Raw genomic sequence first — 72089 nt, 5'->3', positions numbered from 1 at the left:
AATGGACTGAGTATAACAGTAAGAAGCCAGTCACCATGTTCATACAGACTCGCTCATCTTGTCACCATGGGCCATAAACAAAGCTATGGGTTAAGCACTGTTACTACTGACAAAGGAGGGAACATTTAGTAGCTCAAACCCACTTCACATAACCAATAACTTGGCAGAAACTAGGATGTGAAACCTCCACAGCTTGATTCTAGAAGTTTCCTCCTTCTGCAGTATACAACATCCCCTAATGGCAGATGGCTTGAGGAAAGAATGAGATCATCTTCGTAAAAGACTTAATACGGTGCCTGGTACTTAACACACACGAATAATGAAGAGAAATAGTCTGACTCCCTTTAATGAGATTTGAGCCATGAACTCTCAATCACCTAAAAGTAGCTATCTGTTGAAAAGTTCTAATACCAGCTTCTACCAACACCCAGAACACGTTTCAACAAGTTTCCTCTCCCATCAGTCCATGTATTATCAAATGAAAATAAATTTCCCTACTAGCCTAAAGCAAAATGTAATTAGAAAGGTGAAACTGCAGCTCCGAGTCAAAAATGGACCTCCAAAGTCACACTTAAATGATTTTGGGTTTTCCACTGTTTCGAATTATCCATGCCACTGCTCCCCTTACTGGCGCTGATAACAGAGTGTTAACTACATTACACGCAATTAAATTCAAAATATTTGTGGAGCAATTATATGGATTCATCAAACCTAATGGTGCAGTCAATTTCGTGTGCACTCATCAGTACTGCTCAGGAATAAAAAAAAAAAATTGGCATATAGAAATATCTTCCCACAAGCTGATAATTATAAAATAAACATTGTGTCTGATGTCCTCATAGTAGCTGGCATCTATCAACAGTAAACAAATTAGAAGTTTCTCACAATACTGACCTTACTGCTATTAGCATTTTTACATGTCCTTCATTAGGGACCAGATATATCAAGACTCATTGGGAAAGACCCTGATGCTGGGAAAGATTGAAGGCAGAAGGAGAAGATGGCGGCAGAGGATAAGATAGTTAGACAGCATCACCAACTCAATGGACATGAGTTGTAGCAAACTCCAGGAGAAAGTGAAGGACAGCGAAGCCTGGCTTGCTGCAGTCCATGGGGCCACAAAGAGTCTGACATGACTTAGCAACTGAAAAACAACATCAAGAGGGTGTTTGCTCAGCAACCAACGAGATACCCACACCTGTGTCTATTCTTTTGTTTACAAGGGTAAACTTCTTCGTTTGAAGTCTTCCCATCTTCTTGTTTTTCGTTAGCATATGAACTCACTGTTGATCCCTAACCCCATACTCTTGGTGATGGGAGCCAAGACGGACATTCCCTGGACACAATGACAGCTTCCTCCTTCAAGCATTCATGACTCTTTCTCTCCCTGGGAGCTTTCTCTGGTACATTGAGAGCTTACTCAGCTGGGAGTTTAAGGGCCCTACTGGGAAAACCCTCAACCAAGAAGAGGAAAGGCAGTTGAAGGAATCACACCCTAGCTTTTCCGCCACATGCTGGATCACTTCTGAAGCTGGCCCCACACAGCTCCTCGGCGTGTCCCCAGTGGGATCCCAGGTGCCCACAGTGGTAAGCAACTGGTTAGTACTTCTTTTATTGACTCTCCTCCCTTCTTTGTCTCATTTTCCCTACTCTTTCACTTGTGCTTCCTGAAATCACCTTCCAAATACACTCCCTGGACCCAAGCTCTTGGTAAAGTGTCTGCTCTGGGCTAGTCAACACAACCCGTCTTGTAGAGGTACTTGACCCTCTTACAAAACTCCCCCGGCAGAAGCTATAATCTCACTTTCCTGGACTCTTTGGGAATAAGGATACATAACGTAGGCTCCAACAATCAAGTGAGTCTTGGAAGTTTATGACACAAAGAGACAGGGCCTGTGGATAGTCTATTCCCGCAAAGGGAGGCGCAGCAGGGACTGTCTGTCTTCCAGTGGCTGCAAAACTGGTTTCCAGGAAGTCCCATTTCTGGTGAGAGGGGACGCCTGGTGGAGGCAGTGGCATCGGGCCCAGGGTGTCTTCACGATACCAGTTCCCCCCGGCCAGAACGATCCTGGCCCTTTTCCTGGCTTCTCTGGCCCTCTGCAGATCCTCTAATTAATTCCTTTTCTGTTTCAATAAGCCAGAGTTCGTTTTCTGTGCCTTGAAACTGAAAAGACCAATTGATATGGTTATGTTCTCCTGATGTACAAAAAGAACAGGGATATTCATTATGACATCATCTATCAGAGGCAAATATTGGAGACAAGCTAAATATCCATCAGGAGGAAACCGATCAATTACGAAGGATCAAGTCAATGGCTAAAAAGTAACAAGACAGCTCTGAATGTGTGTATGTGGAATTATCCCAAGATTGAGTTTAAAAATCAGAACCATGTATGCAGTTTGCTATCATTCCTGTTTTATATATATATATGCATATAAACAGATATGTTTACGTATGTACATGTGTGTATGTACAGTTCTTCATATAGAAGATAGATAGAATGTCCGACATACTTGGACAAGCATCAGACGTCTCTAGAGGGATATGGTAACAGGGTTTATATCTTGGAGGAGAACAAGGATCCTGAAACATCAGGTCTTTGCCCATACATGCATCCTGAATGTGTGCTAAGTCACTTCAGTCACGTCTGACTCTTTGTGACCCCACGGGCGGTAGCCTGCCAGGCTCCTCTGTCCATGGGACTCTCCAGGCAAGAACACTGGAGTGGACGCCCACGCCCTCCTCCAGGGGAGCTTCCCGACCCAGGATCGAACCCCATCTCTCGAGCCTCCTGCACTGGGGGCAGGTTCTTTACCATCAGTGCAAGCCGGGAAGCCAAGTCTTTACCTGTGTATCTTTTAAACTTGTGAGTTTATACTTAGGAAGATTTTTCATCTATGCAAAAATAAATACAATTTAAAGGAACTCAACAATCTGAAGAAGAAGAAAAAGGCAAACCTGATGCACATAGTCTGAGGCAAGACCAAATATTCTGCATTTTTTAGCAAACAGTTCCAGCACCTCTGACTCCAGGTGCTTCCGAAACCCTGGTCTACACCGTCAGGGATCAGGAGTGGTTTGTGCTATTCTAGACCATCCAGATCTCGGCACTGAGCCCAAATTAAAATTGTATTTTTTAAGTCAATACTGTCTTTAAAGGGTTCATGCTGGGAAGACACGCATGCACTGGCGTCCAAAGATTTCACCAGGTGTGTGAAGGACACACCAACATATTGACAACCAGCAGGGTTTCCTAGACCCAGACCAACTACCCAAGAGCAAAAGTTCTGATCTTTACCTCCTTTTCCATCCTTCTTGAAATATTAAGTGGATATGATCCTATGGTCATAATCTGCTTTTATTAACATGTCTACATCATCGTATACACACTCACACTCACACACACCTGCACACTATTCTCCACTCTCATAAACCTGAAAATTCCTAGAGTGTTTTCCACCAGAATACATTTTGAGCCTGAGGACAAAGGTCACTCTTTGAAAGTTGAAAGGTCACTATTCCAGCTGTGTATGAACATGGTTCCTTTTCTTGGCTAAAAGGCTTCCTGCCTGATGCCAACTTTTGTCTGCTTCTTACTTTTTTTCAACTTTCTTTCTCTGGGCATCATGCCAAACATCTAAGGAGGTGACCCACTTTATCAATCTATTATAATCTTTTAAAGCCTCTGCCATTTCAAACTAATTTATTTTTACATGGCATCTTCCATAAAAGTTATCAGAAATACTTTGAGAAGTATTTCTTCTCAAAGAATACTTCTCAGAATACTTTGAGAAGAGGTAAAATTACAATGAAACAGTTTAAGCGTTTTAAACTTTCTGGTTGTGAGGATCAAGAGTTAAGCACGTTTCGATAACTTCCTGCAAGCGCACCGTTCTCACTGTATTAAAGCTGCATTATTCTCAGCAACTCCCGTTTCAGATCCAACAGTGGCTGGCAAAAACTGAAACCTAGGTCTCGGTTATTCAGAGCGTGAGAAACAGAGAAACGCTGAATGGAGAAAACAGTCGCACCGGATTGAGACCTGCGGCCATTCGGTTAAGCCAGCGCCCCGCCCTGCTTCCCCTCCTCACCTCTGCCTGGTTTTTCCCCTCTGGTTCTCTCACTGGCATCTGACACTAGTCCTTTTTTGCAACTCTTCCCTGATCTGGCCTCTGTGACTCTAACCTCCACAAGTTCTCCTCCTAACATTCTGGCCATTTCTTTTTCCTCATTTTTCCTGGAATTTTCCACCTGTCCCCTGGTTTTCCCCCAAAACTGCCTTAAGGAATTGGTAGGAGATCTAAATTTATACCAAAGCTAGTTCTGATCCCCATTCTCTCCTTTTCTTGTTTGCATCTTCAAGCAAGATGATGGTTTTACTCCCAATGGAGTCTATCTTCCTGACCAACACGCATTACTCTTCTTTAGTCCTGCTCAGAATCTACTTTTTCTTATGCGGATAATTACCCCCAAGATCTCCTTTGGGAAACAAGACCTCCGCCATCTGTGGTCCATGTGTTTTAAGTGGGGTCTCCACCAGGCCTGGGTTAGAGAGGTGGGCATGAAACCCTGATAGACCCAATCAGAATTTTCCATCCCCCTGGTCATGATCAGTTCATGGATAAGTATGTGGCAGTAGTTTTTTTCTTGAATGTGATCCCAGGAAACACCAGTAGGGGAATAGGGGACATGAGATGGGAAAGGGGAGGCAGCCTGGACAGAGTCTGTTATCAAGGCAGCTACCATGCTGAGTTGTTGTTGTTGTTTAGTCGCTAAGTCTTGTCCGACTCCTTGCAATCCTGTGGACTGTAGCCCACCAGGCTCCTCTGTCCATGGGATTCTCTAGGCAAGAATACTAGAGTCAGTTGCCACTTCCTTCTCCAGCCATGCTGAGTACTTAGAGATAAATCCTTCTCAGCCATGACTGCATCCAGTGTAAACCAGTACCCAGAAGTGAAAGAAAGTCCTTTGGCCAAGAAATGCAGACCCTGGGTGTCGGAATGGAGGCCAGTGTCTAACGCAGTGCTGAGGGCACGGGGCCAGGGCTCTGAAAGCACCTGCTGTAGCTTATACGACCTCGTGGCCGGAGGCCATGCTTCCTGAATGCGTGTGTGCTAAGCTGCTCAGCCGTGTCTGACTCTTTGCACTCCTATGGACTGTAGCCCACCAGGCTTCTCTGTCCATGGGAGTCTCCAAGCAGTATTAGAGGATACTGGAGTGGGCTGCCATGCCCTCCTCCAGGGGATCCTCCCAACCCAGGCCACCTGCACTGCAGGCAGATGCTTTACTGCTAAGCCAGCGGGGAAGCCGGTGCCATGCTCCCTAGCCTGACCCAAATACGAAGCCTCTTTCATAGACATGGGTGAATTCCTGCTAATGAGTCTTGATGAAAGGTAGTGACCACCTACAACGATAGACTAAAATCTATTCATTCACATTCTTGCAGCTAGGATGCAGTCATGTGACCTTCTCCAGCCAATCAAATGCACCCAAGCCAGGGGTAAATAGTCAACTTTCGGCACTCGGTACCAGGAACCTATTCTGGCAACATTATCTGGGTCACAGGCTGTGCGCAACAAACGTTAGCTGCTATTAAGATTAAAGGGAATATTTCCAATTATTTTCTTATATTTAAAATATGGGATCCATCTCTTTAACAACAACAAACAAAAAAACACCATATGTCCTTCAAAATGCTATTTGATATTAAAACAAAATTAAATATTATTATGGACAATAAACCAAAACAATGGAGTAAAACACTACAATGTTAGAAAAACATGCCCAGCCCAATAATCTGGCAGTATGTTGATACGCCTACCTCCAGACACTTTTCCCCAATGACAAAAATGGAAGGATTTGAAAGATAATTTATTATACTGACTAAACTGTCTAATTGAGCCTCACCATGTTCTAGACTCTGCAGATGTCAGGGATAATGAGATAAAAGACAAACCTCCACCCTTCAAAAGAACACAGATTAGGTGGGGCGATGCACTGGTAGAAAAATAATTACCGGCGTGTTACCACCAAATTATTTCCAGCGGGCAATGAGAATACCAAAGGGCAGCATCTTGTTGCTGGTTGCTTAAGCTGCATCATGAACTTCAACTAGGATTTGGCCAGAAAGAGAGAGCAGAAACACAGTCCAAGGAGAGAAATGCATGCGCAGAAGAGACAGAGGTAAGGGCATGTGAGCACCGCGAGCTTGACCAGAGGAGGAGGGAGCGAGCAAGGACCTCCGGGAGCCCCAGGATCCACTCCATGGGGGACAAACCTGACCACAGCCTCCCTTCCCTGGAAATTAAAGGAAGGAAGGCATTTCAGAGCAAAGATCAAGGCTGTTGCTTACAGCCTTCTTTAGAATGAACATGACCCCATACAAGGACCACGCCTGGGTCAACACGTGCAAGCACGTTTCTGCGATTCACCACCTGAGCAAAAACACAACTGACTAAAAGGTCACGTATGACAAAACCCACTGAAAAAATAAATAAATAAATAAAGGAAAAAAAAATAAAAAATAAAAGGTCACATTCATCAGGAACCAAAGGTGTGCGTTTATATCTGTGTGTTTAAAGAAAGGTTCTGAGTTATCATTTATTTCTAAGGAAAACCAACGCACATGTAGATTTCAAAGTTATTCTTTGAGTCAGTCACTGTAACTATTCTACAGTTTCTTCACAAACAGAAACACAAACTGTTAGTTCAGATAGCTTTGGTTTTCTAAGAAATACCAAAACTCCACCTGGAATCACATTTTATTCTAGTACATATTTAAGTATGCACCATTATTAAGACTAGGTGATAGTTTCCATATCACAGACGTGTCTTCCTGGTACCATATTTGGAACATTTCTGGTCTCCATTTGAAATACATATGCGATTGTCTCTTAAAGTTTGACCTTTATTCAGCTCCATCAGAAATTTCGTTTTGGTCTTTGTGGTAGTCATCAATATAAGAAATGCCAACTATTCATTTCTCTTCTCAATTCAAATCGAATCAACAAGCCTTATTTAATACTGGTGGCCAGTACAGCACTTAGTACAGAGAAACTAAATTTTCCTCCTGTCTTTTTCTATTTACCACCACTTTTTAGCTATGAAATCCACCTGGGAATCAAAGAAGGGAATTCTATTCAATTTCTTATGAGTTAAAGTAGGTAAATCATAAATGGATGCTTGAATTCTGAAAAGCCCAGTATTGTTCAGCCAACAGATCAAACACACAATTTCGTTATCAAATACATTCTATTTGAAATCTACTTAGTGATCAAAATTTTAGATGGGGTAGTAGGTTTAAAATCAGATTTGTCCAAAATATTCAAGCCCAAAACATAAATTTAAAAAAAAAAAACAGATGGAATACCTACCTCTATAGTAGTGCTTGTTCTACAAATAAATCTAACATCAGTCTTCTCCTTCCAGATTTGTGAGACAATATACCTGGATGAAAGACTAACTTAATCCGGGTGTAATTTTGGGTTTGTTTGCAAGTGGGAAACCCAGATGTTAACGGACTAAGAGATTCCTTTGGGAGGTGTGAAGTGAATGATGCAGATGTCAGACACACAATCCATATTATTTCTACTCTAGAGGCACAATCAGAACCGTCAGAAATGTGGGGTTATCTTTGTTTAGTACCATGGGAAGAGGCAGAATGATGAAATGTGAGGATTATTGAGTCTAGAAGCCCCAAGAAATAACCAGGGACCTTAATGAGAGGGCCCTTTTGAATGGTCTCGTGTTGACTCTCATTGCCTAGACTGGGGACTCATGTAACAGCACAGAGAAGGGAGAAGGCAGGTTTACACTCCTCCCTGGATTTGAGCTGCGCTCAGTTAGCCAAGTACAAGATGCAAACAGTCAAGACAACGTGCACAAAAGCCGGGTTCTCCAGGCAGCACAGAAAGTGCAGACTACAAGTGGTGCAGATTATCCTTAAAGGGCGTCATGTCTACACCTACGCACCATCTATACCTACACACCAGAGCCCAGCAAGCCCAGGGCAGACCCTTTTTCGAAAGAATTGAACAAGATGGTTGATTTTCTGGTCCATTCTAGAGCTCACTTACACGTAAAGGCCTCATTATATGACCAGTATGTCTCTTTAAATGCCAGAACCACAGCAAACAGGGTGAGCTGCCCACTCTCTGGGTGAAATGCAGGAACTGGGATCAACCGAAGGAAAAGCCAATTCTCCTTTCCCATCTCACACTGTGTAGGACATTAAGCATTAAGTAAACTGAGGAAATATCAATAACCTCAGACATGCAGATAATACCACCCTTATGGCAGAAACCGAAGAGGAACTAAAGAACCTCTTGATGAAAGTAAAAGAGGAGAGTGAAAAAGCTGGCTTATTACTCAACATTCAAAAAACCAAGATCATGGCATCCGGTCCCATCACTTCATGGCAAATAGATGTGGAAACAGTGACAGACTTTATTTTCTTTGGCTCCAAAATCACTGCTGATGGTGACTGCAGCCATGAAATTAAAAGACGCTTACTCCTTGGAAGAAAAGCTATGACAAACCTAGACAGCATATTAAAAAGCAGAGACATTACTTTGCCAACAAAGGTCCATCTACTCAAAGCTCTGGTTTTTCCAGTAGTCATGCATGGATGTGAGAGTTGGACTAAAAGAAAGCTGAGCACCAAAGAATTGATGCTTTTGAACTGTGGTGTTGGGGAAGACTCTTGAGAGTCCCTTGGACTGCAAGGAGAGCCAACCAGTCCAACCTAAAGGAAATCAGTACTAAATATTCATTGGAAGGACTGATGCTGAAGCTGAAACTCCAATACTTTGGCCACCTGATATGAAGAACTGACTCACTGGAGAAGACCCTGAGGCTGGAAAGATTGAGGGCAGGAGAAGAGGACGACAGAGGATGAGATGGTTGGATGGCATCACCGACTTGATGGACATGAGTTTGAGCAAGCTCTAGGAGCTGGTGATGGACAGGGAGGCCTGGCGTGCTGCAGTCCATGGGGCCGCAAAGGGTCGGACACGACTGAGCGACTGGACTGAAACTGATGAGTGTCTTTATTGAGATTGCTTTTCTCTTGTTCTCCTTTGCCTTGTATAAATTTGACAGGCATTAAGCACACGGGACAGACCCCACAAGCCCCCGCCTAAGACGGCGGTGTGACTCAACGACACACACAGGTCACTGGCAGTACAGGGTGCACTCAGCACACACACCCTGCCAGGCGATGCCGGCTGCTCACCCCCAGCGCCTCTTCTGACTGACTGGGCTTCTCTTATGGTTGGCTGCTGCCTACAATTCAGTAGTTTTAATGTCACCACTGTGTACAATTTCCTAAATCCAAGAGCACAAAAACTTAGACCACTGACAGAATTTGCAAGACAAGTCTAGATATGTTGCAGCCTAACCATTCTACAAACTATTTAAATCTAAAGAAGTCAGGATGTGTACAAAGAAAAACAATTTTCTGCCCTCTCTGACTATCAAGGTCATGGTCAGGTGGGCTCTTTCTTGTTCCAGCTCTCCCCACCCCCAAATAAGTGCTCCCGCTGCTTGTCACATGGGGTCCCGGCAGGCCCTGTGACGTAGCGGATGAGAGCCGTGTGGTGGGAGGCTCTGACGGTGGGAAGATGCTTGTCACATGCCTCTAATGGCCCCCTGTGTCAGGGAACTCACAGAACAAGCATCAGCACTGAAGGCGGCAGATAACCCTCTCTTCCCATCGAAAGCACAAGCCTCCCTTTGTCAGCTGCACAAAGGCAGCTCGGGAGGAAAAAGCAGATAGAAAGGAGCTCAAAAAGTGAAAGAAAAAGCCTGCAGTGAAATGAGAGAACAGAAAAAGGCAGAATGTAGGAAGAATTTGCCAGGTTCCTCCCAACCGGTCACATCACATTTGGCAAGGAAACAATGAGGCTGTCGTGGAGGCTGTCGTCTCCACGGCTGCAGCTGGGAGGGGCACACTTCCCCCACCCGTGGCCTGTGTTCTCAGGGGCAGATGGATCCGTCCTCCCTCCACGGTCACGCGGAGTCTAGGCTGTGTCCAGGCCACCTACCTGGGCTGGGGCGGGAAGGCACGCGGTGTGGTCTCCGGCCTCACTCTGAGCGGGGAGGACGGACCTCAGGTATCACAGTGAATAGGTTTCCGGTGGAACCGCAGTCTTCCTCACTTGTTCTTGCTAATGAGAAATTATTAGCTGGCTTCCAGAGGAAGGGTGCACACACACGTGAGGCCTCAGCATCTGTCCTGCTGTCTGCATCCCAGGGCCTGTATTCACTTAGAAGTTAGGAATCAGCCCTGGAAGTAAAGAACACATTTAAACTCTAGCTTACTTTTCTTCCCAATCACCAAAATCATACGGGCTTCCCCAGGGGCTCAAACGGCAAAGAATCAGCCTGCAATGCAGGAGACCCGAGTTCGATCCCTGTGTTGGGAAGATCCTCTGGAGTAAGAAATGGCAACCCAGTCCAGTATTTTTACCTGGAGAATTTCATGGACAGAGGAGCCTGGCGGGCTACCGTCCATGGGATCGTAACGAGTCGGACGTGACTTGAGCACACACACACACACCAAAATCATCCTGGAGGCTCTTCTCTATGCTAACAGGATGGGTAGTGGGCAGCCTGCAGTGGGGACTTGTTGGCCCTCCCCCTCCCAGGTCTTGGGCCTACGAGGCCATCCTGGGTGTTCATGGAGATATCATGCCAAGGAGCCACATTCTACATGCATTCAGCTCCTGCCACATCTACAGAATGCACTGGGCCGAGACAGAAGCGGAAAAGAAGAAAAGCTCGCATGCAGGTGAGTTTCCTCTGTGAGCCTCTGCCCAGAACAGGTGTGAGAATGAGGTGTGAATCTGAGCTTCCCCCTTGTCACTCATTACCATCCCCCTCCCACAGGTGAGGATCTCACCTTGCTGAGTGTAGATTTTGTGTCTGTAAATGCAAGCCAGCTCTTTCATCTGGAGTTCCACCAGAGAAGCTGTGACCTGTATTGACCCTGGAGGAAAACCGGGCTGGCTTGGACCTGTCCTGAAAAATGCTGCATTTTTACGCAGTTGTTGTTGTTACTCTTTAGTCGCTAAGTCATGTCCTACTCTTGCAACCCAATGGACTATGTTATTTGTAGCCTGCCAGGCTCCTCTGTCTACAGGATTTCCCTGGACAGAGTGGGTTACTATTTTCTTCTCCAGGGATCTTCGTGACCCAGGGATCAAAGCCACGTCTCCTGCATTGGCAGGTGAATTCTTTACCACTGAGCCACCTGGGAAGCCCCCTTTAATGTAATTCATTTGGGGATTCTCAGGGGTAGTTTTGACTCTACGAGAATTTTCCCGAGGATGACTTGAAAACCAAACTTGTGTGTGGAGTGAGTCTTCCTAGTGGTTGATGAGAATTTGAAGTTTTGAAGTGTGACCCAAGGTGACCTCCACGGATAATGCTTCTGAAGTTGGGACCCAGGACCCATCCTGTGTTGTCCTTGATCCATGTTACAGTTAAAGGAACATGCTGCATGCAAGCCGAATTGACTTCAGAATTATGCCAATCCTTTATATTTGACTGCAAGAAATAACCCTTTAAATATTCTCCTGTTTCCCCACTGCCTCACACAGCCCAGGTTCTCACCTCAAACCACTCTGAAACCAACCTCTTGCTCAATTTAACAAACACCTATTTCTATCTTGCTTCTTTTTTCCTTTTTATTCTCCTCCGCAAAGACCCAAGTGACATGACTCTCTTTGAAGGGCAGAAAAGGGGAAGAGAGAGAATTTAGGGAAGCCAGAGTCTTCTGTAGCAGGCAAAGAGCGTGGAAAGGATGGGGAACGTTTTGGAATCGGTATCATTCTTACGCTGTCATGCCTTTGCAGGCTCTTGAAAATAAAGCATTTTAAGCCCTGAGGACTGAAGCTAAGATGGTGGAATGCCAGGCACCTACCTGCTACCTCTTCAATCTATTAATACACAAACAGAAGCTGCTGAATATTCTGTATCACTCAGTAGGGTCAGCTTCTTAAGTCCCAGTTCTTTAGTTTGCCATTTGAGATGAAATTGATTTGCCAATCATGCCATATGGACCAACGGGGACTCCAGATCCAATATCATATAATGCTGTAGAGTGGATTTGTTGCAAAGACCTCTCTTCATTTCCCTCTTAATCCCTGGGAGATTCTTAGAATAAACCTAAAATCCAAATGGACCATGCAAAATGCCACACCAGACAGGGCCACAGACTCAGCTGGAGTCCGCTGCCCACCATCCGAGCAGGACCACAGACTCAGCTGGAGTCCGCTGCCCCACCATCCAAGCAGGACCACAGACTCAGCTGGAGTCTGCTGCCCCACCACCTGAGCAGGGGCATGCTGCTGTGGCCAGCTGAAGTGTGGCCCAGACTCTCAAGTCCCGGTCAATGAAAACTTCCTCAAACTCACTTCCTGCTTTACATTAAGGAAATCTTACAAAAATTACAACCTGTCATATTACGTTGCATCAAAGCATGATGTAACATTATAATTTTTTAAAAAGCATTCCTTTTGATTTATAGTGTTGCATTATACCACAGAAAGCTTGATTTTCCCCTTGAGCAACAATAAATTTTTACAGTGATGGTTTATCCCAAAACTTTGGCAGACAATAACACGATGAAGGTTGGCCAAAACCAAGTACTTAACTGCTACTGGAAAACTGCTTCTGAGTCACCAGGCACAACTCTGTCTCCTCTCCGGACTCAAACTCTATAGCACCCACTAACCAATATGGCGACTGGAGACCTTACATGTGACTTACCCAAACTGAGAAGTGAAAGTGAAAGTCGCTCAGTCGTGTCTGACTCTGCAACCCCATGGACTATACAGTCCATGGAATTCTCCAGTCCAGGATACTGCTGTGGGTAGCCTTTCCCTTCTCCAGGGGATCTTCCCAACTCAGGGATCGAACCCAGGTCTCCCGCATTGCAGGCAGATTCTTTATCAGCTGAGCCACATGGAAGCCCAATACCACAAGCGTAGCATACACATTGGATTTTGAAGGCTTAGCTCCAAAACAATGTGGAATATCCCATTAGGAACTTTTTATATTAATGTGTTATTGTTCAGTCGCTCAGTCCTGTCCGACTCTCTGCAACTCCATGGACTGCAGCACGCCAGTCCTTCCTGTCCTTCACTATTTCCCAGAGCTTGCTCAAACTAATGTCCATTGAGTCGGTGATGCCATCCAACCATCTCATCCTCTGTTGTCCCCTTCTCCTCCTGCCTTCAATCTTTCCCAGCATCACTGTCTTTTCCAATTAGTTGGCTCGTAGCATCAGATGGCCAAACTATTGGAGCTTCAGATTCAGCATCAGTCCTTCCAATGAGTATTCAGGGTTGATTTCCTTTAGGATTGACTGGTTTGATCTCCTTGATGTCCAAGGGACTCTCAAGAGTCTTCAGCACCACAGTTCAGAGGCATTAATTCTTTCATATTGATTACATGTTAATAAAATATTTTGACTATATTGGACAAATAAGATGTATTATTAAAATTAATTTCACCTTTTCCTTTTTACCCTTTTAATATGACTGCTAGGAAATTTTTAATTACATTTGTGACTTACATTTTATTTTGTACTATTACTGTTACTACCATACATTTTCATTGTCTCCATGGGCAGGAAGACCAAACAGCTGAAAATTATAAGTAAAAGAGACCTTACATCTCCTTCATGGGTTCAGATAAGAGACAGCAACCTGATCCCAAAGGGCCAAACTATATATTTATGCATTGAAAAAGCATTTATTGAACACCTACTACATACCAGGCATTTTTCTAAGTATGAAAGACAAAAGTGGGGAAAAAAAATAAAACTAAGTCCCTTCCCTCATGGAAATCTCAACCTAGGAGAGAGAGAGACAATACATACAATAAGAAATGCTGTCAGAATAATGAATAATGATGCACAGGAAGGGAATGGTGCATATCAGGACACAGGGTCTTGTTTTAAGAAAGTCAGAGAAGCTTTTCACCTCCACCCCACCCCGACCCCACCTCATGCCTTATTCTCCCATCTCTCTCCTGACCAGTCAACATCTCCACTCCTGGATTTCTGTCATGCCATGTCACCTTCCAGTTCTTGCAAAGACTGGCCCTGAACCTGGGTCTTCAGGAAACTGAGTTTCCAAAATGACTAATCCCAAAATGACAGGTCCCTAACCTGCTTTCTCTGTCTAAATGCCCATTTCTCCACACTGAGTTGTCCCTTAAAAGCCTGGCAGTACATGGCTCAATCTTACTAATACAGTGCCTGTAATTCCCACTCTTTGCCCCTACAAGCAAATCATCTACAGAATGAGGACAGAAAATGTTCATCAACAGTGAGACTTTTGATTCTGCAGCAGGAAGGAAAGGAAAACGTATTATGGAATTTCCCTGGTGGTATAGGGGATAAGAATCCACTTGCCAGTGCAGGGGACAAGGGTTCGATCTCTGGTCCGGGAAGATCCCACACGCCTCAGAGCAGCTAAGCCTATGCGCCACGATACAGAGCCCGCGAGCCGCAAATCCTGAGCCCGCGTGCTGCAACTACTGAAGCCCCTGCACCTAGAGCCCATGCTCTGAACAAGAGAAGGCACCGCAATGAGAAACCCCGCACCACAGCCAAGAGCAGCCCCCGCTCGTTGCAACTTGAGAAAGCCCACTCGCAGCAACAAAGACCCAGCGTAGCCAAAAATAACTAGTAATGTCTGAAAAAGTCAATGTATTATGATGTATTATGCAAAGCCAGAAACCTCAGAACAAGCTTTCTCCTTCTGGCTCTGCTGAGACCTGGGGCCTGATAATTCTGCACTGGGGGAGAGGAGGGGTTTGCCCTGTGCTCGCAGGGTCCCAGCAGCACCCCGGCCTCTGCCTGTTCACAGCAGCGGCACCCCTGTTGTGCCAGCTGAAACAGGTCTCCAGACTTTGTCAAGTGTTTCCCTGGTGAACAAAGCCACCTTTGCTTGAGAGCTGCAGCCATAGAGATACCCAACCAAAGCCTGCCATTTGCAATATATGCCATTTTGAGACCCTTCCCAAGAAGATGTTTCTGCTCTGACACATCAGCGCTTCTCTGCTGAACCTGCAGTTTAAAAAAAATCAGTGTCCGGAGGGCTTGCATCTAGGGGACTGCAGCGGAGACCAGCCCCCAGTTCACAGCAGCACACAAAATGGCATTCTCCCAGAGCTCAGTCGATCCACCTAAATGTCTCCTCTTGCCTAGTGGGTTCAAATTTGCTTGGGTCTGAGAACTTCACACTTTTCCTAGGAAGCACAAGAAAAACAATTTTGGATATCACAGACTTCCTGGCCTTTTATCTTCAGAGACTAACACACTGAAAAGAAAAACTAGATTTTCTTTAGCATCCTATAATCTGTTTTCACAATCCCTTCCTGGCGACTCCATTGTTTGTGTCAGGGTTTCTCAACCTCTGTGCTATTGACGTTGTTGTTCAGTGGCTCAGTCATGTCAACTCTTTGTGACCCCGTGGACTGCAGCACACCAGGCTTCCCTGTCTTTCACTGTCTCCCAGAGTTAGCTCAAGCTCATGTCCATTGAGTCGATGATGCCATTCAACCGTCTCATCCTCTGTCGCCCCCTCCAACCAAGTAATTTTTTGTGATGGGGGCCATCCTGTGCATGGTGGGATCTTTAGCTGCATCACTGGCTTCTACCCACCAAACACCCCCAGACGTGACAGTCAAAAATGTCTCTAAGGGACTTCCCTGGCGGTCCAGGGGTTCAGGACCCACCATGCAATGCAAGGGGTGTGGGTTCGATCCCTGGTGGAGGAACTAAGATCCCACCTGCCGAGAAGCAGCCAAGCCTGGGCCCTGCAACTACTGACCTTGAGCACCACAGCCAGACGGTCCTTGCACTGTGAGGAAGGGTCTCAAGTGCCACAATTAAGACCCAAGGCAACTGAGTAAACAAGCTTCTTAAGACACCGGTAAATGAACCCTAGAAACAAAAGTGCACCCTGGTTGAGGACCACTGGGTTATTTCAATTTCTCTTTCCTAGCGATTCTGTCTAGATTAATCATTCCTGTTTTACCCAGCCATCAAGGCACCATCCCAAGAGGCATTTAATTTTAATTTTCAAATCTTTTGTCAACCATTCATATATGTATATATATATACACACATATATATATGTATGTATATATACACATATATATGTGTGTGTATATATATACATATATATACTATACTATACACTATATATACTATACTATACACTATATATACTATACTATATATATAGTATATATATACACATATATACTATATATGTATACATATATATGTACTACATATATACATATATATATACACATATATACTATACTATATATATATATAGTATTGGGGCTTCCCTGGTAGCTCAGCTGGTAAAGAATCCACCTGCAATGCAGGAGACCACAGTTTTATTACTGGGTGGTGAAGTTCCCTGGAGAAGGGATAGGCTACCCACTCCAGTATTCTTGGGCTTCCCTGGTGGCTCAGAGGGTAAACAATCCGCCCGCAATGCGGGAGACCAGGGTTCGATCCCTGGGTTGGGAAGATCCCCTGGAGGAGGGCATGGCAACCCCCTACGATTCTCGCCTGGAGAATCCCAGGGAAAGAGGGGCCTGGCGGGCCACAGTGCACGGGGTCACAGAGTCTGCCATGACTGAGCAACTAAGGGCAGCACAGTATGTTGTATTGACGGTTACACTCTATTAATAAACCCAGATTTTCTTTTTGAAAAGGGGAAATATTCCCAAAATCTCATCTTGGAGGACATAAGAGGCGGCGGCGGCGGCAGCGGCGGCTCCTTCCCGGAGCGTTCGGCAGCTCGCTCCAGCCCCAGAGCATGCGCTGAGTTCCCTGACCGTGGCAGCCGCAGCATGAGGATCCGGCATTTCAGAAAAATAGGGAAAGAGCCTCGAATCCTTACTGCCCTCTAGAGAAACCCCAGCAGAAGCGCTCAGTCTGCCGCAGTCAGCAGGAAAACAACGCTGCCCCTGGCAGCTGCTCCTGAAGTTGTAAAGCAAACGATTTATTTGCTGAAGTGTTTGAAGGACGAGTCTACCGGACCCTTTCCTATAGTCTCACACCTGAACCGCGAGCTGATGCTGGCTCCTGCGCTGACGCAGTCGTTAATTTTCCCAATTCCAGGTCCACCCTCCAACACAAAGACTTTATGCCCACAGATGAATCAAATTCTGATCGTCAACAAAGTCACAGCAGACCCTATTTTAAATGCAAATACTCAGATTTGTACAAACGTGTTCTCTGGCCTCTGTTTACTTGTCTCCAATGCTCATATGTACGGTTTGCTTTTTTATACATCTCAGAAAAACCACGACTGAAGAAGTTATCCACTGATTCCTCATACATGCATTAGATATTGGTAGATGAGAATTTTCTAGCACATTGTAGAACTAATCATAACTTGTTTGTTCCTTTTTTAAGAAAGTGTTTAATGTTGGGTATTGTTTTGATAAAGACCTAAAATTTACTGACCATCTGTGTTCCAAAGAGGGCTGTGACGCTGAGATTAAAGTGAGCTTTTTCTATTAAATACCAAAGTCCTAAAAAAGTTGTCCAGGTCTAACTCTTGTTTGTTTAGAACCCTTGGAAATTAAAAAAAAATAATAACTTTGAAAAGCATATGCTTAAAGACATATTATACTAGATAGGAAATCTTGCAGGTTTAATCAGAACTTTCAAATCATTGTTTCCATTATGACAGGCAACAGCAAAAAATGCTGATTGTTTACGCCTAATGGGTTTGCCCTTTGCCAGACAAATCCTTTTAGCCACAGCAGAGAAACGTGTGATTTTTATGGGCTCTTGAAGAGAGTGCACACTGCCCTCTGATGGTAACCCAAGCTCATAATTTTATGGGTCCCTTGATCAGGTTCCAGAAGACTGAAGGATGTTACTACCCAAGACAGATCAATAATCCCATAGATTAATGGACACCCATGGTTATCTTTACTTTTCCAATTTTTTCCACCCTCTTGACAAGTAAGATATTGGATCTGTTCCTTTTTTATCAATAGCTATGAGAACTATTTTGCCAAGAAGGAAACATGTCAAAAAATAATACCTAAAACATTTAAGTGCCATCAGACGCAAAGTAACATGCACATACATAGCACACCACAGACATAAAGCTTCAGTAAAATTATGTTTTACTGATGAATAAAAAAAGTTTCCCTCTGAATTCAAACTATCAATATGTAAGCCATCTACGGTATCAGAAACTCAGATTCAAAATTAGTGTCCACTCCCCTTCCCCGCCCAAAAAAAAAAAAACATGGAAAAGCTTTTGAGGAGGTTTTATCTAGAGTCTATAAAGGTATTTTCAAATGAATGAGACAAACTATAGTGTCCGACAAATTTTCCCCAAAGTGCTTTTGAAAGTCAGGATACTACACTGTGACCTCTTTAAAAATTTACAGATTTGTCATATTGGACTATTTTTATCTACCAAATTACAGGTGTCTGCTAATTTCGCTAACTCCCAACAGCTAAGAAAGGGGAACAGGGAAAAATAAAAGCCAGCATATTCCCTGTCACAGCGAAGCTCTTGGAACTGTATCCGAACAGGGCTGTTGATCTGCGGAAATGTAAATGTCACTTCTAAATATAGCATCAGGGAGCCAGAGAATCAGCATTTCTGTTGATGAAACACCTTTTCGGGAAGTAGCGTGTGTGCAAGGCGACGCTTCTCTCCAACACATGGGAGAGTCACGAATCTTCCGCCCAGCGCTGCCCCCCAGAGGGAGACTCTGAAAGCCGGTCTGCGCTCACAACCCACCGCGATCTCACCCATTTCCTTAACCTGCTACCGCACCAGATTGTGAATCAAAGCAAATAATTTCCTGTGCCTCTCTCTCTCTCCTCTTGTCTTAAAAGTGAAAAATACAATTTCATCCTGCCCGATCAGGATCCCTGACTAGTTAGGGATGCTTACGGGCTCGCGGAGGAAACCACAAGTGGGCCGGTGGAGGGCACCCCGCTGCCACGGAACAGCCACGTCCGGCTTTTCCACCCTGACCTCTGTTCTTCTTCCCTCCCTTGACCACTCTGGAACGTTTTCCCGGTTCTGGAATATTCCATCTTTCCCATCTCGGGGGGCCTTTGTGTAGGCTGTTCCCTTTGCCCAAAACCTCCTTTCCTGTGTGTTTTGCATTTCTAGCTCTTTTTCCTCTTTTCCACCTCAGATGGTCACTTTCCAGGAGGAGCATTTGTGACCACCTTAGCCCCACTTCCTTGGTTTGGGTATACTGCAGCCCTGCTGGGTGGACAGCTTCTGCTCAGAGGCCCGGTATTTGGTTTCAGGCTCTGCTATAGCTGTTTGGCATTCTTAATGTTTTTAACAAGAGGCCCTGCATTTTCACTTTTCACTGGGCCCCACAAATCATATAACCAGTCCTGCTCACAGCTCTTGGTTTCCTTCATAAAATAGAATTTGTAGTTGTTGATTTGTCAGTTTATTAGGGCAAGGGAGACTGATCTGTTTTCTCCATTAGGGCAGAAATTGTATCTGTTTTGTTTATTGTCTAGTCCAGCATTGTCCAATAGAATTTTCTGCAATGATGAAAATGTTCTAGACCTTTGCAGTCCAGTATGTTATCTACTAAGTCACACATAGCTGTTGAACACTTGGTGGCTAATGCAGCTGAGGAACTAAATTTTTATTTCATTCTAATTAATGTAAATTAAAACTGAAATAACCTCATGTGGCCAGTGGATACCACGCTGGGTAGGTCTAACCCCTGAGGCTGAGCGCAGCAGCTGGTAAATGCATCTAGGATATGATGAAGACTTTTTAAAAGAAGCTCCTTGGCAGAAACACAGCACTTCGGTATGATGCATCAGAATTCCCTGAGGAACTTATTAAAAATACAGGTGTCTCTGCCCCACCTTCCAAGACTGATTCAGCAATTTGACAAAAGGTCTAAGCATCTGGTACCCCAAAATTTGAGAAGCACTATGTAGAGTTTAATGGAAGAGGCTTGTCTTTACAACAATTATTTGCATCTTAACTCTTCCTGGTCAAACAATGTTAACACAAATACCATTTCTAGAATTTTATTACTCAAAAAATGTCTCAGCTACAACCAATGGCAGCTTCAAGTGATATCAACCCAGTAAAATTCCAGTGGAGAAAATACATTTTGACTTTTTGTTTTGTAGTAATGACCTTCGATCTATGACCTTGACTTTCAGTGCCAAGAGTGATAGAGAGCTCTTTTTTCAAGACTCGAAAATTATGGGTTTTAAGTGTGTGTGTTTCACCCAGCATTAGGTAAATAGCAGGACTTTATTAAGGAGATACATAGATCTCAACTAGGAATTGTTTGGGGGGAGGGACAGGGAAGTCTTTGTTCATAAACGTGGAGTGCTTCTATTTTTAATGACTTGATGTAATCTTATTCTTCCTTTTCACATAGACATACAAAAATGCAAAAGGCTGTTAATGTCCAACCCTCTCTTTATGTACCTTTGTCTTTAACCATTATTGTAATTCAGGCCTCTAACATGAGCGCTTTTTCCTCCACTGAGCTATCAAAGACACCTTCCTAATCAACATTACACACAGTAGCATAATAGATGGCACCACGGTGAATACAAGGATAAGCTGTAATTCACTCTGGGGCTCTGCTGATGTCATAAACCGCACGACCAGCTTTATGGAGAGTGGCTGAGCCCAGAAAGTGAATTCCGATCTCGGCTCACTGTGGGAGCCATCTGTTAAGGAAACGGATTTAAATGCCGACCTTTTCATCTCTGTCGTTTACAGAGAATTCAAACTTTTGCTGTAAAATTTAAAGTTTTCAGCCATGAACAGATTAAAATTCCTTTCTAGAGGCACATTTGGTTATGTATTCCCACCTTGCACTGACAAATAGATTAGTGGTCTCACTGCTACAAAATATTTTAAAGGGGAAAGATGCACCGGATACAGGGAACATCGTGGCTCTATATGCCCGTTCCCAAAAGCCTGACCCACCTCCCACCCCATAGGCCGAAAAGACCAATGAATCACCTTCCCAGCCTCCTTTGCGGCAAGTGCTGGTCATGTGACCAATCCTGACCATGAGACACACAGAGGTGCCTTCTGGGAAACAGGTTTTCCTTGTTTCCAGAGGAGCGCCTGAGGAAAGATCCCTTCACCTGCTGCTCCTCCGCTCCTACCCCCACCCCAGCACTTCTGGCTTTAGATCCTCAGGTGCAAGTACACTATCTGAAGCGGCAGTGGCCATCTTGTCTTCCTGATGGAATACGCTGGAAGGTACAGAGCCACTGCCGCAAAGAGAAGAGAAGGATGGAACCGTCTGGCTGTTGACGGCCTTGCTGAGTGAACCAGCCCCAGGACTGTCCACCTCTGGGCTCTTAGTTAAAAATACTTTTATGTCAGGTTCTTCCAGAAGCAGAGGCTGAGAGCAGCATGTGGGTGCAAAGCATTACATGGAGCAGCCTTCCCAGGTGGCTCGGTGGTAAAGAATGCACCTGCCAATGCAGGAGGTGTGGGTTTGAGCCCTGGGTTAGGAAGATCCCCTGGAGAAGGAAATGGTGACCCACTCCAGTCTTCTTGCCTGGGAAATCCCATGGACAGAGGAGCCTGGTGGGCCACACAGTCCGTGGGCTCACAAAGAGTCAGACGTGACTTCGTGACTAAATAACAATTTACATGGAATGTGATCCCACGAAGTACCAGTAGGGGAGGGCAGGGGAAACAGGGAAGGGAAGGAAGCCAATTCAGAGTGTTAATGAGTGGAAACCCCACTGGCCATCCAGGGCCCCTGCCCAGAGACTGCCCTGAGACAGACGACTCCTTTGAGTGACAAGCCAGTGACCTCCATGAGAACACTATGTATGTGTGTGTTGAGGTGCGGGGTGATGGTGGGGCGGATTCCAGTAGTACATCACCTTCTACAGCAAACTGAAAAGGTCTCAGGTTTTGAGTCACTGTCAGTAGTCTATTATGAGTAACAGGCTGTTCCTAATTGACATCGCAGCGGAACTCGTCCTCCAAGTCTTTTGTACCCTACAAATTTCTCTAGAATTCCATGCCAGTGAAAAGACACAAATGCTAATTCATTTGGCGGATCCTTACAGAGCACTGCCTGTATCCGGCAATAAGAGTTCGATGGTGAACCAAACAGACATGGTCACTGCCCATGTAGGGCTTCCTCTCTAATGGGGGCGCTTACAGGGAACAAACCATCCCTCGTCCGTTTCCCGCTGGAACATGACAAGCAGTGCTAAGCACTCTCGAGGAACAGTGAAAGGATAATAAGAGCGTGCCACAAAATTAGAGTGTGGAGTCAGGGAGGAGTTCATGAATCAGAGACTGAAATGAGTGGGAGGCAGCCACAAGGAAAGAGAAATATTATCCCTAATCCCAGCACAAATGGGGAAGAAGTGCTACTAGATAGAACATCATAAAAGCTCCAGTTAGAAGGTCATTCAAATAATATCTTTCATGGGAAAAGGAAACAAGGGCTTGACCCTCACCCAAAAACTTACACAAGTTGGTTTGACTAAAAAGCAAACTGAATCATTACAAGAGCCATCAATTTCTCTTGAAACCAACCAGAAGTCATGCCCAGACTAAATAAATTCTGATCTTCCTACTTCTTCAGACTAGACGACAACTCCTTTGAGACTTCACCCTTACAGAAATAATAAAAAGTCATTCACACAAACGCAATTTTCCTACAGAAAAAAAAAATCCCACCATTTGTTTACCACCACATTTGGGCATTTATATGCACACACATGTAAAGAAGATTGGATTTCACGGCTCTCAAATGTCAGGTTCACAATCATGCCCACCGCCCTGAGGTCAGGCCTCCCTCTCCTGGGCTCATCATTTCATCACCTCCACAGACTCTTATAGGATTCCATTAAACACCAGGGGACTACAAAGCACCACTTGAAAAACACTGATAAATGGTTTCTTTTTCTTTTTCTTTTTCCCAAATAGTAAGTCAAGACATAGATAAAGATGTTGCTGATCATCTAAGTCAGAGGTCAGCAAACTACACCTTTTGGCCAAACCTGCTTCTAAATAAATTTTAATGGAACACAGCCACACCCACTTATTTACATACAGCCTAGGGCTCGGCGCTAGTCTTTGTGGCAGAGACGGGAATGGGCTGCAAAGTTTAAAATATTTACTCTCTGGCTATTTACAGAAAAAAAACCAGCCAGTCCTTAACCTAAGTCATTGTTTACGGGAAATAAGCTTGATATTAATTCAAACGCTAGTCCTGGCCTGTACCCTAACAATGGGATTGCTGTGAAAGCAGGAAGGACTGGAAGAGTCAAGGGAAACCGAAGTGGGATGTGAGACACAGAGAATGCCCGTAGGCCAGCCCACCTCCTCCCGTCTGAGAGCAAGGACGGGGGACCTGGCCTGGTCCTCCAGGGGCATCCCACCACCGCTGGGCTCTCCAACAAACCCAGAAATCCTCTCAGAACCCCTCCTCTGAGGCTGGCAAATGCTGCTGCTTCAACCGAGGGCATACTTCCCTCCCTTTACCTGCCAAATCTGCATCCATCTTGGGGTATCTTTGATAGCACACCCCGTGAGTCTCCTCTGAGCTCCGCAACCTGGAGAGGTGGCCTCGCCTCTGCTCCCACACTGTCTCTTCTCCAGCACCTCCACCTGTCACTCTGTTATAACTGATGGACTTCTCTGATGCCTTCGCTGCATAGAAGCTTGATGAGGTCAGATCTGCACCTATCTCCTACAGGAAGGGAGAGTTAAGGAGTCTGGGATGGACGAGGACACACTGCTACATTTAAAACGGATAACCAACAAGGACCTACTGTTCAGCACAGAGAACTCTGGTCAGTGTTATGTGGCAGCCGGGAGGGGAGGGGAGCTTGGGGGAGAATGGATAACACGTGTTATGTATGCCTGGGTCCCTTTGCTATCCACCTGAAACTATCACAACATTGTTAACTGGCTATACTCCAATATAAAGTAAAAAGTTTTTTTAAGAAAGAGCAGACACATGTATATGCATAACTGAATCACTTTGCTTACACCTGAAGCTAACACAACATTGCTAATTAACTATACTCCAATATAAAATAAAAATTTTCTTTAAATTAAAAAAAAGAACTGCACCTGTCTCATTTACTGATGTCTCAGTCTCCAAAACAGTCCCTGGCACATGGTAATCCTTAAATGTTTGGTGAGTGAAATCCTTTGTATAACGATTTGTAGATGAAATCTGTAGAGAGGGTGTGTGTGTGTGTGTGTGTGCACGCACATGTGCACACACACATGCTCAGTTGTGTCCAACTCTTGCGACCCCATGGACTGTGGCCAGCCAGGCTCCTTTGTTCATGGGATTTTTCAGGCAAGAATACTGGAGTGTGGTGCCATGCCCTTCTTCAGGGGATCTTCTCAACCCAGGGATGGAACCTGAGTCCCTTGAATCTTCTGCACTGGCAGAGGGATTCTTTACCACTGAGTCACTTTCTTCCTATTATGGAATAGGAAGAATTACACATAGTCTGTCTTAGGAAATAATCTCAGGACAGCATGTGCAAAGGCCCAGAGGCAGGAACAAGCATGGGGCACTGGAGGCATGGAAACCAGACCAGCATGGCCAGAGCACAGAAAGCCAGGTGTAAAGAAAGTTAAAGCCAGACCACACAAGACCTATACCTCATGTTTAGGCATTTTTTTCTCTTATCTTCAGAGCAATGGAAGAACCAACCACAGAAGGTTCTGCATAAGGCTGCAGATGACTTGATTTGCACTACCAGCAATAGAATTTGTTAATTCACAGGTAGTAAACAACATCCTTAACTGAGTACCTTTCATTGTGCTAGATATTAAGAATAAGATGCTTAAGGAATCATTGTGTCTACACTTCATGTATTTTATAATAAGGAAAACATAATTACAGTTTGACATGGGCTTCAACAGAGTTAAGCTTAGAGGACCATGGAGAAAGCCAAAAAGAAACCACATTTTATTCACCTGCATGAAAAGAGTGGATTCCTACAGGAAACCTTTAGTATTGCTCTCTACCTGGGGGCATATGAGTAAAGGAGAATCACTCAATCCAATGGAAGTGTTTCTGTAGCCAAAATTTATAACAGTTATGAAGACTCTGAAAACGTGAAATTATTCACAAGAAACTGTTAAGTTAAAAAAAAAAAAAAAGCAGAATTCCAATTCCAGTATATACCAAGGATGGCAAAGTCTGTCTGTAATGGGCCAAGTAGTGAATGTTTTAGAGCTCAAGGACCATGTGGTCTCTGTCACAATTACTAACTGTGCTGCTGTAGCATCAGAATAACTCTAGACAACGTGTGAGTGAATGGGCATGGTTCTGTGCCAATAAAACTTTATTGAACACAACAGGCAATCATGGCCAAATTTGGCTGTTGGGCTATAGTTTGCTAAGGCCCAGTCTATCCTACATTAAAATTATAACTAAATAAATGTGCAGTATTTATGAAAATAGAGAAAAGAAACACAGAAAATGGAAGCAGTCCTTGTGCTTGGAGAATGCAATTTAAGTTTGACGGCCCTCTATTGATTTTCCCTACTCAACATGTATTTATCCTTCTGGGCACAACACTCTGATTTAAGGGAGAGAGAACTACCTTTCCATCATCTTTAATCCACGTGGTCCCTTGAGTTAGCCCACCCCCAAATCCAAAGTAAGGCAGATACGAATATATCACTTAAGAAATGAGGGTTTTAGCCTGAAAGCTAAGAGGAACCACTGAGGAATCTGAAAAGTCAATCGTCCGCAAGAAGGCAGAACTGGTCATGAGATGGAGAAGGGTTCTAGAGATCTCCTCAAACACAGAATGTGAATATCCTATTGTGCTAAGAACAGAAGCACGTGCAAAAGGATAAATAAAAAACAGGGTACCTGCCCCAGACCTGGCCCCCACACATCACTTCATTGCCTTGCCCATGGTGATTCATTCAAGGGAACCAATGAGAATCACTGCCTAGGATTTTTTTCTTCTTTTATATCAAGAACAAGAAGATCCTCCAGGGCTGAGTTTGCTGAAATCACGGTGCCCACTCCTGGAGCTGCCCATGGTCATCTTGCGGTTCCAAGGGTTGTCCTGCTCAAGAACAATGCCCACACACTGGAAAACAGAACTGGGACATGGACAAATGCTGGTGGACATTCGTGGGATCTCCAGATCCAGCCTTATCTGAAACCTTATCTGAAACCAGCCCTACTCCTGGATTTTCCCATGACTGGAGCCCATGTGTGCTTTCTCCACCTCAGCTTGTTTCAGTTCAGTTTTTGTTCCCATCAACAAAAACCCAGAGTTAGGTCATTGTGAATGCTTTTTTATCCCCTATTTAAAAAAATTATTTAATAGCACTATACTACCACTTTATGAACAAATAAAAGTGAAAGAAGATGGATGCAAAAGTAATATATTTAACATTTTATTTCTCAAATGAAAGGCATGCTCTTTTTTTTTTTTTTTCGCTTTTCCTTGTCAGTTGAGTGACTAAGTCAGTTGCAGTTCTTAAATTTGACCCAGAGACTCTAAACACTCTCTCCAGAAATGGACCGGGAGCCTATTTTGAAGAAAAATATATAAAGACAGGGATATAGTGGAGATCACAAATGATGACAATAGAAAATATTTCAGGAAAGACCATCTGACTCTGCAAAAACGTAGTGACATATGTAGGACAGTTGAACATTTCCACGAGGGGATGAAAGTGATCCGTGAACATCACGTGGCCACAGCCTCTTAGAAAAAAGACTTTGGGAGAAAACACAGACCTGACGGTGTCACAGCCCTGCTTAAAGCTCAGCAGTGATCCCCAGTCGCCCACGTGAGCCCAGGCTCCCACAGTGCACAAAATTTCCACAGAACACAAATTTGAGTATGAAAGAAATAGTTTTCTTAAACTGTATAACTTAAATTTCATTTTTTCCTCAAATCCCCAATATAGCTAATAGCAGAAAATGTAATCACGTTCAGATAACTGCCATCTCTTGGGGTTACCCACAATCAATTTAGGATTCTGCATGCACAGACACATACACACACACACACACACACTCCTTCCTTCTCCCCTGGGCAACCTTCAAGGACTAAGAGATTTGAGCATATAATCATATCTACCCACTAGTATCTGGCAATATTTTCTGGTCTTTGGTGGTGTTAGCTTTTATCTCCTGACCTTACTGAGATGCTCGTGTTAACCTGTGTCTCTGGTTATCAGGTCTAGCAGGGTCAAGACACAGCTTCCATGCCCAGGTCCAAAGGAACCTCTCTATCACCAACCCCATGACCACATTCCAGCAAGCAAGCAGCCAGTGGCCTCTCTGGGCAAAAATGTCCCCAAATAGTGGCAAAGAGGACTTATACTCACATCCCTTTGGCCAGAAATCAGTCAGATGGTCACACTCAGTCCCACTAAATCCAGGGCTATGTCATGTTATTCTCAGAGACACATGCCTGGAACCTCGGAGGTCCCAGTTCCTAAGAAAGAAAGGGAGATATCAGGAGAAAGCAAGCACTCACTGCCTGAGATGTTTAATATGCACCTCAAAATTATTCAAGGTATAAGGACAATCACAGAGAAGCAATAGGTCAGAGAGAACAAAAAAAAGAACAAAGGAGCAAAGGAAGACAACAAATTAAAAGAGCAAAGACAACACTAGCCGTCAAAAAAGACAAAGCTTTAAAGAGTCACTGTGGCCGAAAACTGAAATAGGAAAAAAAAAACCCGAAAATCAAGAGCTGGGGTTGGGGGGTAGCTTCCAGGGAACAGAAGCGGAAGAACTGAGGCCACCTCAAAACGTGAAACAAACTTTTCACAGTCATTTTCTTGATCTTTAGGGGAAATAAACTGAGCGTGAAGCAGAGAAGGTGAGAAAAACACAGCTTATAAATGGAAACGCACCAAACAAAGTGGAAAATTCACATCAAGCCCACGGATGAGTCTCAGAACAAAGGGGAATATTGTAGGGTCAAAAAAACACGGAAAGTAAGGTCCTCATGTTGGAAAATGTGACCTGTAAGGGCAGGGAGGTCTGGGGAGAAGCCAAGCAGGTGCTCCCCCCGAAACCTCACCTTTAGGCTGGTGAGACTTGGTTATTTGGTTTTGTAAAATAGAAATTTGCATGCAAGTTTAATCCCGGAATTTGATACCTGGCACTTTTTCATCCCCTGGTTTTGCACCAGTTCTAATTCTCAGAAAGAGAAGAACCTGCCTCCTTTAAACAACACGCAAATTAAGGTGTGACTTTTGGCTCCCTTTTCCGTTATATATAGCTATCATCTGCTCTGGAATAAGCTGGATTTCTTCCACTGAGTTCATATCCCCTTCTGTCTTTTTTAAAATGCAGTTTAAAGCTTCATGTTTCTTTCTGGAAAATCTACCATAATGTAACAACAGATTTTAAAGCTTATATGTATATTAATCAGGATGCCAACAACCGCAATCTAATATAGTCCTTACCTTTTACTGACAATGGGAATTTTAATTAAGTGCATAATTAAGATCTGAAATGCAGAATGTATTTTTGATCCTGTTTACTGTGAGTTAGAAACTCTTAACATGGAATGAAGTTAGCCTCCTGCTACAAAGACTTAACATGTTACAAATTAAGCAAATGGCGGCCACAATTGGGTTTACAAAGACATTCTGGGGAGTCCTTCAAGATGGCTGACAGAAATTGAAAATAAGTTTTATCTTCATCAGTAGACTGGGGGATGATCAAATAAATTATTGTACATCTATACCATGATTCCATATGCTTTCCTCAAAATAACAGAGGAATCTTATAGGCACTGATACGGAAAAATTACCAAGATATATTATGTATAACAATATACATAGTATGACTCCTTTAAGGTAAAATATATGTGTGCGTGTGTGTGTGTGTGTGTGTATGCCTGGGCGTATGTGTGTACATATATATGCATGGGCTTCCCTGGTAGCTCAGCTGGTTAAGAATCTGACTGCCAGTGCAAGAAGACGTGGGTTCGATCCCTGGGTCAGGAAGATTCCCTGGAGAAGGAAATGGCAACCCACTCTAGTATTCTTACTTGGGAAATCCCGTGGACAGAGGAGCCTGGCGGGCTACAGAGTCGGACACGACTGAGGGACTGAACAATAATACATGCATACATATATGTGTGTGTTTATGTGTAGAGAGATGTGTTTGTACAATCGGATACATATGCACACATACTCAAAAACATGAAAGAGAGCCTGAAATAATAGATGACAAAATGCAAACATTGATCAGCTCTAGGGCAGGGCTTGACAAACTTTTTATGTACGGGGACAGATAACGAGTATTTCTATTTCTGTGGCCACACAGTCTCGGCAAAACTATTCAACTCTGACCTTGCAGCACAAAAGGAGCCATAGACAATATGAAGCAAAGGCTGTGTCTGGGTCCCAATAAAATTTACTTACAGAAATGGACAGGGCAATGGGGCTGCTGGAGGCAGCCTCCGTGTCATAGTCTGCCAAACCCTGCTCTGAAGAAATGAGTGTTATGCGTGCAGGGAGTCATGAGAGAGATGAGGAGAGACTTCAAGTATTGATTCTCTGTACATTTGATTTATTTTACAAGCACTCTTACCTAGAAAAAAAAATTAGAGGACCTAACTGCCATATATTGGAATTCGGCAAATTTTAGTTTTAGATTTTTTTTAAATGCAGACTTTTACATTTAAATTACAAAAAAATAAGTAAATAAGCTGTTTTGCGTTCTCTTCCAGATACGTATTTCACATTTACCCTGAGGGAGTGATGATTCTTATCCCCGTCGCGTGGATGCACTGGTGAAGTCTGGCTCTCTAGGGCTGAACCACGAGTCTGGCTCTTCCTAACTTTTAGACCTTAGGCAAATCACTTAACCTCCATAAGCTTCAGTTTCCTCACCTATAAAATGTTAATTGAAATAACACTTTATTTGAAACAGTGCTATGAGACTTCAGTGAGCTAACACACACGCAATACTCAACCCAGATTCTTACACATAAGGCGCTCTCAGCGGTGGTGCGCGTGCTCAGTCGTGTCTGACTCTCTGCAACCCCGTGGACTGTAGCACACCAGGCTCCTCCATCCATGGGATTTCCCAGGCAAAAATACTGGAGTGAGTTGCCATTTCCTTCCCACGGGGATCCTCCCAACCCAGGGATCGAACCCGGGTCTCCTGCATCAGTAGGTGGATTCTTTACCCCGGAGTCACCTGGGAAGCCTCAAGCTGTCAATAACTGCTGGCTATTAACATTGCACCTCTAAATTAAATACAATTTCTTACACTTAAAAAGAGGGAAAAGATATTTTAATGAATTGCTTATTTGGGGCTATAAGTGACTTAATTTAGTCTTGGCTGCAAGTTCTGAGTGATCATCATGTGTGTGAAAGACAGGAAACTGTCCCCCGGAGCCATCTTCCCTTTCTTCCTTTTAAAGACAGAAGTCCCTGCGTGTCAACTGGACCCATGGACATCCAGCTGAGAATACATTCCCCAGCCTCCTTTTGGGCCTTTTGTGGCCATGTGACTCCACATTGGACAAGAGTGTATGAGTGGAAGTGAGAATGAAACAAATAAAAAACTGGGCATCCCTGTCTACAGACAGCAGTCATGAACCAGGCTTGCCAGTGCCAAGAGCATCACTCTAGGAGATGGCAGAACCCAGGACAGAAGAAATCTAGGTGGACATCATGGATTGCTCCTCACCACCCATCAGCCAGGATTTAGAGGAGACAGTACAGACCTTGGTCAAGGCTTAATAAATGGGAGAACGGCTATAAAAGAAGAAGAAGAACAGAACTGTACTACTTGGAGCAACTCTAGCTGATGGCACAAATTGATGCAAAAAACATAAAATGACTCAAACACAGTTTCCACTTGTTTCTTGCTAATGCAGGACTGAGTGGTTCTAGACTCGGGTGTCTCTAGCTGGGAAAGGAGGAGGCTCAGCTCCATGCTGTCACTTGGGTCAGCATGATAGGGAGCTGCCACCTTTAAGAGGCACCTCCATCCAATGAAAGATCACAGACAGAGTTTTATGCACCAGGCCTACAAGTGCCCGGAATACTTCTACTCAATTCTATTGGTTAGAATTGTCATATGGCCACACCTCACTACTTGGAGGAGGGCATGGCAATCCACCCCAGGCTTTTTGCCTGGAGAGTCCCATAGGGTTGCACAGTGGGTGATGCAGAAGAAATAGTTGCTAAATGAGTGACAGGGTGTAAATAATCCAATTTCCCTGGTTTGCCCCGAGGAATACATAAAATATTACACGAAAAGATTCAGCAGAGTGCTGATGCATAGTAGGTGCTCAATAAACGCCACGCACACATTATTTGCAGATGTGAAGGAGAAATAAGATCTGTTCCTCAGGGAGGAACCACTAGAGTACAGGAGATGGATACTTCCAGGAAAATAATTAAAATATTGTGAGGTTATAGGAGTATGTCCAGGGCTCAGATGTAGGACAGGGTGGTTAATTCCAGGGAGGAGAGAATGGGCCAAGGGGTAAAATCACAAACAGGGTAAAACCTAAAGAAGAGACTGTAGAATTAAAAGAACCTGCACAGGCATTCTAAGAAATGCAATATTTTTCACCTTTCTGAGCCTTTCTTTCATTAAAAGAAAGTTGATGGCAGACGCCGGAGTCTGTGTGGAGATGTCTTGTCTGCCTGTGCAGTCCTCCCCTCCCACGGAAGCCCTGCCCTGCAAAGTATCAGCTCAAATATCGCCTCGTAAGGGAAATGATTCCTACCTGCTTTTCTCTGCACGGTGACTCACAGACCAGGTCGGCCTCCACTGTCAGATGCTCTCAGCGTTTTCTCCCTGCAGACTTACACTTAGCTGTGTGTGTGTGTGTGTGTGTGTGTGTGTGTGTGTGTGTGTGTGTGTGTGTGTGTGTGTGTGCGTGTGTGTGTGTGTGTGTGTGTGTGTGTGCGCGCGCGCGCACACACAACATCTATTTCCCCAAAGGACAATCAGCAGGACTGCATGCCTCACCATCTGGTCCTTAACTCCACGCAAGGCATACAGAAAGCACTTAATCACCGTTTGTTGAACTAGAAGAATAAACCTTGCATTGTGTTCTCCAACGGGGCCTCAGATGTAGTTAATCAGAGCCTCTAATTGAGATCAGAGCTACAGGTAAGAAGTTAGGTGACGGCTTCCCTGACGGCTCAGTGGTGAAGAATCTGCCTGACGATGCAGGAGACACGGGTTCGATCCCTGATCCGGGAAGATCCCAAACGCCACGGAGCAACTTAGCCCCGGGGCCACAATTACTGAGCCTGTGCTCCAGAGCCCAGGAGCCCCAACTACTGAGCCACGTGCCAGTCACTGAAGCCCGCACGCCCTGGAGCCTGTGCCCAGCAACGAGAGAAGCCTCTGCAGCGAGGAGACTGCACGCCGTGAGGAAGAGGAGCCCCTGCTCACTGCAACCAGAGAAAAGCCTGCGCAGCAACAAAGGCCCAGCACAGCCAAAAATAATCAACTAATTCAATTTAAACAGAAGCTTGCTGAGCTGGTGATAAAGTTGACATGGTTTAGTAAAATCTTAAGTCTCAGGAGACAGTAAAATGCAATGGTGAAAAACAGTAGGCTCATACTATCTCTGTAAACCCACTGGAAATCTAAAATTATCCTGAAAATCAAAGTTTATTTTTCTTCAATGGCAAGCTCTAGAACCGAACATAGGGCATCGGAACTGCAGTCTTGGCCCTACCGTGTATTCACCGTCAGAGTGTTCACTCTGCCAGTCTCTTCATGTATCAATTAGCGATGGTGGGGATAAAGGCTCAGACTCTGCAGGGGAGTAAGGAATCAGCAATAAAGTACTTCCACGTGGGGAGTTTTCAGTAACTACTAGATATTCCTATTTTTTCCCCTCCTGCCTCTGGAGAGTTAAACAGGAGAGCCATTCCTCTTTCTGCCAGAGGTGAGCCACAGCAATGAATGTAAGTGATGGGAATAGGAAAGGACCAAAGAGATTTAGTTCAGAGCAATCATCTCATTGCAATCTCCAGATGTTACTATGATCTCATTTCCTTGAGAAGACTCACAGATGTTCACACATCAATGCAGGGAAATAAAGCTACTCAGGATAAAACTAGGTCATTATTGATCAAGAAGGTCGAAGAATGCTCAGACACACTTCCACGTGCACCCACGAAGCTGTGAAATAACTGACGTTTCAAAATGAAGACCATAGGCACTGGGAGGGGAATATGACTCACAGATGTTATGTGTATACACATTTGTTTACCTACTCCAAGGTACATATATATGCACACAAGCCAGGAATAAGTCACCTGATAATTCAAGATTAGATGCACATACAGACTCACAAGTCTATAGTATCACTTCTGTTTAAAAAGAGTGTGTGTCAGTGTTTTGTAATAAAAGTTTACATTGATCAAGTGCTTCACTATGTTACAGGCATTGGTAAAGCGTCGCTCAGTCATATCTGATTCTCTGCAACCCCATGGACTGCCCACCCATAGCCCATATGGGTGGGCCCATAGCCCACCAAGCTTCTCTGTCCATGGCATTCTCCAGGCAAGAATACTGGAGTGCGTAGCCTGTCCCTTCTTCAGGGGATCTTCCCAACCCAGGGACCGAACCCAGGTCTCCCTCACTTCAGGCAGATTCTTTACCAGCTGAGCCACAGGGAAGCCCAAGAATGCGGGAGTGGGTGGCCTATCCCTTCCCCAGGGGACCTTCCTGTCCCAGGAATCAAAACAGGGTCTCCTGCATTGCAGGCAGATTCTTGACCAGCTGAGCTATCAGGGAAGCCCCGTGCATCTATGGGTGACCCCATACGGGGACGCTCATAAGTTCCTGAGGAAGAAGGTGGGTTTCAGGAGCTGCGGGGTGGTGTCAGTGCACAGGTAATGGCCACGATGCAGGTGAGTCATCAGTACCCCATTTCCACCCCTGGTTGGGTTGCTGAGGCCAGGAAACTGAGATTTCAGGGTAGTTGAGAAAGCCAATGCTGATAATTGTCCTACACTCACAGATATACTTAAATTGCCATATTCTAAGCAACATTTTGAAACTTCTCAATTCCTTTCCATAACAGATGGTAAACTTCTAGAAATTACATCCCAAAAGGTAATACTGCTTGTAAATATAAGTAGTTCTGAACATTTTTTTTCATAAAACTCTTGGATAATATATACATACAGAATTTTTTTAAGCAGCACTGTAAGAATTAAATGAAGAGGTCGTTATGAGAGCAAAATGATTTCCCTCAGTCAGACAGCACAGGGTATGTATTTTGACACAAATTTAAAGATATATTTAAACTTTCTAAAGTTTCTAGATGTATTTTTAGATTTGGTGTTTAAAAAGCTCTATTTTTCAGATACTTATCTGAAGGCAGATAGTCTGGGATTCAAATCCTGGTTCTATCACTTATTGGTTCTGAAACCTTAGGCAAGTTACTTAACCACAGTAGGTCTCAAGATTGTCATCTCTGTAATGGGGATTAGTATACGCTTGTGATCATAGGCAACTTATTCAGCCTCTCATTAGATTTTATTATTTGAGGAAAGGCTATGATTCCAAGTTAAGATGTTCATTGGAGGGATTTGCCAACTCTTACTGAATTTCCCTGGTGGCCCTCTCATTTCAGGTACATATTCCTCTCTGTACAAATGTGCAGAGAGGCAAACAGTTAAACAGGCAGGGCTAAGGGCTTGGGAACCAGTTGTTATGTGGTTCCTAAAGCTGAGACTCTTAACTCTTGATCTGTGAGAAGCCAGTGAAAAGTCACTCAGTCTCTTTCGATTCTTTGCGAACTCATGGACTGTATCCTGCCAGGCTCCTCTGTCCACGGGATTTTCCAGGCAAGAATACTGGAGTGGGTGGCCATTCCCTTCTCCAGGGAATCTTCTCAACACAGGTATTGAACCTGGGTCTCCCCCACTGCAGGCAGCTTCTTCACCGTCTGAGCCACCAGGGAAGCCTCACGAGAAGCCAGTATTCTCTTAATAAGTCCAGGGTTTATCTAAGTTAACCAGAATCAGTTGCTTTTGCTTATGGCCAATAACCCTAACTGATAAAGATGTTTCATTCTGTAACTGGGTTGAAGTCTCTCATGGCAGTTTCTCTGCCTTAAAATCACCAGTATGGCCAAGAACTGAACTTTAACCAGGGGCAGAGTACCAGAATGTTGGCAATGTTGAGTGTGTGTTCTGTGTGCGTAGAGTAAATAAAGTTGTAGAAAAGCCTCCTGGTTCCTGAGACTTTACAGAAGTCTACAGGGCAAATTCAAGAGGTTAGGAGCTCAGCATCTAGAATGAGGGGGAGGTGGGTTCAAGCCCAAGCCCCACTGCTTCCAAGCAAGAGGGTGCCAGCAAACTTATTCCTCGGGTGCTCAGCTCCCTCAGTGGCAAAAGGCACATAACCACGGACCCCACCAGCCAGGGCTATGGTGAGGAGTAAACGATAAATGGTGCCCTTTGCCCTCAATAAATGTGGACCGACAGTGAAGGTGATGAGGGCAATGGATACGTCTGATTCCCAGGTGGCGAGACCTGCAGGGAGCCTGAAGAACAGGAAGAGAAGCCATCCCAAGGGAACAGGCGTTCAAACACAGCGAGACTAGCTCTGTACAAAAGCCTTAGTCTCCAAAGAAGGCATGATCCTGAATATAGCATTGTTCGGGGTTCTTGGGTTGGTCTTCTGGCCAAGACCTTGTTGGACTCTCGTCCACAAGCCTGATGGAGAACTGAGAAAATACCAGTAAACACCGAAGATGCTTTGGGCACAGGAACTCTGTAAGACACAGGGGTGCCAGGGAACTCCGAGGCCCCTTGGTCAGAGGGCACCCAGGGGGCCCTCCCACATCACACAGCACACCTGGGCACTGTGAGGACCCAGTTTCTCAGCACTCCCCTCCACAAGAAGGGTATGAAAACATTCAATAAAGACAGAATCAGGAACAGCACCGCAGAGCCAAGCCATCCTGGCGCCTAAGGAGTCAAGAAACAGCAGCTGTGTGGACCCTGTCTTCATGAGAATTTTTGATATTCTGTTCATTGCGGATTTCTTTACATTCATCTTGATTTTTTTAAATATCCCATTAAAATACTGATGCTGATGATGGAGTTTTGGAGGGCCCCCTTAAACGCTGAACCCAGGGTCACGGTCTCACTTACTGAACCCCGCAGGGTACCCTGAAACAGTCATCAGGGAGGGGAGCCACTTGACAGAGGCCAGCTGGGCAGATGGAACCCAGGGGGCAGAAAACAGTGGGTTATCTCTGTCACGGTGCTCCCCCACCCACCCACCACTTGCACTCACCGACACAGGTCGCCAACATTAGGCTGGGAAGCATTTCAGAACCACTGATACCTTGGTGAGGAGCTGAAAAGGGCCCTGGTCAGTTAGGCAGGTGGTCAGGACTTGGTTCTCGTTCCTGCCCGAGCTGCCCACCCCCCACCACCCTGCCACCACACACTCACAACAGGAAGCTCATCAGCAGCTCATCAGGGTCCATCTCCCGCTCTTCCTTCGGCGGTGGTGCATCTCCACGTGAGGACAAGCAGTGCACACGAAGCAGGGCCTGCCCTCCAGTCCTGCCCGCGCATGCAGAGGCTGAGACCAGGGCTAACAAAGGCTAACTGGCAGCCTCAGCAGTCAGTTTCTGATGACACAGTCGAAATCATAAAAGACAGAGATGAGAACAAGAAAGGTTAGAGGGAATAATAAAAAATATATCTATATCATGAACATTTGTAGATGAGAAGAGAGCGCAATTTGAAAGAGAGGGGAGGACCAGCTCTCCGTAAACAAGGAGGAATAAGAAACAACGATATAGAAATGTCTTCCTTGAAAGACCACGTTAAAAGAGATCAATGCACCGACAGATACATAAATCGACAGAAGCGCCGATGAAACGGATAATTTGGCATGTTATAGTCCCCGGCTGCCATTTACTTGAATTCAGGGAGAGACACACAGATACAAGTTAAATTTAGTAATAAACAGAGCTTGAATTATAAAGTCAAATACTGATGTGACTTGAGGGACTGGCTACAATATCTGTTTACAAACCCACAGTTGCCCTAGAGTGTTCAGGAATATTTTTATCTCCTCATTTGTTACTTCATCCTTTATTAAATTCTATAAAATAAAATAAAAAAACCCACAAACATCCAGAAGGGAAGGAGAAAAAAATAAAAAACAAATAACTGTGTTTCTTGTAGAGGTCAGCATTTTCTTAAGGGAAGTTAAGCAGTTGATTTGTGTTCTTGCTGGAAAACCGATTTAGGATTCGGCTTAAGGTGATTAAAAATTTTAAACTGCATGAATTTAGCATTTTGGTCAGACGTGGTTTTTTATTGTGTCAAACTCTGTGTAGGTTTTGGAGAGAAAGTATGTACTTCTGTAGTAGGAAATGATGGATTTTTTTTTTTTTTTTTTTGCTGCTTTTGCTTCAGAGAATTTCCCTGTCCAAGGAAATGACCTAGTTTATGGCTTTTCTGCATTCAGGGCATGTTACCAATGTGCACACAAAGACAAAAAAAAAAAACACAGCAACAATGGGGGATAGCCTTTGGATTATTAAAAGAAAAATCATAAGCCGAATTTTATGTATGGAAAAGGCTCCAGAGTTCTTTGACCAAAATGTGATTCCACTCACATCTATTTGCCTATCTTCTGTGGGCAGGTCACATTCAAACCCAAGAGGAAGTTGTCAGATGAGACAGAGCCTGCAAACTGGTGGCCCAGGGACCGAGCGGGGCTAGAGATGCAGGGTCTTGTACAGTCTTGTCACACAGCAGAGAATATCGTGTGTGTGTGTGTGTGTGTGTGTGTGTGTGTCTGTGTGTGTGTGTGTGTCTGTGTGTGTGTGTCTGTGTGTGTGTGTGTGTCTGTGTGTTTAGTTGCTAAGTCATCATCAACTGTTTTGTGACCCCATAGACTGTAGCCCACCAGGCTTCTCCGTCCATGGGATTTCCCAGGCAAGAATACTGGAGTGGGTTGCCATTTCCATCTCCAGGGGAATCTTCCTGACCCAGGGATCAAACCTGGGTCTCCCACATTGACAGGCAGATGCCTTACCACTGAGCCACCGGGGAAGCTGCAGAAAATACTGAATTTTATTTATTTGGCTGCCAACATTTAAAAACTAGGAGACTTCCTATAAACCTTCAGTTTGGGCTTCTCTTTAAAAACCTGACAATCTGATAACATAAGGTCTGCATTCCCACAGCACAACGGCTGAGCTGCGTAGTGGCTGCCCCCTCAGGCAGCATGGGTGCCTCCATTTCTTCCCAGACCCCACCGCTCCCTAATGTCTTCTGCATAGAGGCTGAGTCTCGGCTACCATTTATCATCACACTTGCGCTACTGTTTCCCTTATAGTGAGCTTAAGAAATAGGAGCAATATCCCTTATACCCGCATCTCTTTTAAAACTGGGGAAATTAAGCCAGATCAGGCAATTCACGTGCTTCAAGGAAAAAAAATTTCTCAATTTCAGCTTGATTCACTTCATTAATAGGTCTCTATAAAAATAACAGCTAACACTTCTATAAAAATAACAGGTAACAACTCAATGAGTCAGGCAATTTTCTAAGCCCTTTACATATTTTAAGTGCATTTAATCTGTACATCTACTCTATGAAGTAGGTATTATTATGATCCAGTTTCACAGATGAGGAAACTGAGGCTCAAAGAGGTTGTGACTTGCTTAAAGTCCATTGCTAGGATTTGGATGGACCCTGTAGGGATCTGAATGCATGCCCCCCGGCACACATATACAATACAAGCATGTAATAAGAACAGCTAGCGTATATTACCTGCCCAGTATGTTCCAAGCACCAGAAGAGGCTCTTAAAATACAGATCAATACAGAAACTTACAGTGGGTTGCAAAAAGGCTACAAATATAATAAGATGTTTCAAAGGTTAAAAAGAGAAAACTGTTAAACTGTTACACTGAGTGCCCAGGGGATGCTCAGAAGTAGTTTTCACTGAGGAGGCGAAGGTTGTGATGGACCTTCAAGTGTAAGAAGGCATGAGATACATAGGGTTGTGGCTCGAACATGATGGTCTTTGGCTGGAAAGAACAGATGGGAAAGTGCAGATCACAGCCTGGGAAGTCCCGGGGCAAGACCAAGGTAAAACTGAATCCTATTTCTTCGTATTTCTTGAAGTACCAGCAATGTGTCCTGCATTCTGGAGGAGAAAAGGAAGAACAAACCTTGACCCTGCCCTCAAAGAGTTAACACACCTGGGGCTTCCCAGGTGGTGCAGTGGTGAAGAATCTGCCTGGAGACCAGGGTTCGATTCCTGGGTTGGGAAGACCCCCTGGAGAAGGAAATGGCAAGCCACTCCAGTATTCTTGCCTGGGAAATCCCATGGACAGAGGAGTCTCGTTGGCTACCATCCATGGGGTCACAAAGAGTCAGACACGACTGAGCAAATGAGCGCGCACACACACACGCACAGTCATAGCTAAGGGCTTGGCACACGGTAAGTGCTCAAAAATTGTGTTCTTTATTGTAAAGATTATTGCTGTTGTTGTTATGTAAACAATAATGCTGATTGTTTCATAAACCGGTGAGCTGCATCACTGCTTCCTTCCAGCAGATAATCAAAAATCCCAGCATACCTGCAGGTCCTCAGGGTCTTGTGAACTGTGAAGCTAACCCATGTGTTCTGCCTCAATTAAGAGTAGAGAAATGGCATCTTCTCCACGCTGTGATTTTAAGTAATATCAATGTTTCATAAAACTTATTAGTGTAGGTCTAGGTGAAACAAAAATAAGATAGCACACTGGGAAATTAATTTTAAACAAATTACATGTAAAATGCAAGGATTCATAATACTGTTTCCAAAGCAGTCTAATCTTAATATCATATATTTTGCTTTATGAAGCTCCCAGTTTTAGATTAATCATATTGTTTTTTTATTTACTACTTCATATAATAATTGGCTTATCTGTGATATTAATATGTATGAATTTTTTTAGTTTGCTCCTTCAAGAAAGCATTCAGCTTGATGCTTATAATATGTTGATTTTAATATGCAATGGATGTGTTTATATGCAGATTAAATTGGATTGCATTTATACTAAACAAGAAAACCAAAATGTAGAGAGGGGCTGAGACCTGAGTAACTCTCATTAAAGTATGAGAATCCATGACAGAGTTTTCAGCTCATTCCCCTCTAACAGCACAGTAGTAGATCGAAATTTGCCATTTACCTCATGATGCGCTACACATTTTTAAAACGATTAAGAGGCACCTGACTCTGAGTTTCTCCCACGGCAGTGGTTCTCAGCGAGGGAAAGGGGGAGGATTTTGACCCCCAGAGGACATTGAGCAACATCTGGAGATAGTTTCGGTTGCCACCACTGGTTGGAGGCAGGGAGGGAGGAGTTGCTGCTGCTGCTGCTGCTGCTAAGTCGCATCAGTCGTGTCCGACTCTGTGCGACCCCACAGACGGCAGCCCACCAGGCTCCCCCGTCCCTGGGATTCTCCAGGCAAGAGCACTGGAGTGGGTGCCATTTCCTTCTCCAGTGCATGAAAGTGAAAAGTGAAAGTGAAGTCGCTCAGCCGTGTCCGACTCTTAGCGACCCCATAGACGGCAGCCCACCAGGCTCCCCCGTCCATGGGATTTTCCAGGCAAGAGTACTGAGTGGGGTGCCATTGCCTTCTCCGGAGGGAGGAGTTACTGGCATCTAATGAACAGAGACCAGGGATGCTATTAGGGGCTTCCCTGGTGGCTCAGCTGGTAAAGATTCTGCCTGCAATGCAGGAGACCCAGGTTTGATCCCTGGGTGGGGAAGATCCCCTGGAGATGGGCATGGCAACCCACTCTAATACTCTCGCCTGGAGAATCCCATGGACAGAGGAGCCTGGCGGGCTAGAGTCCACAGGGTCACACAGAGTCAACATGCCTGAGCGACTGAGCAGCAGCAGAGATGCTATTTAACATCCTACAACGCATAGCACAGCCTCGCAAACGAAGCTGCCTCTCCCAGGATTTCAAAGTTCTGAGGCTGAGAACTCAACCCTTGTTACACGAAAGTAAAATCGTTGTTTGTTTATAAGTAAAGGATCCTATATAGGTACATATATATATATATATATAATGTATAGACTCCCTTATTCAACAGATACGCATTGAATTCCTACGATGTATCAGAGCCTCTTCTAGGAAAAGTCCCTCACAGAGTTTACATAGATAGATTGAGATAAAAGACAGGTACAAAGAGAGCTAACACACGTGACACAATGCAGTGGGTGACCCGTGAAGGGAGAGCCGGGAGAGCCGCGCTGACACGTATACACGACCACGTGTGAGACAGACGCCTGGCAGAAGGCTGCCGTGTAACAGAAAGCTAGCCCAGTGCTCCGTGCTGACCCGGAGGGGTGGGATGGGGGGCGGGAGGGAGGCCCAGGAGGAGGGGCTATATGTGTGCAGAGCAGACTCACGTTATTGTATGGCAGGAACTAACACAGCATTGTAGAGCAATTATACTTCAATAAAAAATACTGTATTTCAGATATAATACTTGAAAATACACCAAAACATTAATATTTACAGTTTGCTGCATATTCCTCCAATTTTTGTTTCCATGAGTATACTAACTCCACCATCTCTACTGTTTATTCATTCACTTTTTTACAAGTGAATATACAAACACATATCCTTCTTGACAACTTTCCTTTTTCCACTTACTTCTAAAGCCCAAATGGTCTTGCTTTGTCTCGTTTTAACTTTTGCAACAGCTCACTGAAGAGAAGCAGAGAAGGGAGGAGGAAGTAGTTGGATAAGTTTTATTCCCGTTCCTTACCTTTCCACGTCTAGCAGAAAAGCAATCGACAGAGGAGAGAGACATGAAAATCAGGCCAACAAACACAGCTGTTGGAATGGGCAGCCCAGGGCTTTAGGATTTCTCTTTTTCAAGGGCCCAGTTCTGTCCTTCACTCATGCCTTGTCATTTTCTCCATAGATACCTTACACATCTTTTGGCAGTTTTTTCCTAGGTGTCACTGTCTTTTAGGAACATATCACCTCCCTGTTTACAACCTCCCAAGCGTCCCTAGGGACCGCTGGGTAAATGCCAAACCCCTTTGTTTGACAGACTAAGTGCTTCTTCATCAAGGATCTTCCCGACCACACTCCCTAAAGCTGCAGCCGTTTCCACAAACGCTTCACGTACTTTCAGACACCTTCCCTTTGGGGCCCTATCCTTTCTGTCAAGAACATCCTTTTTCTTTACTTTACCTCAGAGGCGAACTTATCCTTCAGCGCCAGCAAAAACAACACCCTTAGCAAAACCTCTGATGACCCTCTAATCAAGCTGTGTGGCAGGAGCGGGTCTTGAACAATCACTCTGCATTTTCAGGCTGGCTCCCTCACCCTTTGTTCCCTCACTGGCATTCCAAGGAGTATTTCCTCCCAAACCAAAAATGAAGACCCAGAGAAACTACATGGCTAACTCTGAGACGGAGTGATTTAGATGCATGTTTCCAGGGGGAGCTTCTGTCTCAATAAACAGGGCTCAGACATGGATCGAAGGAAAACAGGAAGGGGAGAGGGCAGACGAGGGGCTCAGCCTGGAGATGGAGTCAAAACCTTGGCTTCCTGAAGCTGCAGGGGAGGGTTCATGACCAACGGGATTGTTTCTCCAGGACCTCAGAGCAGAACATGAGACCAATGTGAGCACGTTCCCATGTAGACAGTGCGACCTAAGGATCTGAATTACCTATTAACCCTCCAAACAAAGAGGGGTTTGGACATCTTGAGAAAGGGACAGCATCTTCCAGGGAAACCCTTGACCCCTGAGCAAGAACTAATCAAACAGAAACAGAAAGGTTCTTGTGTGAGTTTCCTAGCAAGGGGAGAAGAATCTCCAAAGAACACAAGATAGTGCTCAGAGGGAAAAGAGTCAGCGTACACATCTGCTGGGGCCAGAGACCGTGGACGCAGTTCACAACGCTGACAGTCACTTCCCTGCTCGCCCAACCTCAACTCCATCCCCATTCTCTAAGGTCAGAAGCCCCTTTGGACAGATGTGTGACTACAGAGTGAAGGATGAAACAGGGTGACCACATTCCTCGTTACTGGATGTAGACCTTCCTGGACAGCTTGTCTAAGGGAAGGAGATCTTAATTTAAGTCAAGTTCAGAAATTGGCTTATTATATGAGGCAAATAATACCATTTGCAGCAACATGGAGGTCCTAGACATTGTCATACTGAGTGAAGTAAGCCATACACAGAAAGACACATATCATATGATACCACTTAGATGTGGAATATAAAAAAACGGGGGTACAAATGAACTTAATTGCAAAATGGAAGCAGAGTCATGGATGCAGAAAACAAACTCGTGGTTAGTGGGGAGAGGAGGGGAGGGACAAATTGGGAAATTGGGATTGACACATACACACTATTATTAATATGGCTAAAATAGAAGACTAATAAAACCCCGATATACCACACAGGTGCATGCATGCATGCTAAGTCGCTTCAGTTGTGACTGACTCTTTACGACCCTATGGGCTGTAGCCCACCAGGCTCCTCTGTCCATGGGACTTTCCAGGCAAGAAAACTGCAAGGAGGGTTGCCATGCCCTCCTCCAGGATAGCACGGATAAGTCTACTCAGTACTCTGAATGGCCTAAATGGCAAAGAAGTCTTTCACACACACACACACAAAAAGAGTGGGTATATGTATAACTGATTCATTTTGCTGGACAGCAGAAACTAACACATTGTAAATCAACTATATTTCAACAAAAAAATTTTTAAATACAATTAAACAGATTCTGTTGAAGTAAAAAAATTTCTAATTTCAGAACTAAAACTGTGTTTAGTAACTTAGAGCAACTGCAAAAGTTTCTATTAACATAAATGATCAAGAAAAATCATCTAAGGGCAGAGGAAACCCCTCCCAGCCCAATAAAGTTTTAAGTGATAGTGGGAGATAAAATAAAATTGCTTTATGTTTACACCCCATTATTCCTAACCTGTTTAATGTTCTATTATATACATAAAGCCACTGCTTAGCATAATGTCTTACACATGGTAAATTCTCAATAAACGTCCTTGAAAGAATGAAGACACCCTTGAAAACTACCATTTCAAGATAAAAGAAAGAGAAGAGAGAGAGTATAAGAGGACAAAATCCCCATAGGTAATTTCTAGCCCACTTAAATTTAAAATGACATTAAGATTATCATTCCATTTATTTCTGGGCACTTGAAAATTTCTCCTCTGCACCCATGCAAGTGTGCTAATTTGCTTCTGTCATGTCCGACTCTTTGCAACCCTAATAACTGTAGCCCATCAAGCTCCTCTGTCCATGGGGACTCTCCAGGCAAGAACACTGGAGTGGGTTGCCATGCCGCCCCCAGGAGATCTGCCCGACCCAGGGATCGAACACACATCTCTTACATCTCCTGCATTGGCAGGCGGGTTCTTTACCACTAATGCCACCTCAGAAGCAACCATTCCTGTTACTAAACCAGTGAACAAGTGAGGTTAATAAGAACCCAGAGTTCTTAGGAAATGCATCTTCTCCTTGAAGAAGAGTATGGTGATACTGCAGAGTTTCAGAATCTCAAGTTTTCAATAAATTATTCCATCAAAACATAAGGCCCCATAAAATAAGGACTCTGTCTATAGAAATTCCCCTAAATGGCCAAACTATTTCTCAAAACATTTATTCAAATAGTAGCTATACCTGCCAATGGGGATTCCCTCTCTTCATTTCTTTTTTTCCTTTCATGTTTATTGAGATATAACTGACATATCCCAGCACTGTACAAGTTTAGGGTGTAAAGCATATTGACTGACTTACAAGTATGAAATGATGACCACAGTAAGTTTAATGACATCCATCATCTCATAGAGATACAAAATGAAAGAAATAAAAAGATATATATTTTTCCATATGGTGAGAACTCAAGATTTACTCTCAACTTGATTTACTCTCAACTTTCACATAAAACACACAGCAGCATTAATTATACTTATCCGTCTTGAACGTCCCTAGTACTTACTTATCTTACAAGTGGAAGTTGGTACTTTTCATCTGTCTTCATTCAATTCCCCCTCCCCTCAACCCTTCCTGAGAGAAAATAGAGAGAAAACATCTCTTTTTCTGAGTTTGTTTTTGAAGTGTAATTAACCAACAACACTATATCAGTTCCAGTTACATAACAAAGCTATTTGATACTTCTATATGTTTCAAAGTGAAGTGAAGTGAAGTGGCTGAGTCGTGTCCGACTCTTTGTGACCCCGTGCACTGTAGCCCACCAGGCTCCTCCCTCCATGGGATTCTCCAGGCAAGAATACTGGAGTGGGTTGCCAGTTCCTTCTCCAGGGGATCTTCCCAACCCAAGGATCGAACCCAGGTCTCCCGCCTTGCGGGCAGATGCTTTAACCTCTGAGCCACCAGGAAAAGTGAATTCCTAGGTAAGTCTAGTTAGAATCCATCAGCACACAAAGACGTTAAAACATTACGTAGCTCCTGGGATGTACTCCCGCACCACCTCCTTTTTTTTGGTTTGTGAGAGCTTCGTTCGCTCTCTAGGGATGGAACCTGTGCTCCCTGCAGTGGAAGTGGGGAGTCAGACACATCCCTCCTTTTCTTCTTAAGGGCAGTTAGGATTTTGTCTCTAAGAACCAGTAAATAAGGGACACATCAGACAGAGAAAACAATTGTCTATGCAGAGAAATGTGGGGGCAAAGAGGTGCTGGAGACATGTTACCTGGTTTTGTTACAACCCTCCGGAGCCAGTTCTACCTCAAGTGTCCGCCTGCCCTGTGACACTCAGGACAATGGAAGGAGACACGCCCAGTCAAGACGCAGAGGAAAGCCTCGTTGTCCGATGAAGGCGTGGAGGGGCTGGAGTTTCCGCTCTAGAGACAGGCTCCCGGACAGGCGGTGGGCCGGGCTGCTCTGTGAGGCCTCACCCGCGGAGGGGAGGCGGCGGGGCGCTGGCGGGGCTGGCTGCGCGGCTCACGGTTGCAGCTCACAGCGCAGGCGCAGGGCCTCAGCGCACAGCCCCGCCGCCATCTTGGGCGGAGTGTCGAGGGCGGCGCCTCTGCACACGGCCCCAGGCTGAGGGGCCGGGTCGCCATTTCGAGCCAGGACCTCTGGTCTCAATGGCCGGGTTCAAGGCCTCTGAGTGCAGCATTTTTATTTCCTGGGAATTGTGAATGGCTTCTGTCCGTGACGGTTTGGTTCAGCAGGAACATAGGTTCTGTGGAGCAGGAAGAGGCATAAATGTCAGGGCGTGAGGTCAAAATACTGGACCAGTTCTGCCAGTAGCCCCGACATACACCCTGTAAGATGTCACTCTCTGGAAAAGGAGAATTTTCTCCCTGCATTGCCTCGCTCGCTTCCTCGCTTTTAAGGACAGAACACAAGTTGTCCTTAAGGTTTCCGGGCACTCTTTTCCCAAAATCCTGCAGTTAACAATTGTGACTTTTAAAATAGAGAGAGAGTTGGTTTGAAAACAAACCAATTTTTCTACTAAAAGGAAAAAAAAAGAAAAATAAGACAAACCCAAAGTATTAATATAGTGATTGAAATATGTAGGAAAGGGCGTTTCTCCAGAACAGGAGGAGACTTCTTCCAGGCTGGAGAAGATGAATTTAAGCAAAAGAGAGAAGGATGGTCTGTGGTCTCACAGAGGTGGGAGGCCTCTACCTCACTTCCTGTAGCCCATTAGAGGGGCAGCAAGTGGGATGGACATTTAAACTGTGCTGTATTTAGAATCGATAACCAGCAAGGACCTACATGTAGCACAGGGAACTCTGCTCAGTGTTATGTGGCAGCCTGGATGGGAGGGGAATTTGGAGGAGAGTGGATACACGCATAAGTATGGCTGAGTCCTTTAGCTGTTCACCTGAAACTATTAGAGTGTTGTTACTTGGCTATACCCCAATACAAAGTGGGCTTCCCTGGTGGCTCAGTGGTAAAGAACCCACCTGCTAAGCAGGTGACAAAGGTTCAATTCCTAGGTTGGGAGTATTCCCTGGAGGAGGAAATGGCAACCCTCTCCAGTTTTCTTGCTTGGAAAAATACCATGGACAAAGAAGCCTGGTGGGCCACAGTACATGGGGTTGCAAAGAGTCAGACACAACTGAGCAACTAGCACAATCACTAAAGCTCACAGACTCTCTCAGAAGATCTGAAGAGCCTCCAAGGTGGCTCAGTGGTTTAAAAAAAAAAAATCTGCCAGCTAATGCAGGAGCCGCAGGAGATGTAGCTTCGATCCCTGGGTTGCGAAGATCCTTAAGGAAATGGCAACCCATTACAATATTCTTGCCTGGGAAGTCCCATGGATTGAGGAGCCTGGTGGGTTACAGTCCATGGGGTCGCAAAGAGTTGGACATGATTGAGCTACTGAGCACACACGTATGCAGTCAGAATAGCCTAAAAACTAAAACTGAACTGTGAGTCTGGTCTGAAGGTGACCCCTCCTATGGCCAGCACTGGGCACAGACACTGTAGTTTAAACCATGCTGGACATCAGACACTGACATCAGAACAGCTTCTACCTCTACTTAGATATGACCACTGCTTTTACTACAGTCAGAATGGATCCTGTGCATTCTTTTCTTTCACAAGCTTCTCAACAGAATCTGGAACTTGCAAGGAGGCTGGGGAAGCACTTATTTAGTGCTTCTCCCTCAGCAGAAGTGGGAGGTGAGCTCAGCTTTGTAAACATGAGGCTTCCTCAGACTTGAGAAGGGAACTCACTCAGCAGCCAGAAACAATAACAAATGTCCAGGACAGAAGATAATTTGCAGAAAGAACTTAGTTTAATTTTTCTGCCAGTTTGGCAGAGTGGGAGCTCCAAGTTAACAATGAGATCGAAATCCAGAGAATACAGTTCCATTGCTCATTTCACTTTGCAAACTAAAATTGATACTCACTCCACCATGGTGATGTGAGATTTTCAAAAACCCAAGTTGACAAGCTACAGGTTTTCTGTTTGTTACAACCAAATTCCCTAGTGCAGCAACAAGTGCCCAGATTCTCTCAATTTCCAGCTGAAGCTTTTTTTTTTTCTGTTTACAGCATTGATTAAACATCCTAGGCATTAATTTCCTCTGCTGCAACATGGGAATAATAACAGTACCTAAACTCATAGTGTGATGGTCAGGATTAATGAGCTATGTGATAGTCTCAAAGTGCTGCACTCAATATGCCAGCAAATTTGGAAAACTCAGCAGTGGCCACAGGACTGGAAAAAGTCAGTTTTCATTCCAATCCCAAAGAAAGGCAATGCCAAAGAATGTTCAAACTACCACACAATTACACAAGACGTGTGCGAAGACGCACACACTAGCAACCTAATGTTCAAAATTCTCCAAGCCAGGCTTCAACAGATGTTCAAACTGGATTTAGAAAAGGCGGAGGAACCAGAGATCAAATTGCCAACATCCATTGGCTCATAGAAAAAGCAAGAGAGTTCCAGAAAAACATCTACTTTATTGACTGTGCCAAAGCCTTTGACTGTGTGGATCAGGACACACTGTGGACAATTCTTCAAGAGATGGGAATACCAGACCACCTTACCTGCCTCCTGAGAAATCTGTATGCAAGTCAAGAAGCAATAGAACTGGACATGGAACGATGAACTGGTTCCACATTGGGAAAGGAGTACATCAAGGCTGTATATTGTCACCCTGCTTATTTAACTTATATGCAGAGTACATCATACAAAATGCTGGCCTCAATGAAGCACAAGCTTCATTGCTGGGAGAAATATCAATAACCTCAGACGCACAGATAACACCACCCATATGGCAGAAACCAAAAAGGAACTAAAGCGCTTCTTGATGAAGGTAAAAGAGGAGAGTGAAAAAGCTGGCTTAAAACTCAACATTCAAAAAACTAAGATCATGGCATCTGGTCCCATCACTTCATGGCAAATAGATAGGGAAACAATGGAAACAGTGACAGACTTTATTTTCTTGGGCTCAAAACTCACTGCAGATGGTGACTGCAGCCATAAAATTAAAAGATGCTTGCTCCTTGGAAGAAACGCTATGACCAACCTAGACAGTATATTAAAAAGCAGAGACGTTACTTTGCCAACAAAGGTCCATCTAGTCAAAGCTACGGTTTTTTCCAGTAGTCACATGGATGTGAGAGTTGGACCATAAAGAAAGCTGAGCACCAAAGAATTGATGCTTTTGAACTGTGTTGGAGAAGACTCCTGAGAGTCCCTTGGACTGCAAGGAAATCCAACCAGTCCATCCTAAAGGACATCAGTCCTGACTATTCATTGGAAGGACTGATGCTGAAGCTGAAGCTTCAATACTTTGACCATCTGATGCGAAGAACTGACTCATTTGAAAAGACCCTGATTCTGGGCAAGATTGAAGGCAGGAAGAGAAGGGGACGACAGAGGATGAGATGATTGGATGGCATCACCAACTCGATGGACATGAGTTTGAGCAAGCACTGGGAGTTGGTGATGGACAGGGAAGCCTGACATGCTGCAGTCCATGGGGTCGCAAAGAGTAGGACACGATTGAGCGACTGAACTGATGATAGTCTCAGTTACGGGCCCCAGTTCTTCTTCATCTCTGTATGTACACCCTTTGCCAGATCACTTTACAGTGTTTCTCAGTAAAGAAGAATCCTTTATATCTGGGTTGACCTTGGACTTGCTTTGGCTGATAGAATGTGTTGGAAATAATGGCAGTTTGAGTCTAAGCTTGAAGAGTCTTATATATCCTGGTTGGCCTTCTGCCACCATCATGAGGACCTGCCTGCCTGCCAGAGGATGCAAGACATGGAGCAGAGACATGTCATCTATCACCCAGTGGCCCTAACTGACACCCAGATATGTGACCAATCCAGACAAAGGCCACCTGACTGGCCACCCTCAAGCAGGAATAACAAATGCTTATGTATACATCACTGAACTTGTATAGCAATACCTTACTGCTACAGAATGTTTAAAAGAAAAAAACAATGTTTAGCAAACAAACAAAAAGCAATGATGCACATAGTAAGAACTCTGTAAATATTAACAAGCATACCAAAAGGAAGGCCTCCTATTAGTGCCAGCAGCTGTGTAGTTTGACAGACCAAGGGCTGATATTCCATATAAAATCATCAACAAGATTTTTCAGTCAAGGGCACTGTCCAAGGCATAGATATTCTTAATGTCACAGATAGAAAATGTTGACCCTCCCCCTGAAACACAGATCTGAGTGAAGGCTAAAAAATAAAGAACTTGCAGACCCCAGCTGTCTAGATTTGATGTCTACTAGAAGTGTATTTGGCCTTGCTGACTCAACACATAAGTAACATGTGATAAAATAGACCATTGCAGCTCAAAATCCTATTTAAGCCTCAGATCAATGGTTTAACTCTTATGTCAGGACAGGTAGACACTGCTATGTGATGGAAATGTTGTTTGGGAAAAAATGATTTTTAGTGGTAAAAACCAGGACAACCACATCTCTTTTCACAGCTTTAATGTCAAACCAACTCTTCAAAAGGTAAATTCCAGATACACGTGAGTAGATTGTGGTGCAAGCAAGTTGTTTTTATTCTTTATGATTTTATGTTTCATCTAGCCCCAGTCCCTTCCCTTACAAACTTGTCTCCCCCAAAAATTCACATAGTAATCACAAAATAGTTTACTTTGCAAATCTACTGAGATTATCAAAAATCTGTTCCTTGTGCTTGAAAAGTAGGTGGTGTATAATGAAGTCAGAAATTCAGTAAATAGAGCTCAGTGGGCCTACTTTTTTCTCCTGACTCCACTGATTATCATAATTTGATTTTATAGTTTTCTGTCCTAAGCTACCAGCTAGGGAGCAATCTTTACCGAGTCATGAACTTTCCCATCATTAAATGTCTGCACCTATTTTCAACATATCAAAGTGTCCAATAACTACATTTTATCTGCCTTGAATAAAGTTGAACAGAGACATGGGGCAGCATCCACATAATAAACTTTCCTTTATGCTTTAGCAAAGTCCTTGTGGTTTGGAGTTTCAGCTTTGTCTATGAGTACTTTTTCAGGAGCATAAAGATTGTATGACACGTCTTCCGTAGAGACCAGGACATATGTTTACAAGGACAGAAATCTGAGTAATTTCCCACTGGTCCAAAGGGAATATTAAACTCTTCTGTCATTCTGTAGTATATTATTTATGGTTCCTCTTTTGTTGGCTTTTTTTTTTTTCATTTGTAAGTTCAACTCCGTGTCCTGATAGAGGGTGATAAAATGCTCAATATGTTAAAAAATCTTATCACTAAATCAGGAACAAAACTATAAATTTTGGCCTTTGAAATCAAACTGACTGGTGAGGATCATTTTGCTCCTGAAATATTACAGTAGTGATCAATTTGCTGTAAAACTAAGCAGTTTAGCTCAGCAATCTATAGTTGGAAAGCAAGTTGTTCAACAGGAAAGTTTATGCCCAGCCCAAGGGATAAATTAAATTTTATGGGGAAAATATGCATTATTACATGCTTATCTGTTTAACATATTATTCTTTTCCACATCAGTATAATAAATATTTTTAATCACATATTTTATCTCACATACATATAGTGATGTGGTAATTTTATTCCTCCTGTATTGGCCCAAACATGTTCAGTTAATCACAGAATAGAGAAAAGCTTTCAAATTTTTTTTTTTTTAGAATTCTGATGTGCTTAGCAAATGTACATTCCCAGCTAGATGGAGTTGCCTTACAACAGGAAAATAGTTCAAATTCTATTTCCTTAAAGGGCAAGCATCAACTGATCTATTTTATCCTTTCTCCCAATTTCAAACCCCTTCTCCTTGCATAGCAGCTCTCAGCCAAAAATGTTTTGGCCTTACTTGATTCCATTCATAAGGAGTGATTTCACTTTGAAGATTTTTTGCCTCAGAGTACATGATGGTTGTAAGAAATCAAAGTTAGAGAATATGAATTCAGGGCCTGTGCATATAGAAGTAGTAAATCATGAGAGCTAACATTAGTTGAGCCTCAGTACTTGTCAGACTGACTCACCTTATTCCATGTAATTCTCAAAGAATTCTATGGGGTAGGAATGTTGCTATTCCTGCTTTAGAGATCGGAAAACTGGGCTTCGAGAGACTAGCTAAGCCGTGGCTGGAGCAGACAGGAAGAGCCATCCAGGAAGCCATTGCCATAACCCCAAGAGAGAAAACAGCAGCGCCAAACAAGATGACAGCAATGGAGGTGAAGATGAATGGGTCAAGTCAAGAAATATTTGGAAGATGGAATCAATAGGACATGATGGTTTGGTGGCTGGTGCCATTCCCAGAGAAATGCATTTGTGACTGTTTGCCAGGGAGTTCTATCTATGCATGTACAAGAATAATTTAATACAGATAATACCCAGGCATGTTTCTACATTTTCTCTTCATCCCGTCTATCTTGCATGTGAATGAATATACAAGGAAATGTTACCTCAAACTTCAAAAGGTAAAAAAACAGTTGACTCTGAAGCTTATTCTAAAAGCATTAATAGATCAATGCATCATGGTAACTCTCAGGTGGAGGTGGTGAATCTCCATGGTGTTTCAATGTCTTGTGGCAGGTTTTGTCTCAGACTGTTTACTCAAGGGTGTTTGTATAGCATATAGCCTTGAAAAACAGAGGTAGTGTCTTCCTCCAGGGCAGAAAACAGATTTGTTCCTTGTCTGGAGAATAAAAAGATAATGCCCCCCTTTAAGGCAAAGTTTGGGAAGATTTGCCAATGGCCCCTGTATAATCTTGGAAGTTTCTTAAACATGGGGATCCTTAGCTGCAGCATAAACCTGAAGTATGTGCAAAATCTACTAAGGCCACTCCACAATACCCACATGGACTCGCAAGCAAGGGGGACAGGCACAAGGAAGCTCATGCCTCCAGCTGTGCTGTGAGTAACAGAATCTTTTGTATCGGACCCGAGTCTTATGGCTTCTGCCAGCATCCATGAAACTGTGGCAGGCTAACTTATCAGCACGCAAGCAAAGTAAAATCGTAGACCCTCCATAGATCTTGACAACAACATGAGCCATTATTTAGTGATTTTTAAAATTAATTTATTTTTGAAACTTACTAAATTAGCCAATATTCCTCCCTCCTCTCCAAAGTACCTAGAATAGCCTATCAATTTACATTGCTCAAATTGCACCCTTTTGGATTTCTACTTCCTTTTCTTATTTTTCAGTTGGTATAATTACATGGCACATCATTATTATCACAATCCCAAAGTATGAATTATCAGAACTATCTATACTTGTAAATATCTTAAACAACATTCTAAATAGACTGTTTCATATAAACAAACTGGCATAAGCACTCTATCCATCAGTCAATATTTACTGAGAGTCTTCTGTGTGCCAGACATGGCACATGTAATAGTAAGAAAGACAGACACAGTCCCTGCCCTGGAAGAGCATTGAGTCTAAATAGAAATGCAGATAATTGATCAAGCAATTACAATGAAAAGGATTAAGGATCACGTTGGAGAGATGGTAGCTGCCATCCAGGGTAGCTATCCTGTAAGTTGACATTTGACACCACTCAAATGCATAGAAATCAACCAGGAAAAGGTGAAAAGGGTTGTGGAGAAGTGACTCAGCTTTTGGAAACAGCTTATGAGAAGTCTGTAGGCGAGCAAGGACATGGTGCATATACAAAATAAAAGTGGGACAAGAAAAGAGAGGAGGGGAAAGTACGCAAAAAAACAGGCAAGGGAGGTTTGTAGTCATGAATAAGTATTCAGGTCTTACCCTACAAGCAATGAGAACACAATAAGCAGTCTTAAGCAAGGAAGTGACATGATCACATGTACTTTTCTTGGGCCAGCTTCTGGGATCTTAGTTCCTCAACCAGGGATTGAACCCAGGCCACAGCAGTGAAAGCTCTGAGTCCTAACCACTGGACCACCAGGGAACTCCCCAGATTTACATTTTAGAAAGTAGAAATCACTCGGGCTGCTGAATTGAAAACCCATTGTGGAAGAATGACTAGAACAGGGACCTGGGCACTACTGACATTTTGGTCTAGAGAATTCTTTGTTGGGGATGAGGAGCTGTGCTGTGCATTGTAAGATTTTATCATTATCTCTGACCTGTATCCACTGGATGTCAGTAGCATCCACTTGATCATTAAAGAAAAAAAAAAAATCCCCTGGGAAGCAAAATCAGCCCATTTGAAAACCACTGGAGAGGAGGGGGGCCAGGTTGGGAAGCCATAAGCCCGGAAAGAGATGCAGGCAGCCTGGCCTGTAGGAATGTGGAAAGGAGATGGATGTAAGAGAAAAGCAGAAACGTCCTTTAGGTTTCCCACCCATCTGTTTATGTGTCCCTGAGAAGGGTCTGCTGCAGTGACCTACTGCTCCACTTGTGTAAGGAAGTGAATTTTACTGCTTGCTTCTGCCTCGTATTCTAAGCAAAGCCTACTCTTGTGTGCGCCTGTCTCATCCCTGCTAAGTAGTGTACTTTCATACATATGTATGCATACGTTAAGTTTTTGCAAGGATAATTTAGACTTTTCCAAACAGTGACACAGTAACAAAGAAAAATTGAGACATGCATGCATTTTGAATATTGATTCCAGTTTCTCACATACTACCCCTGACATTTTCCATGCTGCTTTGTTTTTATGCATTTGTTTTCTCTGCTTTCCTGTGTCTTGCCCAACTTTAAAGGAATCTGCAGCTAACAGGCAATTAGGCCCACCATTAACTGTAGAATGTAAACACTATTCCAGACCAACCCACCAGAAATATCTGCTGGTTAACCAAATAGGGCCTTCATAGTCTAAGGAACAATTTAGATAACAATATTTTCATAAAATTTTATTTGGTAGAAATGGAAATTATGTTTACATGAAGTGAACTGTGTGCTAGGAGCTTTGCAAATATTTCCTCAAATGTTAAATCTTCACAAGTACTGTAAGGGAGCAATTATTCATCTCATTTTATATTTACAAAATCTGAGACTCAGAGAAGTAAAGGAACTCTTAGGTAAGGCCACCCAACTAATAAGCTACAAACTAGACGAGAAAGGCAATGGAGCAGGGCTCAGCAAAGTTGTTCTGTGAAGGTTTTAAAGTATTTTTAGCTTTGCAAGCTATTCAGGCTCTGTCACAACTACTCAGCTCTGCCTTTCTAGTTGGAAAACATACACAGGCGATGTGTAAATGAATGGGCATGGCTGTGTGCCAATAAAACTTTATTTATAGACAATGACATTTCAATTTCATATCATTTTCCCATGTCAAAAATATAATTTTTCTTTTTATTATTATTTTTTAATTATTGTAAAAGGTAAAATTAATAATAGCTCATGGCCAGACAGAAAAAGGCAGTAAGCCAAATTTGGCCCACAGGCCAGAGTTCACCAAACTGTTGGTAGAGGGTGGGTAAGAAGTCAAATTGTAGAGGCCAGCTGCATGGTGTGAATTCCTGGTCCCCCCATCACCTTAAATATGTAAACTCATTGAATTATTTAACCAACATCTCTGTACATCAGAATCTCAATTAGGTTCCCCCAAACAGACCCTGAGACAGGTTTTGAGAGCTTGTTTGGAAAGGGATCCCAGAAGCACTGGCTGGGATGTAGGAAGCAAAGTCACGGAGCAGAGGGAGCCCAATGTGGAAGCCATCAAGGAGCAGGTCACTCCTGGGGACAGCTGGGCCAATCCTGCCAGGCCCTCCAGGAAGCAAGCCTCAGTACCAGTACCATCCCGTCCAGCAAGGAAGGGGAGGTGGAGGATGTTCACCCTCTGCTCCAGGGACAATGACAGGGCAGCACCTCTGCACCTCTGCAGATAGACCATTCCCCGGGGACAGGAGAAGGCCCTGGGGCACAGTCCCAGAGTGCCTAGGAGATAGGGGGTGGGGTGAAAAGTACCCTATCGCTCAGTTTCATCACCTGCAAATAGGCATAATAATAAGGCCTACCTCTTGGGCATATTGAAGGATTAAGTGAATAATAATGTTAAGTGCTTTAGGCCTGAGACTAAAAGAGGTGGGTGAGGCACTTGCCTCAGGCGTAGAATTTAAGGGGACGCCAAAAAACTCGGTAATCAGCATCAATCATATTTTGATGCAACGTTTAAAAAAGAAATCAAAGTTAAAAAAATCCATGATGAACCGAATATCAAAATTTTGCAAAGAAGTAGGATCACTAACAGCACTGTGTGAATCTGTGCTAGATCCCAAGTCAAAACAAACAAATGCATTCCCACAGTTATGCTTTTATGTACTTTTTAGAAGTTTAATTTTTTTCAGAATTAGATTTTGAAAATGATGATAGTTTTGCACCCATTCAAGGAGAAAAGTGAAATTATCAATTCTGTTTGGGATAAAAATAAATAGTTAAACTTTAAATAATTTTATGCATTTTAATACACCTACTTGTCAGTTTTTCAGTATTTTTTCAACTTCAACATTCTGAGGGAAAAAATAACAATTAAAAAGATACATACCAGCATGCATATGGGAAATGCACATTTGCCTCAGGTTTCAATATGACTCTGTCTTTATTTAAATTTCTGATATTTTGTTCATTTGGGATTTTATATTAACTTTGTTTTTAAAAATAGGGTTTAAAAAAAATAGGGTGTAAAATATGAGTTAACTTGATACCTGAGTTTTTTTTATGTGCCCTCTCCCCCAAATTTTGTACCCACAGTGAGTGCCTCCCTTTCCTCAGCCTGGAACTGGTTCTGGTTAGCACACCCTGGCATGTAAGTACTAATAAATGTTACAGCTCATCCTCAAACCCAGTTCATCCAACACAGCTGCAAGTGTTCTTGTTTTACAACCCCTACACTGCTTCCTTGGTCTATCGGGAATAACCACATGTTCACATCTTAACAGGTAACCAGTCACCACAACACATTATATCTTTTTTTTTAATATCATGGCATGAGGAAACAAAAATGGCAGCCTTTTATTGAATATTTCTGAGGCATATGTGTTGATAACTACTCACATAACCCGTTATAGAGGGGGGAAAGTTGGCAAAGACAAGGCAATTATGGCTGGATAATTTGAAGGACCCACTTTTTCTTGACAGCAAATTAATTGATGTTATAATGGGTATGTCACCCTGTCATCCATCAACATTTATTGAGTTCTGACAGTGTGCTAGGTTACATGTGAAACAGAACACACGCACACCAAAATTCCAACTTATTCCTTGCCTAGTGTGACCCGTTGATAATATGGTTTGCAAGGTATATTTTTTAAGTAGAAGGGAAATAATATTTCCGGTGCCCCCTGTTTCATCGCAGCCTGCCTCTCTCCTCTGTGCCCTTCTTTCACTCCTTTCACTCTTCCCTCCAGGCACCCCCCCACCCCGTATTTATCTTAGCACAATGGTTCTGGTTTGTTTTGAACATGAGTTGTAATCAGCTTCTGAAATGGAATGAAGAGAATTCTGATTTGTGGGAAGAAATAAATTTGTCTGATAGATGCATTTTAATGATTTCTGTTTATTAATGACCCAGGCTTTCCAGAACACATTCAAGAACTGAAGTTGTACTCGGCTCTGCTCATTCCGCCTCTCAGCGTATTACTGTAAAAGCAATGAAAAGAGTCAGCAGCAGCTGCCCAACCAACCAACCCTCTGAGTTCCCCAGGCTTGTTAACAGAGAGACGCTGGGGTCTGGAGGAGTAAATACCCAATAACTTTGTTGAAAATGATCCTGGAGGTGGGCGGGGGGGGAGGGGGGCGGCGGGGGAGGTCTATGGCTCAAAAGAAAAAACAAAAACACAAGTAATTAAAAAGAAATTTCATTTCCAGACATTAAAGAATTGCAGGAAGAAAATCCAGCAGAAAAACAGCTATTTAATTTTTGAGTCATGGTTAGAAATTAAAATGAAAGAACACTCTGGGGTGGATTTATTACTTTGTCCTTAATTCCACATTCTCATTTTTTTAAATTTATTTATTTGCATATGTATACTTGCTTTGGGCAACACATTCCAGCATTAGATTGAGGCCTAAGTAGTGAAATTTCATCCTTAATCCCACATTGCCTTTATTTCCAGCAGCTCTAGTTACAACCTAATGTTATTTTAACAGTTTTTCTTTAATTTAACGATATTTAATTTGCATTCTCTCAAGTGACATACAATAGATCATGCTATTACCATGATTTATATCAGATGAACTGGCATAAATTCAACATTATAAATTGCGCCTGTAAATGAAACTATTATTTTACAGGAATTACTGAGCAGAAAGGGTAAGGACCCTCCAGTCAACCTTAGTCAAACCCACTCTTTAGAGTTTTATATTTTATGCCCGCAATAAATGCTTTTGTGAAAGCCCATAACCCACAGAAAAGTCATTCGAAGTACATTAATTACGATAATACTATCCAAAAAGCTGCAAGGGCCTATTTTTGTGACATCATTCTCTGATTTCTTGCTGCCTTAAATTATCCCTTTGATGGCTGTGGAGATTAACAGTCATACTTTTGTCATTAAATATAAGGCATTTTAAAGCTTAATCCACCTAAGTTCTAATTGATATTGCTTTCAGTTGGCAGATAGCGACCTGATTTATAATTTAAATATGCGGCATTATATGCATCTCTTCAGTATAATGAAAAAGCAGAGTTCCTCTCATCTTTCTCGGCAATGTTAAACATCAAGGAAAAGTCGCTTTCTTTTTTCCTTTTATATCCTAAGCCTAATTGAAAACTGTTCATTGAATTTCAACATGATAGAAAAGTCTTTTTATCTCTCAATTTGTCCATTAGCGATTATAATTGAAGTATCTGCTACACAGCTGAATTGATATTGTTCTTGTTTAAATTCTGAATTTCTCTAAATCTTTCAGAAGGCATCAAAAAATATATATGTATATGTATGCACACACACACTCGCATATGTATGTGGCTGAGGCGATATCAGCTAACGACTTTGCTTAAATGGAACATTAGACTAGCTCACTCTCCACGTGGATAAAGCCACACAAAGAAGGAAACCATCTAATTTTGCTGGAGAATGTGTTGCATAATAATCTTACCGGCGTGACCATAAGGTTTGCTAATTGCCACATCTGTTTAACAGCTGTCAGAGGCTTCCCACATGTTGTCATCAATATTATAACACAGTACATTACCAGGAATTTTATTGTTTTCAACTGTTATTTATTTGCCATAGACATTACTACAGCTAATGACGTCTATTTATGTTATACCACTAATTGTTTTCTGCTTTTTTAGAAACCTGTATTCAATCTACTGTCTTAGTTGGGATTACGCCTTTCTTTCCTGCCCCCCATCCCATGACCCCTGGCTTCCTGTAACCTCCCTGACAACCTCTTCATGTTAATGATGCTAATTCTTCTTCATCCACAGTCATAAATATCCTAATGGGTTTGTAGAATTGAAAAGAAAAAAAAAGTTTGCAAATTGTCCTCATTTCTTACTGGGGCTGCTGAATTCCTTCACTGAATCTCTAAACTGAGCCCACATGAGTGATGATAACCGTACAAATACCTCACTGTTTAGGCCGCCTTTATGGAGGAGGAGTGCGTCTTGCTGGTTTTTTGTAATTACTTTTGTATCTCAGCTGGTTCCTCTCTACCTGGTTCCTCTGCTTTTTTGTAAAGCACAGCAAACCACAACATCTATTACACAGAAAGCAGAGACTGACAAACTGCAGACTGAGTGAAGTACGCATGACCTGATTTAAAATGAACTGATAGGTGTCACTGATCTCTATTATACATAGAATGTGTGAATTCCATATGATGTATTATTTATCCATAGTAGATGCCTTTTTGTTTCATTAATAAACCTGTATATCAGAGATATACAGTACTGATGTAGTTTGAGGCAGTACAAAACGACAGGGTATTTGCCTGCCATTGCTCAATTATTTTCCTCATTTTTCCCCTGCGTCTTTGCATGAATTATTAAGACCTTGGCTGTTTATTTAAGAATCTAATTTTAGTGCATGTGTCCGGCTGAATTCTGTTTTCTCCTCTAATGAAAGGAAAATAGTGTGAGAATTTCCAATCTTGGACTCTGGTTTTAGATTTGCAATGCACAATGCAAGTTGTAAAGGTCACTCTGCTTTTGAACCATATAGCATAGACATTTGATGAGCCTAAAAATCCATTTTGGTTACGCATCACATCGTGCCAACAAATTAAAGCAGAGTTGCTTGGTTAAGTCAAGCACAATTTGCATGCGCTTAGAGAGAAATAGATTGAAAGAGCAAGGATCTGATTTGAGTAACCCTACAGAAAATCTCTTAAGCTAAAGGAAGGTAGACGACTGGAGATAACTTCTGGAAGCTGCTGTGAGTGACCATTGTTATATAGTGATGTCTAACAGTGCCTGTTCTAATCACCACATTTGGATGTCTTTGGTTTTCATATCTAGTAATGCACATTCATTTATAACCAAATCATGCCACAACCTGCACAGAGATCTCTGAGAAGTCTCATTGGGAGAGTAGATGGAGATGACCTTACACATAAAGTTTGCTTTGCTTTTCTAAGTAAGAACTGAGTGATAACATTTTGTTATGGATTAAAAGTGATTGAAGATGATGTATAGATGTACAGTTGGGGGATTTTCTTAGTTGTTTTTTTTTTTTTCATTAAATGACTTCTTCAAAGATAGGTCTGAGACAAATTTCTTTAGCTTGTTTGTTCAAGATCTAGTGGAAGGAAAATGATAAGAGTTCAGTGTCCACATTGCTTTGAGAGAGGAGTAAGTGCCATGGAGTCTGATAAGAAATCTCACGTGGTGTAAATCAGGCAGTCTCTGGAAGCATCCTGTCCTGCCTCATTCAAATTTAAAATATCTAAGGAAATGCAAAAAATCACTATGTGCATCAAAACCACCTTTTTCAGAACCAGACACACTCCTTCACACTAATGGAAGTTTTAATAAATTCACCCTTTTTTAGGGCAGCTTGGCAATAGCTTTCAAAATGTGTAATACTGTTCCAGCTGACCCCAGTGTTCTCTTTATAGAAACATACATTGTCGATTGCCGACATTCTTGTGCAGGGGTACAAAGTTAAATGTACAAAGGCAATCTTGAAAGTTGTTTTGTAAGATTAAAGATTTTTAAAGAGAAAATTAGAAATGCTTCAGGTTAACCAATAGAGGAATATTTGCACAAATTTATGCTTGATCCATTGTTTGTAACAGCAGAATATTGGAAGAAAACTGATTTATTATTAGAGTAAATAAATGATCAATTTGTATGAGATACCACACATTAAAAATAATAAAGATCTATGGTACTAATGTGGAAAAATATACTGGATGATAAGTGAAAAAAAAAAGTAGCTTACAGAACACCATGTGTAATATGGCCAGCAAGTGTGTGTGCATTTGTGGTTATAAGGTGTATTGGATGGTTAAAGATTTACACATCCACAACAATGCGTGGATTCCCACAAGGCAAGGGCTTTGGCCTGTCTCATTCCCCAGCGTGCTGCCTACATCTCCATATCCATGCCTGGCACAAAATAGAGACTCAAAAATGACTTGTTAAATGAATAAATGAGCACTCATATGCTAGTACAAGCAAAAAGGTGTGCTTTAAGGGATACAGAGGGAAAGATACAAACCAAGTGCATAAAGGATGGGGCAAGGATTAGAGGAGAAAGACTAGGGGAGTTAATGTTGATCCTCTACACTGTCGGAGTATTTTTTGAATGAGAATTTTTCAAAAGGATTTATCAGAAAATTAAAAGGATTTCGAGATATAATAAAACTGCAAAAGGGAAAGGCATGTTGTGGCTCCCATTTGCATTTTTGTGTGAGTGTAGGGTCTGTCACAAAACTCTGTAGGGTCTCTTCCATGGTGCCTCATTGTCCCCTTCCCTCAGTTCCCGTCAGAAAAGAGTGGGTGAGGATGTGACGGGCAGGAGTTAGGAGGACTCAGCTGCTCCTCTAAAGCTCCTGTGACTGTACTCTTGGGGAGCTGACCTCAGCGCTGTGGATTCTGACCTTGTGAAATACTCAGCAGGAAAAGACTTGAACAAAGCCATCAAGGACAGCTCAATCAAGGTGTCTGACTGTCTGCAGCAGCAGTCAGGAGAGAGGGGGAATGGATGGACATGTTAAACATTAATAGAAAGTATATTAAAGGACTTCCGGTTTCAAATGGTGGGTTGAATTCACCCGTTTATCTTCTCGCCGTCTCAAAACCTGGCTACCAAGACAGTAAAGGAATTCGGGAGTTATAAACTCCACAAGGACAGAGAGAGAGAGTGGAAGAATGGACCATGGCAGGAGAGAAATGTCAGCCAGATTTTGAAAGACGGAAAGTGAATGAACCCAGTGATAATCGACTGGGTTCCAGAACCTTCCCATTAACCTAGGACTCTTTGCAACCCCATGGACTGTAGCCTGCCAGGCTCCTCTGTCCATAGGATTTCCCAGGCACGAACACTGCAGTGAGTTGCCATTTCCTCCTCAGCGGGATCATCCCCACCCAGGGGTCAAATCTGCCTCTCCTGTGTCTCCTGCATCGCAGCTGCCGAACCGTCAGGTCGTCCTGCTTCAAAATACAAAGGAAAATTCAAGCGTCACCGTGTATTTGAGCAAAGCCTCTAAGATAAAATTCAGGCATGTAAACAAACAGGGGAGAAAGAAGGAGCTCTGAGGAAATAGACTGTGGCATGCAAGAAGAAATTGTCCTATGTTCTGAAATCTCTTCAGTGGGTTGTAGCTTTCATGAAGAAAATGCATACAATAAATAACTTTTGGAAATTGAAAGAGTGCAACACTTAAAAATTCAAATGATAGTTTTGAAGATAATGGTGAAAATTCTCCCAGAAAGTAGAACAAAGGGAAAATAAAGAGATAGATGATGAAGAGAAAATATTAAGAAAATTAAAGATACAATATCCAAATAATGGGTGTTTTTTAAAAACAACAGCAATAAAAATTAGGAGTGAAAAAGGGAAAATAACATAAAAAATTATCCAAGAAAATTTCTAAAGCTGAAGAAGACCAGCTTCAGGAACCCAGCAGTTACCCAGCTCCAAAAGTGAGAAAAGTCCACACCAAGTTACATCATCATAAAATTTCAAATCCTAAAAATTTTGCAGAGACAGATTTTAAAAGTACCATCACACATCACAGTAGCCATGATGAAACCTGAAAGACAATACATTTCTTCAGAATGCTCATGCAAAAGTATTTCTTTCTGGTAATTTCATAACTAGCCAAATTATTATTCAGGAATAAAAATATTTTCAAACTTCCAATCTCTCAAAAATTGAAATATTGGACCCCCTTTCTCCAGAAAAAGGGGGACTTTTTTCTTTTTCTCCAGGTAAAGGGGGCGCATCTGTCTAAGAGTGACGCCAACCAGAGGGAAAAAGAGAGGGCATGGGGTGGGGATACGGAACCTCGCCACCATCCTGTGAGCCTGGACCCAGAAGTGAGGAGAGTGTGGACATGGGGCCTGACCGCAGGGTTGCAGCGTTTGGTTCACTCTGACCAGTGCAACCCCTGTTATTAATGGAATCCTTCTCTTTCTGCCTCATTCATAAGTTTTTCTGAATCGTGCCAATCAATATGGATCTCTTTTCTTCCTGATCATGAGTCATTTTTGTTTATAATATTAAACCAGTGAAGCACTTCATTTCTAAGGCCTCGCTTCTTTGCCTGTAGGTTTTATGTTTCTCTCCCGCATATAAGCCTGTGCTTTCCAAAGGGTCAGTTAGAGCTCCTCTTGGACAGAAACGGTGAGTTCCTGGGTCCACCTCCCCCTCACACCCAGACGGCCACCAGGTTGACGTCGTTTCCCCGCTTGCTCCTCCCACCTTCTCCCACTGAAATCCCTGCTGATCTCCTTGCTTTCAGATTCATTGCTCTAGGATCAGTCCTCCACACAGACACCTAGCCATTCTAGAATGCCAGTCGGATCATGACCTTTCCTCCTGTTTGCAGCACTCTGATTGCTCTCAGTGGCAGAGGAACACAACCCAGCGTCCCTAAGACATCATGCAAGACCTGGGCCCGCGTCCCGCCTGAGTTCACCTGAAGTCACTCGGAGCTGTTTCATACCCTGTGACTTTGCAAACCCCGACCCCTTAGCTTGGTGCACCCACCCCTTTGTCTGACACGTTCCCATGGATCCTTCTAGAACCAGCACAGATAATTCCTGCTCTCTGAAACTTTCTCTAGTCCTTTCCTCCCCAAGCAGGGACTGCCGATTGCCTCCCCTGATACCGGTCCTCTATTAGAGCACTTGCCATATCTTTTACAACGTCTTGTGACATGTCAGCTCCCCACGCTAGGTGATGAGTTCATTTCTGTGCCCCCAGATTGAGACAGGCTCTGTCCTTGGTGGACAATAAACACTTGGTGACGGATCAGTGAGTTCTCTTCTAGAACCTACTTCCTAGCACATTCGTGGAAATACATCTCAATAGGTGTTTAGCAAAATAAATGGAAGCTTCTTTACTCTCAGTAGGGTGCATCTGTTGGCTTCATGTCCCACATCTATTCCTCGTCATCCTTGTGCTAGAATGATGAATTTTTTAGGAAACTGTTTCTCCCGTGGTCTCTGCCACCTCTCGCTTGTCTTCCCAGCTCATGAAAGCTGACTATTAAATTGTTAGCAACCTGCGAAGTCATTTGAGATTGTGCAGGTAAGTTTGAAATCAGCCACAGTGGGAATGTTTGCACATAGAAATGTAATATATTCAGAAAGATTAAAACTAACACATCTAAAGGGATTCCATGGATATTGTTACTTAAAGTGAGTTGCTCAGTCTGACTCTTTGCGACCCCATGGACTCTACAGTCTATGGAATTCTCCAGGCCAGAATACTGGAGTGGGCTGCCATGCTCTCCTCCAGGGGATCTTCCCAACCCAGGGATCGAACCCAGGTCTCCCGCATTGCAGGCAGATTCTTTACCAGCTGAGACACCAGGGAAGTCCATTACTTAGGATGAAGCTAAAGAGGTTTTTTTTTTTCAAATTTGTCCATTTCAAGAAAAACATTCAATAAATATACCCATCAGCATTCTTGACTCCAAGCAACAGAAACCAAGTCTGGTTAACTTAGCAGAAGTTTTATTTGTTGGCAGGAAATCAGGAAGTCCCCCCAAAAGATAAGAAGGCTGGAAAAATGAGCAGGAACCAAGTTGTGTCAGAGGAACCACATCAAGGTGACTCCGAGGGGAATTTTAACTCTTGTTAAGACACTATTCTCCAAGTGCCATGGCCACTGCTGCTACTGGAGATTTCTGCCGTTGGCTCACAACACTGTCCCAGTGCCTTGGCCACCAGCCCTTACTAAGGGAACTGCTTCTGTAGCCCCAAGGTTTAAGTGCAACAAGATATGATGTGAGCCAGACCAAGACAGCCTGTACTACAGACATCCCCGCATTAGTGGGGAGCGGGAAGGAGTACTTTCCAGGGGGTCTCAATGTGGCTGCTCCTTGGAACCATCCGAGGAACTTTACAGTATGCTGCTGCCTGATCCCACCCCCGAGGTTCAGGCTGCATTGGTCTGGAATGTACCGTGGACATTCGCGCTTTTAAAGCCGTCTAGGAGGTTCAGCTGTGCAGTCTAGGCTGGAAAACACTAGGCCAGGCCGCCTGACTCTCATAGTGGGCAATTTTAGTCACTGAAAGGAGAAACGGCCTTATCTGAGCCTTTCGCCTGCACTCTGCAGTCGATTTCCTTGCTCTCCTTATATTCTCTCGCGCTAATGCTGTTTTCAGCTCTTTCAATTATGCGATTTCCTTATCTTTATACTATTGAGAATACCTTACAAGATTTCTTAAACAGTAACTAAATTTATCTGCCTGTCATTTTGTTTTCATTATCCATGATCGCAATCTCTCGCATAGCTGATGAGAACATATCAAGTGATTGGTTTTAAACAAACAAACCAAAATCCACAGAGTCAACATTTATCCCAAGGTGTGTGGGATGCGTGTTGCTTCAGTGGCTTTGGCGTGCGCTGCATCCGATTCAGCGTTCACTCCGGCCCACAAAGACGTCTCCCCTGAGCCCGTGGTTGGTTGTTCTTATCTGCTGCTCCCCTGTTATCACAAAGGCTGGTGTGCTGTTTTCCGGAGTGTGTTGCTGTGGCCCAAGTTTTGCTCCATAATGAAAGCAATAATTCTGAAAACGTGCCGAAGGAATAAAGACGCGTGAAAATTGTCAGAAGTTCTTCATTTTGAACGGGAATTGTTCATCGTGGTTGACAATTGATTGCTTTTAGCTGTAGAATGCCTGAATAACAAGAATTTTAACAACCTAACTTCTGTCTTGCTTTCAGATGAGCTTATCGGCAAAGGAGGTGTGGATCCACGGAACACATGAGGAGATCAAACTCAAAGCCATGTTGAACTGCAGCTGTGAGTCTCCGTGGTTACCCACTTGGCTACCTGGGTACAGTGTCCATGCATTTCTGCTTGCCACCACCTGCCCCAGAGTTAAACTCAGATGATGCAACTGGCCAGTCCTCTGTGAATCCTCTAACCCAGAATTTCTCCCCCTCAGAATTCCTGATGTTTTGAGCACATGTGTATTTACCACGCAGGCACCATAGGCATTGAAGGACGTTTAGTTGCTTCCCTGCTGTCTCTCGGTACGCAAAATGAAATAGCTCATGTCTCTCCCTGAGCTGTGAAGCCCAGAACTGCTCCAGCCATTGCCAGATGTGCCCCGGGCAGGGGCAAAATCACTGTCAGTCGAAAACCACTGTTCTAATCCTTGCTGAATATTAGAATTACCCTTGACGCCATCCCAGTGGAATCAGAATCTTTGGGCATGGACCCCAGGTGGCAGCATTGGAAAAGCTACCCAGGGGTTTTAAACCATAGCCCAGGTTGAGAATTTCCATCCTAAAGCAACTGGTCTAATATTGCTATAGGGCTTCTTAAAGTCCTTCTCAAATATTTTTATAATCGGGTCCTCCACTTAGCAACACATGAGCAACTACTACGTAGAAACAATATTAGCTGTAATGTCAAGTGCCATCTCGTGGAATTTGCAATTTAATGAGGTCATGAGAGTGCGAGGGAAATAAATTGTTTTTCATGTGTGAGTACGTATGGAAAAATACCTAGAAAGAAGACCTAAAAGGAATCAGAGAAACGAGTGCTGATCTGTGGAAGGAGGGCAGGGGAGTTAATAGACAGGTGGGACCCAGGAAGCTCATTGGGGGTTAAGAGCCACACGACCTCTGCAACGACAGGAGAGGGGTAGGGCATTGTGATGTTTTGAAGAGCCTGGTATATTTTTTAACGAAGAGGGTTATGAAGACTACAGTATATGTTCAGCACTGATCTTTTTTTAAATACCAGCTTTATTCTAACACACACACCATAAAATTCACCATTTCAAAGTGTACAATCCAGTGATTTTTAGTATATACACAGAATTATGCAATCGACACCACTATCAAATTTCAAAATATCTTCATCACCTTAAAAACAAACCCCATGCTCATTAGTAGTCACTCTCCATTCACTGCAACCACCCCAGCCCCTGGCAACCAATAATCTACTTTCTGTCTCTACAGATTTGCCAGTTCTGGACATTTCACATCAACAGATTCAGGTAATATATGGCCATTTGTGTCTAGCTACCTAGACAGAATCTGAAAACAAAGCAAAATCAAAGGGAAAACAAAATCTTCCTCCCAAGAGGCAATTTAGCCTCGAGCCCAAGAGATAGGCTTTGGCACCAGACAAAATTTCAAATTAAATCAAGTCCTAACCCTCTAGCTGTTTGATCTCAAGCAGACACCATTGGTCGACCACCCAACACCGATCTCAATGTCCAACTCTCACCATAGAGACTGGAAAGTCTAAGTAGCATTGTCCCAAGTCCTCCAGTTTTGCCAAAAAAGAGACAATGGAAAGTCTCAGATAGCTCCTAGGAAGGCTATTTCCTCCTAGGATTAGAGAGAGACACGCTGGAAGAAAACATTGTGTCATTTGTCCTCCACCCCTTCCTCCCTTTGAAGGACGTGCTAAGGCAGGAAACTCGGACACATGGCTGCCACATTGTGACCATGAGGGAAAGGCTAAGAAGATCCAGAAATGCCAGCCTAGATTCTGCTTCTGCTGCTACAGATCCAGTAGCAGCAACTGTCTTCTCAGTGATTAGTTATGCCAGAAAAATAAGCCCTTGTGTGTCTAAGCTACTGTTACTTGGGTTTTGGTTACTGGAAGCATCAAATTACTGCAACAGTAAGTTACTTCACCTCGATGCACAAATTCACACATTGGGGCAGAGCTCCCTCGCCTGTATCTCAGGAATCCGCTACCATTTGTTGAAAATTGGTTTCCTTTTGGGAGTGTGTCTTCTTTGGGGAAACTCATGCGATTTGTATCCTATTCTCCTTTTGCTAAGATATGAGCCTGTTAGTCAACCTACACTCATCAGAAACCCCTCCCTGAAATTTGATTTTTGAGATGGAAAGTTATCAGAATTAATTCTTCCCAGTGGAAGCACAATGACTAATAAGTCTGTTCCCACCACAAGGCTGATCCTATATTTATCCATGCATACCTTCATCCATTCATTCTAAAAAATTATTTATTGAGCACCTCATATATGGCTTCCCTGGTCACTCAGCTGGTAAAGAACCCACCTGCCAATGCAAGAGACATGGGTTTGATCCCTGAGTCAGAAAGATCTCCTGGAGAAGGAAATGGCAACCCACTCCAGTATTCTTGCCTGGAAAATCCCATGGACAGAGGAGCCTGGCGGGCTGCAGTCCCTGGGGTCTCAAAGAGTCAGATACAACAGAGCACACACACATGCAATTTAATCGGTGTGAAGACATGGAATTGAAAAAAAGAGACAAATTCAAGTAGGTTATATCCTAAGTAGCTGGTGAAAAGTGAAGTTGCTCAGTCGTGTCTGACTCTTTGTGACCCCATGGACTGTAGCCAACCTGGCTACTCCATCCATGGAATTTTCCAGGCAAGAGTACTGGAGTGGGTTGCCATTTCCTTCTCCAGGGGATCTTCCTGACCCATGGATCAAACCCAGGTCTCCCACATTGCAGGCAGACGCTATACCGTCTGAGCCACCAGGGAAGCCCCAAGTAGCTTATATCCTAGGACTGTAAACACATCTGTGTCTTATATAACCTCAAATGGTGACGAGGCTATGAAGAAAAAGTAGACTGAAGGGGATAGAGTGTGAGAGAGATGGGGAAAAGGTGGCTTCTATTTTAGAGGGTGATCAGAGAAGCCCTCACTAAGGAAACTGTGTTTGAACAGAGAAGCTCTGGCAAAAGTGTTCCAGGCAGAAGGTAGAGCAAGTGCAAAGGCCCTGAGCAGGAGCCTGCTGACTGTGTTTGAGAAGCAGAAAGGGGGAAGTCAGTGTGGCTGGAGCAGAAGGATCGGATGGAAATGTGATTGAGGAGCGGGCAGGAGAGGAGGCAGGACCCAGATCCGGTCGGATCAAGTCACTTAACCAAAACATGAGAAAACCCTTTTAACTTGATCCCTCTGGCTGCTGGGTGTTGTAGCCTGAGAGGGGAAGGCGGGGAGGGCCAGCAAGGAGGCGCTGGCAGTATTTCAGGTGAGAAGTGATGATGCCTAGGATCACGGGTGAACGGGAAGTAATCAGATACCATGCATATTTAGAAGAAAGACCTAACCAGGTTTACCAAACAACTGGATGTGAAGTGTGAGAGAAATAGGAGCGTCAAGGACAATTCCACCCTGATGGGCTGCGGAGCCATTTGCTGAGGGGGAGGACGAAAGGAAGGACCAGATTTTTGGTAGACAGGGTGATGATAGACATTATGATGGTGGTCATTACTGTGGGCCTCTTGGGGCTTTCTCGTGGAAAGTCTGGTCCCTCAGCTTTCCCACCATTCAGAGCTTCCAGTATCCTTCCAGTAATTTGGCTGAAATTAACCAGAGTTCGTTTCTATTATTTGACACCAAAACCCCTTAACTGATACAAGGGGCTCCCTTGGCTCCTGAGTGTCAGCACAGGAAACTAAAGCCCCTTCTGACTGTGGGAACATGTGTTCTGAGCGACAACTAACAACCTCACAAATGAACTTTCGGACGCCACCCACTTCTCAGCAGGAGGCTGACTTTTCCTCTCCCAGTGTCTCTCCTCAGAGAGACAGCTTCTGCCAGTACAAGGTGGGGAAGTGTCAAATACTATTAAAACCTGATTGCTAATTCAAATGCGATTGTGCTTGATATGCTTGTCATGTAAAAGTGCACAATGTAGCTTAATAAAATTGATAGAACTCCCTTTGAAGATATTTTTGTCACAGAGGCACTCAATAAAACTGTTTCCATGAGGCTTCTCTGCCTCTTCAATATTTTGCTAGTGACACATGTGAGTGAACTAGTCCAGAACCTAGCAAAGCATGTTTCCCAAAGAATGTTGGAGGGGAAGGAGGAGTACTCAGATTCTTCTTTTTTATTTCTTGTTGTTAGGAAGTTCTCTACCAACTGCCCAACGATATGGTTCATCTGGTCACTGGGAAACCAAATCAAAGCTGTTTTGCTTCAGAATCAGACGTGATGAATAAATAACCCACAGAGGTTGCTGTCACTAACTCAAAAATAGCTAATTACATTTACCAAGTCCAAAAATTAATCTGTTCAAGGAAATGTTTCTTTTCTTCCTGCCAACATCCAACAAGTGTTGTCAGCCTGGGACCCAAGAGAACCACAGATTCCCTTTCACTAGCAAGATGGTGGAACTTGACTCCCATCTTTGTTTTTCATTTGTTAGTTTTCCCATATAATTTTTTAAATTGATATACTGTAGTTTCCTTTTTATTCAATTCAAAATTTTTTCTCTTTTTTTTTTTTCCATGTGACATGTGTGATTGGGGGCAGGAGGAGAAGGGGACGACAGAGGATGAGATGGCTGGATGGCATCACCGACTCGATGGACATGGGTTTGAGTAAACTCCGGGAGTTGGTGATGGACAGGGAGGCCTGGCGTGCTGCAATTCATGGGGTCGCAAAGAGTCGGACACGACTGAGCGACTGAACTGAACTGAACTGAACCGTGTGATCTTAGTTCCCAGACCAGGGATCGAACATGCGCCCCCTGCAGTGGAAGCTTGGATCTTAACCACTAGACCACCAGGGAAATCCCGACTCCCATATTTGGGTGCAGCCAGCATGGAACAGAAGTAGGTAAGTGACTTCTTGGTGGTAAAGCTGAACAACTTTGGAGGGATACTGACCTGAGTTCAAAGCTGGGTGGTCTTGGGAAAATTCTATCATCCTGGACACTCAGTTCCACATCCGTAAAATGGGGATGGTATACTACTCCTGCAATGAGAGGTGGTACTCTTTTGAGTGTAAATGACAGAAAATCCTATTCAAGTGGGTTTAAGGAAAAGTAAATTAACTCAAATATTTGAAAATATTGAAACTAGAGCTGGCTTCTACCCCAGTCACTTTTGGGAGCTCAGAAATCTCATCAGGACCTGGTAACCTCGTGCCTTGGCTTGACCCTCCACCGTATCAGCTTCACACTCAGGCTGACCAGCTCCAGATGGGGGCAGGATGGTGGCCGGGAGCTCCTGGCTTTTGTGTTTTTCTTTTTTTTTCTTTTTTTTCCACTTTTGTGTTTTTCTAATGAAAATTAGAACACCCCTGTCCAGCCATCCGAGCACTGGCCCGGTGTCACGTGTCCGTCCCGAAGCCTGTCCCTGAGTCAGTGATGCTCCGCTCATCCGCAGACCCAGATGGAGCCGCTACAGTGTCAGTGCTCCTAGGAGCGCTGGGGGAGCACTCTGGGGAAGATGCTGTTCCCGGAGGGGAAGTGTGTGCTGCCACCAGGACATGGGAGAGCTCATGCCGTGAACCTGAAATCCGGTGAACGTGCAGCCTAGATTCTGCTAGGGTAGCTGTTTCACATGCAGCTTGCTAAAATGAAAGCTAAAAAACAAGACACGACTGGAAAACCAGAAGTGATCGGTGCACAACCGCACACAATGTCTAGTACCAGTACCTGCTTTATTAGGACTGTCGAGAGCATTCAGTAGGAAAACACTGGTCTAACGCCGGTGTCAGTTAAGAATTCCTTTGGTTCAGGGGTGATGAAGATGTTTTGAAACTAGATAGAGGTGGTAGTTGCACA

The 72089-nt window shown here is 43.6% G+C and overlaps 1 long non-coding RNA gene across 1 annotated transcript; it reads left to right on the top strand.

Annotated features, from left to right (window-relative positions):
- The first annotated feature begins 23580 nt into the window (after window positions 1-23580).
- On the top strand, window positions 23581-46879 carry LOC122448750. The gene is made up of 3 exons (XR_006271735.1): window positions 23581-23838; window positions 27608-27613; window positions 46800-46879. It is a non-coding gene; the product is annotated as an uncharacterized LOC122448750 (long non-coding RNA).
- The last annotated feature ends 25210 nt before the right edge of the window (window positions 46880-72089 follow it).

Source organism: Cervus canadensis, chromosome 10 (genome assembly GCF_019320065.1).
Source record: "Cervus canadensis isolate Bull #8, Minnesota chromosome 10, ASM1932006v1, whole genome shotgun sequence".
In the NCBI taxonomy this organism is placed as follows: Eukaryota; Metazoa; Chordata; class Mammalia; order Artiodactyla; family Cervidae; genus Cervus; species Cervus canadensis.
The sequence above is the reverse complement of the archived record's forward strand: the minus strand, read 5'-3'. Positions and strand labels throughout refer to the sequence as shown.